The 72,089-nt window shown below is 35.7% G+C and overlaps 1 protein-coding gene across 3 annotated transcripts; it reads right to left on the bottom strand.

Moving 5' to 3' along the window:
• Window positions 1-39,523: 39,523 nt before the first annotated feature.
• Window positions 39,524-60,874, bottom strand: LOC145674523 (uncharacterized). 3 transcript variants are annotated; one of them, XM_081744679.1, is made up of 4 exons: window positions 60,789-60,874; window positions 51,052-51,266; window positions 47,349-47,508; window positions 39,524-40,198 (listed from the first exon to the last, which is right to left on the bottom strand). In XM_081744679.1, the coding sequence occupies exons 2-4, from the start codon at window positions 51,262-51,264 to the stop codon at window positions 40,035-40,037; spliced, it is 537 nt and encodes a 178-aa protein (XP_081600805.1). In that variant the 5' UTR covers window positions 51,265-51,266; window positions 60,789-60,874; the 3' UTR covers window positions 39,524-40,034. The 3 variants fall into 3 exon arrangements, 2 of the variants coding, with proteins under 2 accessions (XP_081600805.1, XP_081600804.1); XR_014128964.1 differs by lacking the exon at window positions 60,789-60,874 and adding an exon at window positions 44,531-44,632 and having other exon boundaries at window positions 40,065-40,198; window positions 51,052-51,501; XM_081744678.1 differs by lacking the exon at window positions 60,789-60,874 and having other exon boundaries at window positions 51,052-51,501.
• Window positions 60,875-72,089: the final 11,215 nt, after the last annotated feature.

Genomic DNA, 72,089 nt, shown 5'->3' with positions numbered 1-72,089 from the left:
CACCGTTTTTGCAGCGTGACAGTGTGACAGATCATCTTGGTAGATGTCATCACCATCAGGGAACAATGTTTGGGCCATGGGTAGAACCTGGTCCCCCAAAATGGCCTCATACGCCTTAGCATTCATCATTCCATGCAGGGCTATGATGGGACCTGCAGAAAACCCGATATCACTGCCCATACTGTAACAGAACCACCCCCATGCTTTACAGGTGGGAGTATACAGTCTGTATCATAGGCCTGCGACGGTGTTCTTCATACGTAAACACGAGCGGTTGTTGGAAACAAGGTGAAGGTTGATTCATCGGACTACATTACATGTTTCCATTGCTCATGAGTCCACGCCTTGTGGTCCTTGGACCACTTAATACGCCACTTCGCATTTACTGCTGTGACCAGGGGTTTGGCGATAGCGGCTCTGCCATTACTTTTCATTTTATGAAGTTCCCGTCGCACTGTTTTGGATGAAACCGGGTTCCGTAGGACGAAATTGAGTTGAGACGTAATTTTCATTGCAGTGGTCTTTTTTTTAGCTGCTACAATCCGTTTTAATGCCATCCGGTCCTTATCTGACAGGATTGTCTTTCGACCACTGTTGTGATTTGCAGACGTCGTTTGCCCATGAAATGTGTATGCCCTCGTGACATTGGACAGAGTGCCTTTCGATACCTCCACAATGTTCGCCACTGTTGCCACTGAAGCTCCAACCAGGCGGGCACCAACGATCATGCCTCTTTGGAAGTCTGTCAGGTAGCCCATTTTACCGCACCACTTTCACACCACGACATTCACAGGTGAACTGGTTACTGCTGACGGAAAAGGAAGGTCCGCATGACACATTGTACAGTGTGTGTTGTACAGTGGCGGGCCAAACTTACATATCCTGTATGAAGTGTTTTTAGATTTTTTACCTATCCCCTATATATATATATATATATACTTATGTATATATGTATATGAAGGATCTTGGCCCGCAGTAAAACCTGAAATGACGCCCCTGGGATGTGTCATCCAGAATTCCAACCTGTAGAGTTGCTTCGTGTGGGCTACGTCGCGATAAAAAGTGTATGAATCCATAATTTAGTAAAAATGTTAGGTTTGAATTTATGTTAGGTATGAATTCATACGTCCTTCTTCCTCCATCTTCAGTTTTCCATTCTTACCATTGTTGCCATTTTCTAATTGTAAGCTCCATGGTATTCCTTTGTTGACTTTGTTGTTGTTCGAATTTGTTTTTTATCTTCCTTAATCTAGTATTTCAGTGCTTTTCCGTAATGTCCAAACTGGAAAGAGTAATTTTATTTGTAAAGTTGACTGGTAAACCGCAGTTTGTACGCTTTAGAGCTTGTAACAACTGCAAATGATAAGGACGTAGTTGTATGTGTCTCCTTAAAATTTTCCATACAGACGGTTGCACTGTAACTACAGATTCAGTCTTAGCAATATATAAAACACAAAAAGATTTCTGCTCATTAGTCGACATCTTCGCTACTAGCTCGTTCTAACGGTAAGCAGAGGAGACAGTGAATGCGCATGCCTGTGTGCGAAACTTAGTTTTTCTTTCATTTGATATGTTTTTTATAATTCTGAGTTTCTTGTAATAAATACAACAAAACCTTAAAATACATATATACATTTTGAAGCACCTTGTACTTTCTGAAAACCTACTCTCCCCGTGCACAGAACGACCACTTTGGCTAGTTTTTAATAAATGTGAAAAACGGAAAACACGGAAGCAGCTATTACGATTTGGGCTATTGTCTTTTTTTTTTCTTATATAATGAAATATGATTTTTTCTATATTAACGGAAGTTCATTTGCGTATGTATCATATCAGGAGCTGCTCACACACATTCACTTTCAGCTTCATCTCAACGTACGGGAGATTCTGTATCATCGTTGTATTCGAGTGAAAGTGACCGTGAAAGGAAGAAATTTATAAGCACAACACCTGAGACCACGAGAAAGTAATTTACATGCAAAAATGCATTTTATCAGTGTTATTGTTATTATTACCAAACCATCTGTTGGAAAATCACTGGTTATTCTTTCATACACCGTCACGACGAAAATATATATAATTTAATGTCGCATTTTTCACCTAATGTAAGACATAGTTAAGTGATGACTCAACAAAAAAGTAGATCGTAGAAAACATCAAAATGATGATAAAAATGGATTTGGAAATATGAAAAGTACGTTGTCATAACAGTAATTTTATCTTAATTTTCTTTCTAATTCCTATTCGTCATGTTTGTAAGCATACAACGCAGGATGGTCTAAAACCTTAAATACGCAAGTGCGATTGGAATGATGTAAAACTCGTAAAATTCTCATCTATACGAGGTGTGATCAAAGAATATGGTGAATTATTTTATTAGAAACTAAGTAATAAGTTTACATGGAATTTGGTTTAGTCTCTTTCAAGGTACTGTCCTTGGCTAGCAATACGCTTAACCCAACATTGAATCCATGACTGGAAACATTTCTGGAAGGCTTCCTTTGGATGCGCGCGCTCAATATCAGGAATAGTGTCCAAATAACGGCGTTGACTTTCCAAACTTTATGTGGGTGCATATAAATGACGGGACATATTAGCTTATATGTTTTCAGGGAAGTCTTGATATTTGATTGATTTATTTTTAGTTAAAATCTTTTTATGAACACTGTCATAAGGGACTGTGCTGTGATAAAGTAGAATATAGCGGTACTATAAGGATAAATTGGGGCTGCCCTAGCTCATTCGGTAACACGGCTGACTTAAACGCAAGAGAAATGGTTTCAAACCCGGATCCAAACTAAACTTCTTGTGTGTGCGGCGCACCCACAAAATTAATTGTATTCATGCCAAAGCCCCGGAGCACTCACGTAATCGGCGCGCATGTGTCCAAACTTTTTCTTTTAAGTACGGTATTGATAAAGGGCCAGAAGTAGCGTAATGTTATATCTGGAGAGTACGGTTAACGTGGGCAGATAGAAATATTTTTTCGACCAAAGACTCCTGTACGTCAGACAAAAGTCGGGAACGAATTTCGCACTCTTTCATCTCATTTTCAAAACAGTGATTAAAATGCTTTGTACGGACCAGTACGAGATGTTTAGCTCTTTGGAAAGCTCTCGCATAGTTATTCGGTTGTTTGAGCGAACACTTTTCGCCACATTTTGCACGCGTTCTTCTGTTTTTGAGGCCAATGGACGTCCTGAACGTTGCTCGTCTTCTACAGACTCATTTCCACTCATACCCCTTATAAACAGTCTTTAGAAAAATGAAATGAAATCTTTAAGTTTTACGTCCCACGGTTATGCTAAAGGAGACGGTGATTATGAGAGATGAGTGAAAATGGTGGAATGAAGAAAGTGGGAGGAAACGGGAGAACCCCGAGAAAACCCACGAGCACGGTGTTTGTCCACCACAAAGTTCACTTGGCGGGGGCTGGGATCGAACCCGGGACCCCAAGCACCAGAGGTGAACGCTCTACCACTGAGCCACCGCGCCCCCCACAGTCTTTAGAGTTAAGCATTGTTGACATACAACAATTTGAACATTTCTTGAGTTTCTTTGGCACCTTTATGCAACTTGAAACATAACTTAATGTTCATGCGTTGTTGATGCGTGACAGACTCAGCAAACACAACCTCACTCTAGCGGCTCTGGACGCTGACTAACAAGCCAGAACGTGTTCCAACTTGATGTTGTCTGTCTCAATAGATCAGGGTATCGGGCATTACATCTAATGGTTGTAACGAGAGTAGTTGCTGCTAAAAATATAATTTACCGTGTTTTTTTCATCGCACCTTGTATAATATGATCAATGAAGCCAACATGGTAGGAAACATAAGGACTTCAGTGGCCATTTTGGAAAGCGTCATGTTTGATTCGAGTAAAAATTCTTAAATAGGAACCATTGACCACGTATTTATACTTGAAAGCATTTTCCATGTTACGTAGGTTCCTAGCACCATAGCATGGGAAGTCCCCAGGTTGTGGATTGAGGAGAAGATATCAAGATGTGAAGGGTAGTTGCGAATATATTAAATAATGACTCGCGGACAAAAGGAAAGGGTGGTTCTCCAGCTTGGAGAGTTGGCGCGTTGCTAGGAACTAAATGCTGCGAAAGGGCACTTGTTCAGCGACACTCATAGAAGCCTTGAACCTAGACTAATAACTTGCCAGGACCTAACAAAATTAAATGAAATATGGTTTTAGGCATGGAATGCAAGAATTCTTTACAACACAGTCACATTAAAATACATAACAATTGAACTACATAGTTAGATGTGCGAAATATAGGACGGACCTGGTGGAAGTTCACAAAGTTAGATGGGAAGAAAAGGCAGCAGTGACACGCAAACGCACACAGACACGCAAACACACGGGCATACACACACGCAGAGATACACACACTTAGAATGAAACTATAAGCACCCCTATGCTTAAGCCGGGAGTTAATAAAACGATAATTATGCTGTTGTGCTGCATAGTTGCGGAATATGCAGGCTTACAGAAGGAAGAACGCTGACTAAAAGTATCTGGAAACATAATCCTGAGGCTAATATTTGGATAAGAAGGACAAAACTATGGAGTGGCGGAAACTCATATTGAGCAACCTCATATGTTATACTGTTTAACTATATTTGTTAGTGTGATTAAGTCAAGAAGACTCAGTTGGACAGGTCGTGTGGCCAGAATGAAAGAAAGTGGAAATGCTTTCAAATTTTAACTGAAAATCGGAGAAATACCATTACGAAGACTTAGACGCAGATAGGAGGACAATACTAAGATGGATGTCGCAGAAATATGAATATACTAGATCCAGTTGGCTAAAGACGAAATATAATTGATAGCTTTTGTGAATTCTTGTGTGAACCTTCGGACTATAGAGCATAGAGTTAAATATGAACCATTGTAGAAACAATTTTAAAAAAGTTTGGAGAAAGCTAAATAACATAGATGTAATGTAGAAAATCCAAAATTATGACACAGATTGTGAGTTGAAATAACAAGAAAATGCTTCAGACATAAGCTTCAGACATAAGCCTTTATAATTAGATGGCCATCATATTTGGCAATCACGCAGAAAAAAACACCGAAGATTCTACACTTGTAGTAATTTAACGCACAGGTTGTGTGTCATTTCAACTACCGGCATTTGACACACAACTCCAAATGGAGAGTGAGTTGTTCTAGTCATCCTTTGGTGTTATATTTTAACATAATAGTGTTAATACATAGGCATGTCATTGAAATAACACAACGATTTTTTACAGTGTGCTGATCGTCAGCTTGGCTGTCTTGTTTTCTGGTCAACTTACGATTGGTCTCAAGAGGAGAGAAGTTAAAGTATTACACATAGCCAAAATATGTAATTCTGACAGGGTTGTCAGATAATAAAATGCAATATGTATCTTGTTTCCTTTATTGAGTTTTATTAGCAATAATTATTATGTGTGCGAAAAAGAAGACCTGCACGAAGAAACCTTCCAACATGCATCAAAAATGATAAAACCACAGGCAAGTTGATCGTGTATGGCCTCTTCCGTGCATGTTGAAAGTTTTCAAAATCTTCTGTGAACATGCATGATGGTTTTGCCGTTCTGTATGCATGTTTACCTTATATGTGCCCGTTCATGCAAGTTGGTTGTTTTATATTTAGGTTAGCCAACCACGAGATCGGAAGAAATCACGTGACTCTTTCCTTCGTAATGCCAGGGTTGTTAAGTTGGACAGCAAGTTGGTACGTGTGTGGCCAAAAAAAAATCTTCCAACATGCATGATGAAACAAATCTTTCATGCATGTTGTTCATGCAAGTTTGTGCGTCTATGGCCTCCATAAAGATAATGAATATAATTATGGCGAGATGACAATATTAATTTATTGCTTTGAATTAATTGATTGCTCTACCACAGTAGCTTAGTGGTAGAGCGTTTATCTCTGGTGGATGGGGTCCCTGGATCGATCCCCAGCTAAGTAAATTGGGTGGACAACATCGTGTCTGTGGGTTTTCTCGTGGTACTTCCGTTTCCCCACACATTCTCATTCCACCAAATCTTTCATCATTCACTTGCTTTATCATCGTCTAACGGGCATAATCGTAGGACGTTAAACTAAAAATGTCATTTTGTTTTCGCTCGGAACGCAAATGTAAAATATACAGACTAAAAGAAAACTTAAACAAGAATTTTAGGAATGATTTTAAAAAATGCATCAAAAGATTGCGGTCTAGATCAATAATTATTTTTTGGATCAGGGGCCACAAAATTTTTGAACTGCCCCTAAATCGAGTTATCTTTTTTTTTTTTTTTTTTTTGCTTAATAAGCGCATCATACTGAGTTAAGTGATATTTTTGTTTGGCTACACTGTATGTAGTTGTCTAAATATAAGGCCTACAAGAAACTATTTGCGTGAAATATATTGGATCCAAAAAACATAAAGAAGCAATTTAAGACGAAATGTTTGCTATATCTGCATTTTTGCTCATAGACGCTTTACTCTATCAATTTATGAAACACTGCCGACATTCTACCATAGATATATTTAGAAACCGGACGAACTGTTGTTCATAAATGTACAAAGAACACTTCCTATTACTGCGTATCTTGATTAACTTCAGTCATCGTTTGCTTATCTGACATGCTTCAAAGTACATCCGAGAATATACATTATTCTTCGTTTGAAGTTTAGAGTACAATATATATTAATGACATCTATACGTTCCAAGAGGAAATTTCACCCGATTCCCGCATAAAACATATAAGAACCAATTGAGCTGCTCGGGGGAACATAAAGGTATGTCACATTTTCTAACTTTCGAGAAAACTGGGGGGAAAAAATCAACGTTCCCATGCACTTGAACGCAATGGCACAGAGCGAACAAACTTCTTCTACCATCTGCAGGTACATATGAGAAATTAAACTACCTACATACTATTCTGTGGTTCAGTTCCAACCCATTCTGCCTAATAACTCAATTTCGTTAAAAAGTGGCGCTTACCATTATGTTCCCTCGAGCGGCTCAATTATTTACTATTGTATCTACTTCACATGTTGATATACCTCTAAAAACTTGGGAAAATGTATTCCTAAACTGAAAATGAAAAGAAGAAAAAAATCTTATAATGGGCGTGTTCAAGAAAAAGACCAAACGTTTGCTATTAAATCTGTATTACTCATTTCACAACATTTTAAGCACTTTCCTACTCAAATAAGTTCCATCTACTTCCAACACACTTTCAGCGTTTCTTCCATTTTTAGAAAACTTAGTTTTGTAATTCGTCCCGGAAAATCCGGAACCGTCACGAATCGAGATCTACGTCCCGGCATTACGAAAATATTTTTCAGGGCGCTTAAATGTCCCGGATCTCAGCAAAAAAGAAAGGAATGGAATATTATAGTTCGCTTTTTTTTCTTTTTTTTTTTTTGGACAAGATTAGGTGTATAATTATTCTCTTTAACTTCTGAGTATGGAAATTCAAAAGTTGAAAGAAAAAACTTGAATACATAAAACATGGATTTAATTAAGTTCACGATTTAACTACTTTGACATTGACCAAAACTTTTTTTTTTATTGGGCCAGGGAGAAAAGATTTTAGTACTCAATCTTATTGTTATCTTTAGCACTCTTTTTCAATCTGCATCTTGCTTCTGAAATATTTTAATCAATAAACCCTGACTGATAGTTTTGATAATTTTCCGCTGGCTATGCAAGAAGAAAGTATATTGTGAAAGGAAGCATCATACCATGAATGAGCTAAAACAGACTTTGAAAGCCACGAAACACAACAATTTCTGAGAAATTTGAAAAAAAAATGCTTACCAGGGAAGGGAATAAATCATCTACTTACGTTTGCTTAGTTAGGGAGGAGAGGATCTACTAAAATGATTAAAATGTGATTACGACATACTTGAACAACTGTATCTATTGGAAGAATGTAAATTAGTATAAAACATTTCTTTTCATTTTAAGCATTTCAATGATTCTCGTAATTTAGTAGCGTCCGGGATTTTCATTTTTGAAATATGACAACCCTAAAGAGCACTAAACTTAAAAAAAACTTATTAATTAGTTCAATATCATAGGAGATAATTACGATTAATTAAGACGCGGGCTTAAATTACTCGTATGTCTCTCCAAAAATAAAATGCTAATAATGGAAAAACAAAAAGTAACATTCAATTCAGTCTTAACTTATTTCTAAGTTAATTGCAGCATATTCCAAATTGAGAACTGTTGTATATCTTAATTTTGTCTAATACGGCTTAACCTTACCCCAGTCAAAGCTTATGCTAACGTAATAATAATTTTATTATTTGCCTCAGAGACTGTGAAATAAATATATGTTAAATTTTGTTGATAGCTTTTCAATTTAACAAGGCAATATTAATTACATCTAGCGACAATTTTGAAAATCTCTGGGAATTATCACAAACACTTTTCTCCTTCTATTGCCGAAAAAATGAAACTACTAACGAATTATTTTCAGTTTTAGCCCCACGAAGATAAATAAATCTATTATTTATCTATCTACTATTGTATCTTTACGATGATTGAGGACTGTTATAGGTCGCTTTTGAAATTAGTTAATATTGCTCTAATTGTAACTTATATTAACAAAATAATAATTATTTTACTTATTTTAGAACCAGTCTAAGAAAAAGATGCTAGTTTTATATTGTTTTTATTATCTCACGGAATGGAACCGTTTATCTCAACCAACAATTCTGAGCAGTTTAGTGTTTAGTTGATTTTGAGTTTAAGGTCTCTTTCAGCAGCGAGGCTATATGAGATGGCACCGGTACCGACTGATTAACGTGGAATCTGAACCACATGATCTCCTGCCGGGAATCGAACCCGATCTTCCACGCCAAAGTCGCGTACGCTTAACGCTTAGCAGGAAAGGACTCTGAGAAATTTAGAATTCTAAAAATATATTGACTCGTCTGCAGACAGTAAGTGAAGCAAACACATCTGTGGACTAGTACCGTGCCGTGGAAAATCAGCGCCCGGGGCGAGAGTATACTACGGCGCCCCCATGCATATATTTGAAGTAATTTTCCTCTAGTTTTTCTTTTTTTCCCGGATTTGGCGCCCCCTTACTTCGGCGCCCGGGGCCATCGCACCACTCATTCCCCTCACGGCACGGTACTGCTGTAGACAGTAAGTGAAGCAAATATAGAGGAAGGAAATTTGAATCTAAAGTAATATATATTGTTTTATTAATGGGAAGCGTATTGGCTGAATGGTGAAACGCTTATGTTTGGTGTTACGAGTTTGGTGGTTAGATCTCAGATCAATACATCATGTCAATGAGTTTTCTCGAGACTTTTTCCTTTCTTCCCACATTCTCATTCTACGACTTCTTTTATTATCGTTGATGTTGATTAATCATCCACTTTGTTCAATTTCCAAGTAAATAAAACGCATTCAGCCAGTGGCGTACGTAAGGGAAGAGTTGCCGAGTTTTAATCCTGACTTCAATGATATTCTGAATGCGTTACTGTATCTAGCTGTAAGCGCAAAGGAAGATACTTAATATTTCCGTAATCGGCATCGCATACATTATAGACTTTCGTATACCAGTGGGAGGTGTGTCGAATACAATCTAGAAATGTCACCTTTCTTCATATTTGTCATGGAGGCACGGTGGCTCAGTATTAGAGCAGTTACCTCTGATGCTTGAGGTCCCGGGTTCGATCCCGGACAAGTAATTGTGTTATGTACAACATGATAACCGTGGGTATTCTCCAAGTCCTCCTGTTTCCTCCCACAATTCCAGTCTACCAATTCTTCCATCATCACTCACTGTCCTTAATCATCCGTCTCCCTGTCTAAAGGGCACAACGTGGGACGTTAAGCTCATTTAATTTTTGATATATATCATATGGTAACTCTACATAAGTAATGGTTTCAGAAGATTTTTTTATGAAGGAATGTTGATTAAGGTAGTACAGGGAAAATACTGGGAACTCTGGTTGAAGACGATCGGAGAAATGCTCCACGCCGGGGGGGTCGGTACCATAGCTCTGGATAGGGGAGGGATTTTCCTTCGTGCCATCCGCTGAAATCATCATTGGGAAGCGTTCACTCAGAAATTTTTGTTGAGAGGGGTCCAAACTTTGGAAGGGAAGAGAATCCATTCTTCCAAGCTAGTAGTGCGTCTATGTAGTATTGAACGAGTATTATTCTTAACCGAAAAGACGATAAGTAATTGTAAAATATTTTCACCTATATTTTCAGGAAAAAGATGGAAGTAGATTGTTTCTATAAGAAAAAGAGTACAGAGGAAGTGTAGGATCAAATTTTCATGCTACATCAATTATTTCTGTGCTAAACAAGTATAATTTAATTAACAAAGTGTACATGTTGAGTTTTTGAGGGTCCGGACCCGTTAGATCCCCTAGCGAGTGCGCACCTGATAGTTGCCCTTTACCCTTCGACTGCATATCGTTGCCTTCAGTGTTATGTGAAAATATATCTGTACAGAAGTTCTCCTATTCGCATTCATCACAAACCTCCAACGATGATTGCTGTTTTTTTCAGGTTGTTTGTCCATATTGGAACTACAACGAGTAAATATTAACATCATTGGTCGCGGTTAAGCACTGTGCTCACTCTATAGGGTGTGTCCAAAAATAATGAGAATGGCCGCTGAGCTTAATAAGTTGTAGTAGTAGTAGTAACCGTAGTGGTACAAGTAGTAGTAGTAGCAGCAGCAGTAGTAAGAGTAGTAGCACTGGTAGTAGTAGTAGTAGTAGCAGTAGCAGTAGTGGTAGTAGTAGTAGCAGTAGCAGTAGTGGTAGTAGTAGTAGGAGGAGGAGGAGGAGGAGGAGGAGGAAGAGGAGGAGCGGGTAAATTTTACTATAATTCTTGCAGTGTACGTCCCGTGAATCATTTTACTCGATTATATGAAATTTAACAGGTTACTTTTATTTAATTTCGTGTTTCACCAAGAAAAATATAGAAGAAATGAAAGAAAAATGAAATAAAATCTTTCAGTTTTAAGTCCCACGGTTATGCCGGTTAGGCTAAAGGAAACGGTGATGATGAGTAATGAATGAAATGGTGGAATGAAGAAAGTGGGAGGAAACGGGAGAACCCAGAGAAAATTCACACGGTGTTTGTCCACCACAAAGTTCACTTGGCGGGGGCTGGGATCGAACTCGGGACCCCAAGCACCATAGGAGAAATGAGCTCCTAGGGAGATTAATAAGTTGTATGTATCCAGAAACATACTTAATGGGGTGTTCTTAGAGTCCGGTCCGCCGAGAGCCTGACTTTTCTGTAAATTTTATCTAATTTTGAGGTTGTTTTACAAATTTTTATATAATATATCCTTATATTGAATTTGGACCCCCGAAAAAGTTTGAGCCCCCAAATAAATTCCTGCTTAATTCCTTTTATGCATGTAATCGAAACGAGAATAGACAAGCGTGCATAAAAAAAAAGAACTGAATCGATTCCACATATCAGATAATACCAACAACTAAGACGCATCTTACATGGAAATTGTACTCTTGAAATCACAAATTATTGTTAATAAAACTCCAAATGACTAAAGAAGTTTGGTCAGTCGGAGTTTTATTAACAATATTGAATTTTCCAAAGCTACAATTAATAGTTTACATTTTCAAATCAGATTCATTATCTTACAAATAATATTTCTAGAATATACAAAGGTCCGTCAGCATGTAACGCACAGTCTATTTTAGTTCGGTAATTGAAGGTAGTAGAGAAACGAAATTTGTAGATAGAAGCACTGATTCTTTGGAAATGCCAATCACTATACAGGGTATCCATAACCTTTTGTGTCAAACTTTTACAGGTGATAATGGGCTCCAATATACGGATTTTGAGATAGGAAACCAAAGGTTGAAAACGGCTAGTCCAAACGTCACGCTATCTTGAAGTTACAGCAATTTGTAGGAACAAGTACAAAGTGTCAATAACAAATGTGTTTATCAAGTCGATGTAACCCGCTTTATTGTGCACAAGACTACAACTGAGTATATAATGTTTAGTATAAACATACTACTGCTGCACTGTACGCACCAAAAATTCACAGTAACGGCACAAAGTGACGACCACCAACCTCGATTAACATAGCACAACACCTAAGGAAATTTTGCCTCACTCGCTGAAATATCCCTGGCGTGTGTTGCACAATTAAGGATTCAGCTAGGACTCTTTCAAGCAAGTCCTGCTCGAATTCTACTGGTGATTCATACAGCAAGGACTCCATGTGTCCTCAAAGGAAAAAGTCGCGAGGGTTGAGGTACTGAGAGTGCGCTGGTCACCGGATAGGATCTCGTCTTTCAATCCAACTATTAGGGAAGGTTATATCTGAATAATGCCGAACATCATCATCAAATTGGGAAGGTGCGCCGTCATGTTGCATCCACATTCTTGACATCTAGAAGTACAGTCTTCAATAGTTCGGGTAGTACATCACGAAGGAACGAAGGTCCTTGGTGTATGAATCTCCAGTAGAATCCGAGGAGGACCTGCTTGCAAAAGTCCTATCTGTCTGTTTAATCGTGCAAGAGACGCCATGAATATTTGAGGCAAAATGTCCTTAGTCGTTATGTTACGTGAATTGAGGTTGTTGGTCGTCACTTTGTACAGTTACTGTGAGTTTTTGGTAATTACAGTGCAGCAGTAGTGTGTTTGTACTAAACCTTACATACTCAGATATAGTTTTATGCATAATAAAGAAGGTTACGTCGACTTAGTAAACACATTTGTCATTGAAACGTCGTGCTTGTTCCCACAAATTGCTACAACTTTAAGATGGCGTGACGCTTGAGCTAGCCATTTTTCGACCTTATGTTTCTTATTTCAAAATGCGTATATTGGATCCCTCTATCACCTGAATAAATTTGACCCAAAAGGTTATGGATACGCTGTATAACCCGTTTGCTTCATTGCAATGCAGATATATTCGTTTCCATTACACGAATGCATTCGCAAATCTTTTGAGGTTGTCGCGACACACTTTTAACAAATACAATGAGCTCATTATCATCTTGAAACTGTTTCCTACGCAGATGAGTTTTCAGTCCATCAGAAATGTAAATATGATGTCATTACGTCGGTATTTTATGGGTTTGTGGTGCCACTATCTATCCTAGTTGGCCAATGTTGTGAACTGTTATGTGTGCAGTCTTGCATTACTGTGATGCAATTTGATGTCCTTTAGGTGCAACCCTGGCCTCTTTGTGGGGGCCGCGGTGGCTCAGTGGTAGAGCGTTCACCTCTGGTGCTAGGGGTCTCGGGTTCAAACCCTGCTCCCGCCAAGTGAACTTTGTGGTGGACAAACACCGTGTGCGTGGGTTTTCTCGGGGTTCTCCCGTTTCCTCCCACTTTCTTCATTCCACCATTTCATTCATTACTCATTATCACCGTCTCCTTTAGCCTAATCGGCATAACCGCGGGACGTAAAACTCAAAATTTCATTTCATTTTTTTTTCCTGGCCTCTTTGTTTGCACAAAGTGCTGCAGCTCCTCTCAGGACGAACTAATATTCACATTCGAGATATTTTGTAATGGTCATTCGGCGTTCGAGAAAGTTGATGTAAATCATTCCCCCGTGATCCCTCCCCCAAAAGTGTCGACATCAACTTTTAAGTCTCACCTTCTTTCAACGCGGATATCCTGACTGCCTCCATTCACACATATACAGTATATTCAGCTAAAAGTTTTTTTCAGGTATGTATACTACTGCTTTCATTAAATTTGATTCGGTTCAGAATATCCTTTTGACTTTCCTGAAAAACTGCTTATGAAAGAAGTCTCAAGTAAAACCAGTACCTCTGGCAGAAATGAAATCTTTGAGTTTTACGTCCCACGGTTATGCCGGTTAGGCTAAAGGGGACTGTGATGATGAGTAATGAATGAAATGATGGAATGAAGAAAGTAGGAGGAAACGGGAGAACCCCGAAGTAACCCACGCACACGGTGTTTGTCCACCACAAAGTTCACTTCGCGGGGGCTGGGATCGAACCCGGGACCCCAAGCACCAGAGATGAACGCTCTACCACTGAGCCACCGTGGTCCCTGCAGGCATCAGGAGTCATGGAGTGAGGGGAGTGGGAAGGATATGGAAAATTTGTTCCACATGAAATCAAATGATATCCAAACTCTTGTGAGCAGAAGAGTAATGACTCACTTTCAGCATTTTTCAAAAGTCTTTCAGATCTGTACGTTAACACAGGGCCTAATCTTTTGAAAAAAGATTTTTCAAAAGATTAGGCCCTGTGTTAACGTACAGATCTGAAATACATTTGAAAAGTACTAAGTGGTGTACGCAATGCGTGTGAAAAATACCAGTATGATATCTTGAAAATAATAAAGGAAACCAAGAAAGTCCTGTTGGTTTTTGGGGAGATTTGTGTTCAATTGGCCCTCATACCGTGACTTGAATGTGAAATGAGATAAGGCGAAGGTCAGTTTTCGGAGTGGATATATCCAACGTATTACCTCTTATATCAGTTCAGTTACACCGTGAACTTGCGAAAGAAGAAAGTGAACATGAGATATCCACAGAGCGTCGTAAGGGCTTGTATGCTGTACGAGTTCAAACTGGGGTCAAATGCCACTGCAGCTTAGAGGAAGATATTCCAGGACTTTGATGAGCGTATCGTGACTACACGAACAATGCAGTGGTAGTTTAGCAAGTTTAGAGACGGTGACAAAACACTTGAAGACGCACCACGTGTCGGAAGATCAACACATGTACAAAATGAAGATCTTCAGGCAGCAATAGAGGCGAACAGTTGCCAGATATGCGGGGAACTTGGACTACAATTCAGTGTGAGTAGAGAAACCTTTCAGTAACACCTCCATCAACTTGGGAAGCATTTCAAGTTAGGTCGAGGGGTAACACCTAATTTGACTCCGGGCCAGAAGACAACGCGATCAGACACCTGTGTTTCTTTGCTGTTACGTCTGACGTAGAAGCAATTTTTTGACAGATGTGTTGACATATAATGAGAAGTGGGTCCTGTACTAAGATCCACGGCACCGTTATCATTGGTTAGCATCCCATAAACCGGTTCCAAAACAACCGAAACCAGCACTGCACCAGAGGAAGGTCCTCCTGTATGTTCGATAGACTGTTCGCTGCATCGTGCAACGGAAATTTCTATCAGCTGGTCAGAGGAGCAATACAAAATATACCGTCAGTAATTTAGTCGTCTTCAAGAAAAATTCAAATCTCTGCAGGCAGCACTTCTGAATCGCAAAGGGGTCCTCCTGTTACAGGACCACGCTAAGCCCCACTTGGCTAGGATGCGTGGGACACCATTCTACACTTTGGATGGGAAAGAACTATTGCATCTGCCATCCTCCCCGGACATTGCACCGTCCGATTATCACCTGATCCATTCCTTGGACAATCACCTTAGACGCCAGTACAAATCCCTAGTAGATGTGCAAAATACACTCGCTTCACGGCCTACCAAATTCTACCACGATGAAATCCATGGGCAGAACGTTGGCAGAAGGTCGTCGATGCTGATGGGGACTATTTTTCATTCTCCAGGCACATCTTAGGTGACATATCGATGTTCGAATGTGGTAGGTGAAAAACCGACAGAATTTTCTTGGTTACGTTTATAATTATAAATATTTATACAAACTATCCTTAAAAGTTTACTAGCAACTACACTGAGAGAAATCCGTTCTCCGGGCAGTAGTATATTGCACAAATATATGGAATCCTCTTGCTTACTACACAAATCAGTAGGGAGAATACGTTATCCATATGCTACATAGGCACTGCACTCAGATGTTACATCTTGTCGTTGCAGGATGTATGACATCTAACAGTCTTCTGTACATTACATATATATATATATATATATACGTGTATTATATTCGTCAGCTATATGTTATATACGTCCATTTGTATGCCTATATTGTTTCATACGGAAAGCACGTATAGATGGAACAATTATACGGAAATTATTATAAAACATGCGTTTTCAAGTTATTCGTTTTGCTGTATGTTAAGTTCGAAAACTATAGGATTTACAAATTTAACATACGTTTTTACGTATGCCACATACTATTTTTTCTCAGTGTAGTGCACATGCATTTAGTGCACATGGTTCTCGGTTCCATTCCCGATGGGAGAGCATTGAACTCATTACGGTGCTTTGGATTCTACCTTCAACTTTAGAGCTATGTCTCGTATAGCCTAGGTGCTGAAAAGTCACTGAGGCTAAACAAAGAGACTTATAAGTTAGCTTAATTGCATAGAAGATTAGTAATAATTATTAGAGACGCGGGCTTAAATTACCCATATGTCTCTCCAAAAATAAATGAACCTAAACAAAGTACGAAAATAAAGCTGCTTCTTCTTCTGTTACATCCATTTGAGGTTCAACTTCATATCTAAGTTTGTCGTAATATAGTTTTAATGAGAACTTTTGTTGTAGATCCTAAGAAGACCTACCAGAATTTAGTACTGGTTAACTCATAGGTTATGCCAACAGAATAATTAATATTGTATTTGCTACAGAAATCATATATTTAGTTTATGTTAATTTTCGATTATTTTGTTTGAATTCGTAAACACGTAGAAAAGCCACATCTAGCAACAGTTCTGAAAAAGTCTGGAACTATTCTAAAGCGTTGGTGCGCCTCTATCGGCAAACAAGTAAAACTAATGACAAACTATTTTCATTTCGAATAGAAGATATTTTAAAACGTTGTTTAAAGAAGGCGGTAACATTTTTATTTTACTCTTGTAATTCAGAAAATGAAATCTTTAAGTTTTACGTCCCACGGTTATGGCGGTTAGGCTAAAGGAGACGGTGATGATGAGAGATGAGTGAAATGGTGGAATGAAGAAAGTGGGAGGAAACGGGAGAATCCCGAGAAAACCCACGAGCACGGTGTTTGTCCACCACAAAGTCCACACGGCGCGAGCTGCGATCGAACCAGGGACCCCAAGCACCGGAGGTGAACGCTCTACCACTGACCCACCGCGCCCCCGTTTTGTAATTCAGGACTTTAAAATTTTAACACGTTAGTTAAGTTAGAAATCTCATTCTGTTTAATTAGTATTTGGTTTCCCACAAAGTTCCAATGTCAATTAAATGTCAAAAACACGTTTCTAAAAAAGTTATGACAGTACCAAAATGGACTATTTGTCAATTTTTAAAACTTCAATTTGTTTTATGCGTTAGAAATATTAAAATACTTCCTCATGTACTTACGTAGTGAACAGTGGCTAACTAAAGGAAGAAAACGAGGTTTTTGCCCCGGGCGCCGGATTTGGGGGCGCAAAAGTGGCAATTCGTGTTCACTATAAAGCAAGGAAAGGATTTTTTTTTTTTAAAGCAAACTAAAGATCATAAAAGTTACCTTAAAAACTTAAGAGGACAACAACTCTCGAACCTTAGAATCATATCCATAGAGCATAAGTTAGCTTCAAAGCTATTTTGAGGACATTGCAAAACACCTTTGCAGCCATAAGAGCCCGCTAAATTAAACTTTAGTTCCAGCTTTCTGTGGTTAGTTAACACATCGATTTAACAGAGTTACAAAATGTTCGATTATAATACTCGAGACAACAGCTTGACTGTCATAATTAAATATATTCTATTCTAAAGCAACAGTCTGTTGGTTCATTCTACACATATGCACATCCTGATATAATTCCAAAAACCTTCTAATTTACAGTTTTTATGATAAGATTATAAGAATGTGTCAATAATGCTATTCTCCGATTATTTGGCAATCAAATATCAATTACTTTGGTGTTTTATCTTGTACTAAAAATTAAATTATCTATTGGAATTTTGAAATCAAGCTTTACCATTTCAAGAGAAAATGGTATAAGAGAATCACTGTGTGATGTCAAGTGTAGTCAGGGAGCGTTTTGGTTTGGTTGGTCAGGGAACGGGGGCGCTGAGGCGAGTTCTTAGTTTTAGTTAAGAGTTCAAATGGCGAATTTCATGTTTTCACCTTATGCGAATCCTTGTATTCGAAACTTTTAGAACAACTAATGGGAAAATTTAAATATTATAGAAATCGTTTCTTTCCAATTCAGGTGCACTGAGAAAAAAATATATGTGGCGTATGTAAAATCGTATGTTACATTTGTAAATCCTGTAGTATTTGAATTTAACGTTCAGCAAATGCATAACTGAAAACGCATGTTTTATAATATTTTCTGTATAAGTGTTCCATCTGTACGTACTTTCCGTATGAAACAATATAGGCGATCAGGATCTCACATACAAATGGACGTGTATCGAGTGTTGCAAAATAAGTGTTACAACTCTTGGGAGGTGACTCCTGTCAATGAGACAAGAAAAAAAGTTCTCTTGAACTTTCGGCTATCGGACATATTTTTAGATCTACAAGGTGCCGAAAGCGTGGGAAAATGACTTTCGGACGTCCATAGTTTGGAAACTATCCAACGTAAAGAGGGCGGGTAAAAAGTTCACTGAAGAAGTCATACCTGCTCTATTGAATTTTGCATGTTTCACAATTCTACCATGCACGCGCAAGGGATTCCCCAAAGGAACGTAGGGACCCGGATAATCTGCCAAATGAAAATTGGTCTAAATGGATATGAATTGATAGGGTTTCTACCAGGTAACAATAACTCGTTTGTATTAAGTCGATATGTGAAACAAATACAAAATGGCGGACACTTCATGCCCGTTGTGTGTGGTTGCATAATCGCCAGGTACGGATGCTGGCCAACAGTGAAGTTCTGAGTATTAAGTGTAGCGAATTTGTAGTCAAAAGCTCTAGAAAGACATCTGGAGTGTCGGTAGAGCACAACAGATGAAACAGGGCTATTCATATGTATGGAAACACTTAACGAAAAATTCCCAGAAATGCACTCATATTAAGTAAACGTGAGTTCAAAGCGTCGGAAATGTAAGAAATAGCATCAGGAACTTGAAAGCCATTGCCAATACACCAATAATATTCCATCAATCCGATGCAATATGATCTGCACGGTTGCATACCAATAAGGATGCGACAACTGAGGTCAATTTGAAATTGTGCAAGGGGACTCACAAAGAAACTGGGTAAAGTAAATGAATGTCACTATGGGGATCGCATGATCGATATTGAAATTTGGCCAATGTGTGTGTTGCTATCAACATGTAGCTAATGGACAAACTTCAACATATCCCACTACTGCTGGGACACCGTCTCAAGGTGCGAAAACTAGGAAAATAACGTTGTACATTCTGCTATTACATTGGTGCACTTTTTGGTAGAACGTAACTAGAACACGATTGTATCAATGTCCTTCTTTGTTTGGGACATTGTCCCACAGTCGATACATATGAAAAGAAATATCTGCATCCATGGTTCAAAGTCTGATAGAGCGTGACAATAACAAACTTGTATCTTGTCCCACTTCTTCTGGGACATATGACGTACTCGAAATGTAGGAAAATACATTAAGAAATTCGTATCTTACACACAGTGCACATGCCAAGACAAAGACAAAAATGAACCAATTTGGCACATGTAACACTACTGCTGGAACACCATATGGTAAATAAATCGACATGAGAAATAAGAAGAAACGTCTTAAAGCTCTGATTGTTTACAACTGTGCAGTAGGAGTAACAAAATGTAACACACAAGCATGTTGGGAGGCTGAACAAGAGCGCTTGCCAAACAAAGTGGGTACTTCTCAAAGAAATGAATACAGAGAAAGTGAGGCTTCCTCGAAGCAAAAGGGTTAGAGCGCTCGCTTTCGCTCGCATGGTCGCAGTTTACAATCTTACTGAGAGCCCACGGCCTCAGATTCAAAACCCGAGTAGTTATTTTCCTATTTTTCGCACGTGGGACGGTGTCTCAGCAGTAGTGGGATATGTTGACATTTGTTCATTAGCTACATGTCAATATCAACACACAGATTGGCCAAATTTCAATATCGATCATGCGATCCCCATAGTGACATTCATTTAGTTTATCCAGTTTCTTTGTGAGTCCCCTTGCACAATTTCAAATTGACCTCAGTTGTTGCATTCTTATTGCTATGCAACCGTGCAGATCATATTGCATCGTTTTGAGGGAATATTATTGTTGTATTGGCAATGGCTGTCATGTTCTTGACGCTAATCCTTACATTCCGACGCTTTGAACTCACGTTTACTTAATTTCTGGTAATTTTTTGTTAAGTGTTTCCATACATGTGAATCACCCTGCTTCATCTGTTGTGCTCTACCGACACTCCACTGTGGGGAATGTCACTATGGGGATCATTTTTTTTTTATTCATTCGCTCAGCCGCGTTACTGTCAGCCGGTGCCTTGAGCATTCAAAACCGGCGAAGTATCATCATTGCGAATGATTTCTCTTTTGGGTTTATTTATTTCATAATCTTGAAGAAGGAAAAGGAAGGGGAAAAGGACGTGAAACCAAAACAAGGGATTGGACAAAAAATAAAGATAAAATGAACAAACAAAAAAAAAAAAAAAACAACTTAATATTTGCTTAACTCTACTCTCATTTCTAGTCTTGTGAGATTTTGTGTGTTTTTTGTTTTATTGAGCTTGAGTTTGTTACGTGTGTGTTGTTTTGTATGTCGTATGTTTTGTGTTTTCGTGTTTACCTATTGGTCATCTTCTTCTTTCTTCTTTTCTTCAGGTTTTCACTCTGTATGTTTGGTTTCTCTGGTTTCTGCCTGCATTTCTTTCCTGTGTGTTCTATTTCACATTTGCACTATTTACACTGGCTTTTCACCTTTATATTTTACCTCTTTTCTCTATCCTGCATCAACACTACACTACACTCACTACAGATATTGACACTGACTGCTTTTGATGAAATCACTAACCTTCACCAACTAGTACTTACACTATAAAACACACACGCTACACTTACTTTTATCTAAATTTTCGCATTTTCAAAGCTTTTAATTTTCCGATGCTTCTATATAAGCGTTTCCTGTTACTTTTGCTTTGATGCTTTAGTATTCTCAGTTGCGTATCAATGCCTGTTTCCACCCATTTGTGCTGGTTTGAGGTCCAGGGCCCACTCAGAGCACTTAGTGCAGGCCCTGGTCTGTTTTATCCTTCGGCCGGCACGCCCGGGATGGGCCGTCCTATTGGCGAGAGTTGCTCTATGTTTTATCTCTGAGACACTATCCTCGCTTCACCTCCAATGATGCACTCACGCAACATTCACTCTTTCACCGGAGTTCCTTTCCAAACCGAGAGGCTGGAGGTGCAGCACGCATTCTGGTCCTCGCGAAAGCACGGTAATCCATTGCTTGGATTCCAGGAGTCTTTTCTCCGGTCCGAGGACTTCTTCACACATTCTTCCACTTGCACTCATCCTTCTATTCTTCTTCTGTAAGTTTTTCGTCTTAGTTCGGAGTATTCAATTGTCAAATTTTCCAATTTTTTGCAGTCTTCCTCTACTTCTATTATTTCTTTCAGCGGTTTTTCTCTTATTTGAGTTCTTAGTTCTAAAATTTCTTTTAATAATGGACACCACATGACATGGTGCTCAGGAGTTCCTTCTCCGCATTCACACGTTGGGCTGGGTCTTAACTTGATTCTGTGGAGGTGTTGTTCGTATGGTCCATGGCCTGATAGATAATGAACCAATCCATATGTTGGATTTAAGTGGTTTATTTTTAGTCTATCGACGATGCTAGGAAAAATTCTATGTAATCGTTGCGCTCCACTGTATTCCTGCCATTCTTTATCCCATAGTTGTATTATGTTGTCGTTAATTTCTTTCTCATCTTTTAGATCCCTGTTAAAAATTTCTCTAATTTTCCTTTTCTGTTCTTTCCTTAACCAGTAATTAGTTGCCCTTTGCAATAACACATAGTTCATTGGTTGGATACCAAGGATTATACAGAGTGCGCTATGCGAAGTAGTGTTAAAAGCTCCAGACATTCTGATTAATAGGTTTCTTTGTGGTCTATTGATTTGATTTCTGTAGGTCTTATTTCTTAATAGTCTATCAATCCAAACGCTGGATGCGTACGCCATGGTAGCTGACAAAATAGTTTCTTGGTATAGTCTTAGTATTTTTAATGGTAGCCTGTATCTGTTTCTTGCAATAGTGGTCAATTTATTCGCTACACTGTTCCCCTTTTTACTATATATTTCAAATGTTCATCAAATTTTAGTCTATCGTCTAGCATTATGCCAAGGTATTTTATGCTTTGCACTCGTTCTACTCCTACTGCATATAATTTTATAGTCGGATTTCTTTGTAGTTTTGTGCCGAAAATTAGATATTTGGTTTTCTTTGAAGATATCCTTAATTTACTCTCCATACTCCATTCTTCAAGTGTTTCTGTTACCTTTTTAACTTTTTCTTCTAATTCCCTTCGGCTGTTTCCTGATGTTGTTATTACGACGTCATCGGCGAATGCCACTATTTTATCGACTTCTTGCTTTTTGTTTATTTTTTCCAAGCAAGGTTGTAATTCTATGTCCCATAGTAGGGGTCCTAATATTGATCCTTGTGGGCATCCTTTCTATGTTTTAATTACTATGTCGCCCTCTTCATTGGGTATTATTATTTTTCTGTTTTCTAGATAGTTTCTTATCAAATTCAGTAAGTATGCTGGCATTCCCAGTTTTTTTTACATTTTCAATCAAGGATGGAAACCATAAATTATCAAATGCTCCTTCGATGTCAATGAAGAGCGCTAATACATATTTCTTTTCGTATATCTTTTCTTTGATATCATCTAGAAGAGTGTTTATGGTGTCTTCTGTTGATTTTCCTACTCTGAATCCAAATTGTAGTTTGTCTTCAGTTACGTTTCTGTATTTTTGAATTCTGTTTAATATTACTCTCTCAAAAATTTTTGATATATTTTTTAATAAGCATATAGGTCTATATGAGTTTACTTCTGATGGATCTCTTTCTGGTCCTTTTGAGAGAATAATTAATTTTGATGTTTTCCACGGCTCTGGAATTTCTTGTTTCTTTATTAGTAAATTGAAAAGCTTCATTAGGTAGGGGACCCATAAATCTTTAGTCTTCTTGTATATTTCGTTTTTGATGCCATCTATACCCGGAGATTTCTTGTTTTTAAGTTTTCTAAAGATCTTTTCTATTTCTTCGTTAGTGACTTTGTCTGATTCTGGTACAGTTCCTGTATGTTGTTCACCCATTTTGTTTCTTAGTACTGTGTTTCTTTCTGTGTCGTTATTGTTTTCATCTCTGGGAAAAAAATTGTTCGCTAAAACTTTTAGAGTTTGTTCTCTGTTCGAGGTGTATGATCCATCTAATTTCTTGACTGTATTTAATACTAATGGGTTTATTTTTTGTGTTATGAGTTTGTATGGAACACCCCATGGATCTATTTCAATATTTTTCTTGAGGTAAAGATCCCAACTTCTTTTCTTAGCCTCTAATATCGCTTCCTTATATTTATTCTTTGCGTTTCTATATTTTTCTAATCTTCTTTCCTTTAGTATTGGGTTATAAGTTGCTTGATAACTTTTCCGGGCTGACGTTGCAAGTCTTTTTAATCTTTGTAGTTTAGGTGTCCAAAAGTCTTCATATACTCTTCTTTCTTGACTTTACGGAGTAGCCTCTTTTAAAGCATTTTTTGTTGCTTGTTCAATTTCGTTGATTATTTCGGTCAAGTTTACATCTTCATTTATTTGGGGTAGATTTAATTTGTTCTTGAAAGTTATCCAATTTGTCCAAAGTTATCCAAAAGTTATCCAAGTTATCCAATTTTTTTTGTTCTTTTCCATTTTTCTCAATTTTCATATCAAATAGTATTATTTCGTGGTCGCTGAGAGTGAGTTTATCTCCAATTTGCCAATTTTCAATCCTACTTGTTATTTCAAATGTTCCGCATGTCACATCAATATGATAGCTGCCTCTATTCCCTACAAAAGTTGGTCTGTTTCCTATGTTTGAGATTACAAGTCCGTTTTGCAATACAAAATCTTCAACTATTTCTCCTCTATCATCTGTTTCCGGGGTACTCCATAAGATTGATTTTGCATTTGTATCGGCAAGGATTAATATTTCCGTATTATTCCTCTGCCATATTATCTCTTGAATTTTGTCTATGAAGTCACGTGTTTCTAAGCTGTATTGGAAATATGCATTTATTAGCCAGAATTTCATATTTCCACACTTAACTTCAGCTGTTGTTATCCAATTGTTACTATATTGGGTTAGTTTAAGTACTTCAATTTCTCTATTCATGAAAACTTTGGCTGTTTTAGATTCCTGTCCTCCGTACATTATTTTTGAGCTTGCTGGAAAGGATGTTAATTTCCCTTTTAGTAAATATGGTTCTTGTATTGCTACGATATCAATCTTTTGGATTTCTATTAGTCTTCTAAGTTCCATTGTGGCTATTTTACTTCCTTGTGCGTTATTCTGCATTATTTTCAAATACTTCTGATTTTTATCCATATCTCGTATATATGTAGGCATCCGTTCCTGATTTCGTTGGATCGAAGTATACTCTACCATGCGCACGCACCAGTTGTTTGTAAACATTTTCTAGCGTCCAGTATATCCCCCGTCTCTCAAAAACCTCATCCACTAGATCAAGTAATTCCCATCCGTTTGCTGGAAGATCATAAATTCGCAGTTCAATTCTATCGGCTTCCTCCAATGTTGGAAATGTTATAGTTCTTCCATTTATATGAATATCTCTTACTATCTGTCTTAGTGCAGTCATTAGGATTTGTTTTTCTTCCAATTTTGCTAGCCTATACATATGGTTTATATTTTCGTATAATTGTACATTATTTATTAAAATTTCTTCATTTGATGGTTTTACTGGAGTATTTTCTGTACTTGAAACTTCCGGATCTTGGATTTGTTGTATATGTTCTTATTGAATTGGGAAAAGATATTTTTCTTCACCGTGGACAAATGATTCATTAATGTTAGGAGTCTGTTGCATACATTTATAATTCTCTTCGTTAAATTTCTTTTTCCTATTCTTTTTTCTATTTTCTAGAAGTGTTTCTAGTTCTCCTTTTTCCTTGTCGTTTTTTGTTAACTTCCCCATTTCGTTTTCTTCAGTTTTTATTTTCGATTTTTCATTTTCTTTTGTATCATATGTTTGTGTTTCTTTATCTCTCTTTTCTTTAAGTAGTTGTCTTTTTCTTTCTAGAAAATTTTCCATTCTTTGTTTGTCCCTACGTTTCTTACTTGGGCTTTTTCTCTTTGTATTTACTAATTCTTTCTTTTTGCTCTCCATAGTTTATTTTAGAAATTATCCTTTCTCTGGCTACTTTGTATGAGACACACTCTTCCGTTTGTGGGTTTTGACATACTTTGTGTCTTAGTTTACATGGTATACATATCTTTTGTCTTCACATTCGTCGCTTTTATGTTGCAATGAGCCACAATATCTGCATCTCACTTTTTCCTTATTGTCGCAATATTTCGTAACGTGACCGAATTCTTGGCAAATAAAACATTGAGGAACGACAAGGAAATCTTTTATTCTATGTGCCTCATAATCGATGTAGACTTTTTCTTTTTCCACTAACAGTTTCCTTATCTTCGGTTCAACTTCTATCACCAAGTGGCATCGTTTTTCTTGTTTCTTTCCTGCTCGAAATCTTGCTTTACTCTTTTTGGCTTCTTCCATCTCGTTTTCATCGAAATTCTGTTCGATAAAAGCTTGGAGTAGTTCCTCATCCTTTAATTCAGACGGTACCCCATATATTATCATCAGCGGGTTTTTCTTCTTAGTTTCTTCGCACTTGAAGTTTTTCCTTATTTCTTCTTTAGCCATTATTTTCCTAATGTCTTCTTTCGTTGCGGTTTCAAGTACTACCATATCTCTGGTAGTTCTTAAACCAGTTATCTTTAATTTCTCTTTTCGTGGATCAATAGCTCCTGTTATTCTTTCCGCTGTTTGCTTTGATGTCTCTCCTTGATTCGGTTTTATTATCAATGCCGGTTTTGTTTTTGCTTGCATTTCCTGTATCTTGAGTTCTTTTTCAGTAGGTTTTCTTTTTTTAATTACGTCTGTCCATAGTTGTTGTTTGTCATCGGTTTCCGTTTTTTCTGTTCTTTCATGCCTTTCTTCAATCTTTTTGGTTAGCGTTTGTATTTCATGTATAACTATGTCTGTGTCGGTCTTTGCTTTTCTGTTAATTCTTCGATTTTATCCCTATATATGTTTCTTTGTTGTTCCCATGATATCTCTGCTCGTCCCAAAGCTTGTTGTGTATTTATTAGTTCTTCTTTTTTTTCTTCAAGCTTTTTTGTTAGGTATTTATGTTCATCTTCTAATTTATTTAACTTCCTTGTTTTTTCTTGTAGTTGCTTTCTTAGTTCATTTCTGTTTTCTGTGAGTTCTTGAATTTCTGTTTCCAGTCTTTTATACTGCCTGTCTCTGTTATTCTTAATTTCTGCTTTTTCCTGTTTTAGCTCCTCTATTTCCTTTTCTAATTTCACGTTTATTTGCCGTAACTCTTCCATTTGTTTTTTCTCTTCAATGCGGCTGCCTTTCTGGCTTGACATCATTTCCATTTCTATTATTAGTTTTTCTTTCTGGAGGTTGTCATATTTCTCAGGAAGTGTACTATTAATTTTCTCCATTTGGCCTAGTTGTCCTAAAAGCTGTGCCCTGTCCTTAGCCCATACTATAGCCCTCTTTTTTAGTTTCTCAAGGTGGGATCTTCCTATCTTTTCAAATCTAAGAGATTTTCTATGTAATTCATTTCTTGCTCTAATTGCCCCATTGTGTCGAATCCTGTATCTTCCAAGGTGTTTTTCTTAGTTGATTGTTGGGATGTTGTGGATTCTTCTCTCGCTATTTTTCTTTGTTCTGTTTCTTCCACCCTAGATTGACGTACTGTAGGATTTATTGGTGATTGGTCTCTAGCTGGCGTCCCTGGAGGGAAACGATACATCGCCATTTTTTTTCCGTATTACGCGTTTATGTTTAAGTTTAAATCACTAAAATTATAAATGCTATTACACTTAAGAGTTTATTCCGATGGGCAAAAGTTTTTAGTTTATGGGCCGATTTGCACAAAACCCTGTAGGGACACTTTTGGACACCCTTCCCGATCGGTGGGATCCGAGAGGAGTAAGGTTCCTGGGGAGGGGTTTCCCCGATATTCTTCCGAAAATGGGGTCAAAAGTCAAGACCTATCCCATTTTCGGTCGAATATAGTTCAGATCGCATGATTGATATTGATATTTGGCCAATTTGTACTCCGATTGAGTACAAATTCGCTACACTTAATACTCAGAACGTCACTGTTGGCCAGCATCCGTACCTGGCGATTATGCAACCACACACAACGGGCATGAAGGTGTCCGCCATTTTGTATTTGTTCCACATATCGACTTAATACAAACGAATTATTGTTACCTGGTAGAAACCCTATCAATTCATATCCATTTAGACCAATTCTCATTTGGCAGATTATCCGGGTCCCTACGTTCCTTTGGGGAATCCCTCGCACGTGTATGGTAGAATTGTGAAACATGCAAAATTCAATAGAGCCGGTATGACTTCTTCAGTGAACTTTTTACCCGTCCTCTTTACGTTGGATAGTTTCCAAACTATGGACGTCCGAAAGTCATTTTCCCACGCTTTCGGCACCTTGTAGATCTGAAACTATGTCCGATAGCCGAAAGTTCAAGAGAACTTTTTTCCTTGTCTCATTGACAGGAGTCACCTCCCAAGAGTTGTAACACTTATTTTGCAACACCCGATATAACACATAGCTGACGAATATAGCATACGTATACATTTGTAATATACGGAAGAATATTAGATCTCATACTTCCTGCAACTTCATGTTGTAACATCTAAGGGCAGTGCCTATGTAGCATACGGATAGCGTATATGTTCCGTACTGATTTCTGTAGTAAGCAAGAGGATTCCTTATATTTGTACAATATATCGCTGTGTCCGGGAAACGGATTATTCTCAGTGTGGAGTTTACAAGAATGCTTCTAAGGGAAAAAGGACAACTTTCATGTTATTTTAAATGGTGAGTTTTTTATGCAATATTTCACTTTTCTATCTTTAAGGATTCATGAGATGCACTATTCCTGGGGAAAACCACAAACCGCCATTTACCCCTTATGATATGCAGGGTGGCCCAAATGTAGGTTTAAAGTATCATACTGATCAGCTCATTACATTTTATATCACTTCTTATGGTTATCCATCAGGTAGACTTAGTTCCCATACTATTTGCTCTTAAAGCTTTTTTACTTATACCTTAACCTCTCGACTGCCGAAGCAAATAAACCCATAAACTGGAATGTTGTACTTGATCAATGCAGGCGTGTATACCTACTTTTAGGCCACCTTGTATGCACCAAACTACTACTTTATTTATTTCTTACTCTCTTGACAAAAGTAATGTTTTGTTCAAATTTCACGTTTGTATGTAGTAGTTTGCGTTTGCTGATAATAAGCCAGTAACTTCTACATTTATATGTATACTAGTCTTTGACTGGCTGGGGGTATTGCTCCCACACCCCGCGTTTGTTTAGCCTACAGACTCCCACTTCCTAGATCCACAATTCTATCGAATTTAAAGTTTGTTTTCCTATTTCAGCTACCTAAAAGATAAGATTTTATATTCCAAGAAAGCGTCTATCTAAATAACAAGGAGATTTTTCATTTCAATTATGGAAAAAATATTCAGTTTTCGCAATTTTTGTGTGGGTTAGTCTCGGAAGGCTACAACCGTTTCAAATTTAATCACTAATCATTGAAGCCGTACAAGAAGTGTCTGAACATTTTGGGGTATAGAAGATGTCCCGTATAAATTACATGGGAAAGATTTTCAATTGCCCATAAAGTTCCACTAAATTTGGGAATTTTCATTTTTGGTGAATTTCGCAGGTAGCACTATCAAAAATGTACAGGAATACCGGATTTCAAGCTTTTATTCCATTTCCAAATACCTAAAGCATGAGATTATATGTATAAAAATACGTCTATGTAAATACCATGGGGAATTTCTTCATCCTCCATTTAGACCCCTTAAAAATTAAAATTGTCAGTTTTGGTAATTTTCCTGTGGGTTAGTCCCGAAAAGCAAATATCACGGCAAATTTCAACTTCCCATGTCAACCGGAAATATCCGTTATTATATGTCAGTGACTGAGTGTCTTCATGAAGTTTTATGTATAGTTACGATACATACAACCCATTCTTAACAGTTACTGCTCTACCTGCTGGTGTAGTAGCTAAAGGACGCGCGTAGTCCTTGGTTCGATTCCTGGCGACAGAGGAATGAAAGCATTTCGGTACTACCTTTATGTATAGTAGGGTGGAACGAAAATGGACTTTTTTTATTTCTTATTTTTTAAAGTTTTGTAATAGTGCGGAAAAGTTGCCTTTTAGGTTCAGAAAGAAGAAGAAAAAATTTGGTTGTTATACTGCAGCATCTTGAGGTGCCGCAAAGAGCTTGAAGTTTGTAAAAAGAAATTAAAAATTGAAAAATTATAAACTTTGGAAAATTATTTTTTATGGTTTTCTCGTACAATAATGCTACAAAAGATAGTTGTAAATTCATATATAAGTATTAGAATTGGAAAAAATATTAATTACAAAATATAATTTTAAAACATTATTGTGAAGAGGTTTGTATTTTTGCTGATTTTGAAATTTTTGGGAACTATTTTTGCTGTAACAAATAGTAGTAAATGAGGTTGAAATAAAAGCTCGTGGAATCAATTACATATATTTTTATTAGAATACACGTAAAAAAATATCATAATACACTTTTAAAGACAATGAAAGTTCATTTTTATTGTTTAAAATACCCACAATGACAAAATGTTACAGCTGCAAAATGTTTGTTTCTACTTCTTTGACACATTAAACTTTTTTAAAAAATCAAATTTTGGCATGTTCTCACGTGAGTCAATTTTCGGTTTTATATATCCTTCGCTTGCGAATGAACCACAGACATTTTGAGCCGATTCGGTCTAGTTTCACAACTATTTTCACTGCTTGCGTGTAATAAGGAAGCCGGGGAAAGTCGATAAGCAGGTCCACTTGACTATTTGATTGAGCTACAGATGTCTTCCGTATAAAGTCTTTGAGAGAAGTACTGGGAACATGTTTTACCAAGGGGGGTTCAGTTACGTCATTTTCAGTCCATGATATCATGTCGATAAAACCTTTGCGTCAAAGATTATCTGTGGAACTTTAGACTTCCTGAATCCGCCTCTATTTTCTGATCTTGCTTTTAAAACACGTTGTAAACCGAGTTCTCTTACATTTTTGCACTCATCACATTGCATGGACAAAAGGAGATTTTCTGCAGCAGTAAAGTACCCATTTCTTTGGATCTAGAACGTTCTTGAAATCATCAGAGAGATAGCGTGAATATGAGATAAGCTTAAATAGATGTTTGGAACTATAAGTACATGAAGGTTTCAACTTAATGTTAAACCACATAGGTGCATACACTTTTACAATGTACTCAGCTAGAGTCTTAAGGTTCTCAGTTGCCACATACAATCTAAGTATACGGTTTGCTAATGTAAGCCACCTAGCGAACAGTTTCCACTTGGTACAGCGATACACATATCCAACAAATACTTTCGATCCGTACTTGAAATCATTTAAGTTCTTCAAAAGAGGAATGTTATTTTCAATTGGCAAGAAAGTAACCACAGCAAGATTAGTACAGTTTTGCAGCTGCTGACCTATTTCGCCTTTAAATTCATTGGGTCCCTTCGTTTTACCATCTAAATGATAGAAAAGATGTCGCAAATGCAGCTCATTTCCGTGGACAAACTAACCATTATAAAGGTGTTCCTATTTTATTTTCTATCGAAGAAATCACACCATTATTATGCCCTGTATTTACAACGGTTCCATCACACCCAATAGCAGTAAAGTTCAAAAGTTGTTCGTTGTGTTCTCTAACTTCAAGAAACTCCAGTATACTGTCGGCTATGTCCTTTCTAGTGCCAGATTTAGGTGTTACGTGGCTTAAAACTTTGAGTTTGGTTTCTCTATTAGTGAAACGTGCTCTTCTAAAATAACTTTTTTGTATAACTTAGTTCCTCTCTTTTCTTGAACAATTGTTTTGTCTTTTCTCCCATCAAAAAACAATCCTCTATTTTCGATTATATGATAAACAAAGACTATCATTAAAGACATCTCTTCGATTTTTTGATCTTGCACGTCTAATTTTCATCCTGTCTATTACTTTGGTTTTGTCTTCCCCTGTGATTAAACCCAAGTCCTGTAAAGCAGCACTAGTTATAGATGCAGCAGCTCTATCTGATATTCCGGTACGGTCACAAATGGAAGCTACAGGTGGCAATTTCATACGCATTTGAGTGCTTATCTTTCCATATTTTTTCAGTTTAAAAGGGCCTGGTAGCTGCTCTTCAAAAGTCAGGTCTATTTGGTCTTCAGTGCTGTCAATGTCGTCAGTAACCCCCACACAGCAATGAAATATTTTCAAAACGTTTTTAAAACGTGCCATCATTTTCCTTCAGAAAATGTATCCTACTTCCCTTAAGGAAATATATTCCATATGATGTTGGAAACATTTTCCAAATAATACTGAAAATATTCTCGCAATAAACTCAAAAACGTTGTAGAAATATTTTATACGCCGTTAGAAAAGTTTTCCAAAAAAATGTTTTCTGTACGATTTCCAAACATTATTGAAAATGTATTTAAAACGTTTTATACAATGTTAACGGAATGTTTTTAAAAATATTTCGCATGGAATATTTGAAAATTATTTACCAATAACACAGAAAATAATTTGTCAAGAATGAAGAATTTTTTTAAAAATATTTTTACAATGTATTGGGTACATTAGTCGAAATATTTTATAAAGATTTTTAAATCATTTTTAACAAAGATTAGTATTCTGTAAAATAATTTTAAAATATTTTCATACATGACGAAAAATGTTTTCTGTACATAAAAAAGTATTTAGACAATATTTTCCTGTTTATGACAAAATATTTTCTTTATATGACAGAAAATATGTAGAGAATATTTTCTCTACATGACAGAAAACATGTAGAGAATATTTTCTCTACATGACAGAAAATATGTAGAGAATATTTTCTCTACATGACAGAAAACATGTAGAGAATATTTTCTCTACATGACAGAAAACATGTAGAGAATATTTTCTCTACATGACAGAAAACATGTAGAGAATATTTTCTCTACATGACAGAAAACATGTAGAGAATATTTTCTCTACATGACAGAAAACATGTAGAGAATATTTTCTCTACATGACAGAAAACATGTAGAGAATATTTTCTCTACATGACAGAAAACATGTAGAGAATATTTTCTCTACATGACAGAAAACATGTAGAGAATATTTTCTCTACATGACAGAAAACATGTAGAGAATATTTTCTGTACATGACAGAAAACATGTAGAGAATATTTTCTCTACATGACAGAAAACATGTAGAGAATATTTTCTCTACATGACAGAAAACATGTAGAGAATATTTTCTCTACATGACAAAATATTCAAAGAAAATTTTCTCTACATGACAGAAAATATTCAAAGAATATTTTCTCTACATGACAAGATATTCAAAGAATATAAGGTAGACATATCAAAAACGTTTTCAAATTAGTTTTCTTGCTGTTTTGTAACGGTAGAAAATGTTTAGAAAATATGAAACTAGTTTCAGGTATGAATTTATGGTAAGAAAGAAAATATTTACGATTCATTTTTCAATTAGCAATTGATATGCTTTTGATTTGATATATGTAGTTTCAGAACGTACTTAAAATATTTTCTAACATTTTCTGGTTTTCGCAGAGAAATATATAAAATTCTTTCAGAAAATTTTTTTGTCATTATCACGATAACACCTACAGTTTGAAATACATTTCTTCAAAACTGAAGGAAATGCATACTGAGCAGTTTTCCAACTCTTGTGAGTTAAAATATCTGGATTTCATTTTTATAAATTGATGGCGTGGCAGAAGTTTATGTATTTTGGAACCGGTTTAAAACACACGGAAACTTCTAGCATCACAAATTTGTAAAAATAAATGCTAGTATTTTAACTTATAGGTAGGAAAATTTCTTCAGTAGGCATCTACTTCCGTTTTGAGGAAAAACATATTTCAAACATGTAGGTTTGTTATTATGATGACGATCAAATATTACTAAGGGAATTAAAATATACAGTATTTAAAATATTTCTCAGTTAAAAAAATCTTAGCGGATATTTAATGTGTTCTGAGGCTACTTACAATAACCAATCAAAAACATATCAAATACTGTTTGAAAAATGAATAAAAAGATTTTCGTTGCATAAATTCACATCTGAAATTAATTTAACATAATCCTATCTTTTTACATTATAAAACACTTCAAAATTAAGTAAACTGGTACCTAACGCTAACTAATTTACATCTGATAAAAACTTGTAAGGCATGCTCAAATGAAAAGGACATTTTTACTGTACCAGCATTGTACTGAATCACAGAGGGTAAATATGATCGCAGGTAGATGGTGCGGTGTGCCAGTTTGCAGTTGTACCGAGCAGCTTAGACCTTGTTTATTCAGTAGAAGAAAGTTGTTTTGCCGCATGGAGGAGTGCAGCAAATTCCTCCTGATCAGAGCAAGGAGCTGTAATCCAATTTCTTCGTGCAGAAAAAGTGCATCTTCCCATGTGATTTCCACCTCTTCGGCTCCTTAAAACAGTCACCTGTGAGAAACTGGCTTCGTAACCCCAGTGTTTGTACACTGAAACAATTCATTCACTTATGCACTGGGATCAATATTAATGGAAATTATGTATAGGTATCATGTTCAACGTTAACTATACTTCGCATATTGCACACACACACATAGACACTGTAAATAAGGCTTTAGTTGGAGCCTTTTCTTTTGGGCAATTCTTATACATTAGTGAAAAAAAGTACCTTCTAGAAACTCAAAATTAAAAAATAAATATCAACTTTTTATACTTTAGTTTTTTAAATATATAGTTTTTTTTTTATTTTAGTGAATTTTGGTTCCTATTTCCGTTGCAAATATACAAAACAGGACTATTTTCATATTACCAAATAAGTAAAATTATAATTTACAGTATTGTTTTTCGATATTGACATTAAAAATACTTTTTTATTGTTAGTAATGTTGAAGATTTTATTAAAGTAGTAAAATGCTTGATATTACAAACTGACGCGAACAAATGAACGAAATAAAGAACTGACAAGTAAACCTTACGTTTGGGTGAATCGAGTTGCTGACTGAGACACATATGAGAAAGTAGTACTAAATGTGGTCAGTATTTCAGTGAAGTTGTAGGTGCGAAGCTCCAGGGGTTTAGGAGATACAGCTATCAGAACATCACATGGAAGTACAGAATAGTCTTCATACAGTTGGAGGTAAAAGCTCTGTAAGACCTCTTGTAACGACAAAAGGTGAATAACAAATATATGGGTATATATTAGGACTAGGGGGAAGTCATATAGTAAGGGTATACCTGACGGCGGCCATCTTGAAATCCGCCATTTGGAATTAAGGTTAAGTTTTTAAAATAGGAATAGGGTCATGTGATACATGATTTAAGGCGCAAATTTAATCAGAAGAACAATGGTCACGTTAATTTTGAGTTACGCACAATTGGTAAAAAGTTACAGGGAAATTAAATATTGTTGCAGCATATGTATTAGTCCTTTACCCCACCTTGTAAATTTTGTTTTAATGATAATAATTAAATAGAAAGCAGGTGGATAAATATTAGGTCTATGGTAAGAGTTGCCTTGATGGTGGCCATGTTCAAATCCGCCATTTTGAAGCAGACAAAAGTTTTAAACAAAACGCATAACAGTGATACCTTATTAATAGCAATTTTTACCATAACTCCAACGGTATAACCATTTTTGCTTTATCATTAACCAGCACAAAATTAAATGGATCGCTCCTTACGACTACTGCTTTGACGGAATTGTTAACGACAGATGTGTCATGTGTAACTCGATTGCCTTTGTCAGGTGTGCTCACTGTGAGCAGAGCATTTGTGCAAGTCATGCACTCTTTTCTGAACTACATATTGATTGTACTAATTGAGGACTTTTCTGGAAGAAAGACCCAAGTTCAATTATGACTCAATTATTCTTTGGTCATTTTTCCTTAAATTAGCAACTTGTTTATGAGATAACAAATGATACTTAATGATAAAGCAAAAATGTTATACCGTTGGAGTTATGGTAAAATTTGCTATTAATAAGGTATCACTGTTATGCGTTTTGTTTAAAACTTTTGTCTGCTTCAAAATGGCGGATTTGAACATGGCCACCATCAAGGCAACTCTTACCATAGACCTAATATTTATCCACCTGCTTTTTATTTAATTATTATCATTAAAACAAAATTTACAAGGTGGGGTAAAGGACTAATACATATGCTGCAACAATATTTAATTTCCCTGTAACTTTTTACCAATTGTGCGTAACTCAAAATTAACGTGACCATTGTTCTTCTGATTAAATTTGCGCCTTAAATCATGTATCACATGACCCTATTCCTATTTTAAAAACTTAACCTTAATTCCAAATGGCGGATTTCAAGATGGCCGCCGTCAGGTATACCCTTACTATATGACTTCCCCCTAGTCCTAATATATACCCATATATTTGTTATTCACCTTTTGTCGTTACAAGAGGTCTTACAGAGCTTTTACCTCCAACTGTATGAAGACTATTCTGTACTTCCATGTGATGTTCTGATAGCTGTATCTCCTAAACCCCTGGAGCTTCGCACCTACAACTTCACTGAAATACTGACCACATTTAGTACTACTTTCTCATATGTGTCTCAGTCAGCAACTCGATTCACCCAAACGTAAGGTTTACTTGTGAGGAAATAATTCAGAAATGAATTCAAAATATATGGACTGTCCACTTTTTTTTTATCGAGTACTAATAAAATAATTATTGACGAAGTAGAATGTATTGTTTTGCTTTCTTGTGAACTGGATAAATGGGTGTTCATTAGAAAAAAATATATTATGTTGCCTTTTTAGGGAATTTATAATAATTAGAAAGACACCGGTAATTATAGTAACAAGATCTTGGATGGAAGCCACCATTTTATAATACACTCCTGTGATAATTTTGATCAGTTTGTAATCACGTTACCTATTCCACCCAATCAGAAAATCCGGACGGGTTAAAAATATTACGAACTCAGGCCATAATAACAAAAACAAAAAGTTTAATTAAGTTCCGAAACAACAATTACAATTAAGCTAAAAAAAACTTGAATTTAATGCGAAAATTTACCTTGTTTCCCTACAACCAATTCATCATATGAACTGCAATGATTATCCTCGTTTCCTACGAATTCCTAATTTTAGGATATTCGAAAATAATAAAAAAAAAGTAAATTATAATAAATAGCAGTACCATTTCGGTTAGTATTCGCAACGAAATTTAAATCTAAATTTCTATATTTCTACTGACAATTGCAATTTTTGATCAGAAGCCCTCAGTTCCTGCAAGGACAATCCTGTTATAAAGCCATCTCGCTAAATTATGAGAGAAAATATTTAATTAATCTTACATTAGTGTGTTATGGTCTAATATTCATTCAATAAGCAGACAACGAATATTTCAATTTGAAAATAACCTTTATTCAGATGACTAGAACAATAAAAAACGAAAAAAAGGTATAACCATCACCTCATATTTATTTTGTGAACAACAAAACTATCAGTTTGACAAACAAAAATATATTTTGATACGTAGTTAAGATTATGATATAGTTATTGATATGACTATGAAATATTCTTTCATATTCGTACGTAATAGTTGTAACAGTGAGAAAAAAAACTATCAAAAACACTTGTGTACCTTTACAATTATTTTCCTTATAAACCTTTCGACAATAATGTTGTATGATTAGAACATGACAGCATTAGCCAGGATAATTCTTAATAGCCCTGGTATTTAAAATTTTGTTTCAAACAATATACATTCAACAGCGCTACATTTTGCAGTACGCTTAACGTGTTTCTAAGGCTTGTTTCCTTGTAATAATTTCAAGTAGAGAAAACACATTTACTTCCACTATTTTTTTCAGCATCATAACTCTTCACAAATATATATTTTTGGTAATGAACTGTACCGACAAACTGTAAGAGCTGATTCCTCACATCAAAATAGGAAAAGTTCATATGGACCTATGGAGAAAAGAGTGTAGTTTCAGAGCTAGGGTTGTCCAAAATCGCGAAAAAGGTAAATTTCAAGAGACCCTATTTCGAATTCCAGAAACTGTGGATGGTGGTCCTTATTGGCGTAAAGGAAACCACACATACACAATCCAAAAGTGCATATTTTGTCAATTTTCAATAGATATACAGGGTATTTCCTACAGGGTGTAATTCTCAGATATGCTCTCTATAGTTTCCAGATATACCCTGATTTCAAGGAGGGTACAAAGTAGGCAAGAGGTAAGCCTTAACAACAATGGACATCCAATGCTCCGGAGGGAAGTCGGAAGTGTTAGGAACCGGCAGCCCAATGTTTTCTTGTGTTCGGATTAACGTGTGATGCGATGTATTTCGCCACGGTATATTTCACGTTTTCTTCATTTTTAAGCGTGAAAGAAAACCTTGCAGCATTCGTTTGACCGAGTACGAGAGACCGTGTTGCTGAAGATCATTAACAGTTCCGATATCGCGCCAAAGGATTTCATGTTTGCTGCTATCAAGACTTATCGTTTGCCTACTTTGGACGAATCAAAGAGCATATCTCAAATTTAGACTGATGACATGTCTGGGAATTTCACCCTGTATGGAATACTCTGTACACCCATTGAACATTAATGAAAGATGCATTTTTGGATTCCGTATGCGTGACTTCCTTTACGCTAATAAGGATCACCGTCAACAGTTTCTCGAATTCGAAATAACGCCTTTTGAAATTTGGCTTTTTCGCAATTCTGGACAGCCCTAGCTTTGAAAATAAGCACTTTTACCCACAGATCCATATGAACTTTTTCTCTTATTTTGATGTAAGGAATCACCTCCTACAGTTTGTCGGTATAGTTAACATCCCGTATATTATTAAAAATCTCAATTTCCGTACCACTCACCTTAAATATTATTTCTCTGATACTTATTTCCCAATTTCTATTTTTTATTGTATCTACACTTCCCTGCTTTTGCATCAATCTGCAGTCTATTAGATTTCGAAGAGCATGCTTGTATCCCTGGTTCTGCATATGAGGCTCCCTGAGCAATCTATGTGTGATCCTTTTACTTCCACGCACGACTTGATGGTAACTGTTTTCATCGCATTTCGAACGTCTTACAAAACAAATTCTGACGAAAGATTCTTCGTGAGAATTGAAATGCACCGGAATTGAGATAAGAAATATCATGCTATCAATTAAGATATTATATTAACAGATTTGACTTCATTTTTAGCAGGTTTAGAATTTTATTCACAAGTGGAAGTTTATCTCGGTAATATTTCAGGTGTCAAAAAATTCAAGGGACAAACTTGGGGAAGTCATACCTCACATTAAAAAAAAAAAAAAAAAAAAGTCAAAAGTCCATAGTTTCAGAGCTATAGGCTGCCGAAAACGTGAAAAAACGAACTTTTAAGGGCAAATAGCTCCACTATTATGAGACCGAACGTAGTCGGATCATCACTTATAAAACCGTATGCGCCCTATTCAAATATCCAAATATTTGCGGTACTTGCGCAACGAATTGTATAGAGGAAGTTGGAGTACGAGGAGATACTTTTAAGTACTAATTAAGCATTAATGGCAATAGTCATATGGATGACATTTAAAAATCATTTCATTTTACTATTAGTAATCGAAAATCACTAATTTCACTTTTCCCTTTCATGCAGCAACAAATATTTTTCGGAAGTTATGCAACCACACACAACATACGCTAAAAATATTTTTCAGAAGTTATGCAACCACACAACATATTTTAACTTAAAAGAGAAGTCATGAAATACCTCAAGTTCCTCTGTACAATTCGTTGCGCCTTTACCGCATGATTCTGAAACATGGATATTTGAATAGAGTGCATACTAGTTTCTAAGTGATGTCTTGACCCGACTAAGATTGGTCCTATAGTAGTGCGGCTATGAACCCTTAAACTTTTCATATTTCCGCATCCTATAGCACCGAAACTATGGACTTTTGACCACGAATTCATATAAATATTTTCCCTTATTTTGATGTGAGGAATCACTTCTCGAAGTTCGTCGGTTGAATTTTTGATACCCGATATACAGGGTAGCCCTAAAGTAGGTATACAACCCCGCATTGATCAAGTTTAACATTCTAGCTTGTGGGTTTATTTGCTTCGACTGTTCCGAGATTAAGGTATAAGCAAAAGGCTTTAAGAACAAATAATAAACTAAGCAATAACATTAAGAAATGATATAAAATTCAATGAGCTGATCAGTACGGTACTGTATACCTACTTTTGAGCCACCCTGTATGTACGTTTACTTTCACAATTTACTTTCCATCTCTTGTAACTAATACAATAGTTACATTATTAACAGTTTGGTAACATTTAAGACATCACGACATATCAACCTAACACAACATACAACCAACACCGAAATAATCTACAACTACAATAATGAAAATAGAAAACAAAGCTGAGACTTTGGAATAAAGACGCATTCAGTCTTGAGTACAAGGTACACTCATGTCCAAAATTATTGTCGCATGTCTATAAATATGTTGTAGGAATATAATTTGATAACGAATTCTCCCGGTACTTCTTATAATGTTAGTATGTATTTAATCGGTAAAGACCTGTATGCAGCAAATTTCATGTCAAAAGAGCAGTAAATAACAATAAAACGAAAATAAAACTTCCTTGTCCATTTAGTAACATTTTGTTTTATTCTCTCTAATTTTCGTATTTATAATTCTTTTCCTATGAAATTTACCACAAATATACATTTCCCGATTATACGCATAGTATCAGTATTAAAACTACACTGCAAAATCATTATCAAATTATATTCTTACAAGAAGATAGTTACAGATATGCGACAACCATTTTGGACATGAGTGTACAAGAAATGTTACAATGTTACAAGGTACAAGCAATGTTGGGGAAAACGGCCCGCAACAAACTAGAACATGATTTACTATTTCGCCGACCCCAATGTTGCGCTTTCTTCAGACACGCCTGTTTGAGAGACATCATGTTGCGGGACAATGCCCTCATCGCCGGATGGACTACTTGTTTTTGTCCTAAGAAAAAAAGAGATTACGAAATTAGGCTTAATACTGACAAAAACATTTCTTCAAACACAGAAGGGTAATAAGGAATTAGGCTAGCGTACATTTACATCTCAAATACTTATTTGAAGTTATTTTTAATACTCCCGATTATCCACAGAATTGGCCGGCATAGTAACCACAGATAATCAACAAAACACACCAAAAAGGACGGACATAAATAATCTTTACAGTGATATTCACTTACAGCAGTGGTCCTTCACATGCAATTATGACTTAATGAATTTTCTTTCCATATGCGTGCTTCCACTTCCCTACATTTCCTTTATTTATGGTGTTACATGTTTCGGTGTAACGTTCTGTTATAGGCGTTATTGCATATCTTATTCTACCGTTGTAATTTTCATTTAATACCGTAGATAATCGGCCCGCGAATAATAGGGAGTTCACTGTATTTTCTACCAGGTGTGTAAAAAAAGTTGTGAGGTGATTCTAAAGTCACAAATTGGTAACACTGCGCGTATGACTTACCACAGTACGTACGCGTCATGTGTCAGTGTTAACATTTTGGTGTAGAGGTGAAATGAAGGTTCAACGTTGTGACCTAAGTTGTACACCGTCATGAAAATGTGAGAAAGAAGTTACGAGCAACAGTATTTTATCAAGTTTTGTGTCGAACTTTGATACAACGTAACCGAAACTGTACAAAAGGCAAAACAAACCTACGGCGATGCCGCTTGGTCGCGATCGCAGATGTTGAGAGGTTCCAGGCACTTTTTTGATGGTGGGGAACAGTGGGAACTAAGGTCCTGTCTAAAATGCATCCAACGTACACGCATGATGTAAATGTGAAACACTCTAAAATCTTTTTGCGTAATAGCAGACGAGCTTAACTTCAACCACAAAATGACGGTATCATACTTTTACCAACGAACTGGAGATGAGAAAAATCTGAGCTGTTGTACCGAAAAAAATCTCACGCCATTAAAAAAAGCGTAATGAAAATCCAGATTTTTAAAAGAATATCATTACAAGTGACGGAACTTACCAAGTTTCCTGTACCGGCACGATCACAAAACCAAATGAGTAGAGTGGCAGTCTCCTAGATCAATATGGCAGAAAAAAGCTAGAATGAGCAAGTCATGAATGAAACTCTTGCTCATTTTCTTTTTATTCCAGTAGAGGCTTTCCTGCCCTTAAAGATTTCGTGTCTCCAAGGCAAACGTTCACAAGCTGGCGACAAGAATTACGGGAAGAGTTCCTTGACTTTTCCCAGTTTTCCAGAATATGCAATCTAATTACCTACTCAGTCTTTCCCATATTGGTGGAAAAACGACAAAAAAGAAAGAAAACGATGATACATATATTTTTCCGTGATCAACTAGAATAATGAATAATAAAAAAACGTATTTTATTATGAAGTTACAAGACTTGCGCAATAAAAATTCCTACACAACGCAATAAATCATTTACTCTGAAATTTATTCAGTAACCTGATTTACATTATGAAGTCTCGTCACCTATGAAATATGAAATGAAAAACCTTGAATCTTCTTTCGACTCAAGATGTGTAAGTAAATCTAAAAATACATCCGTATATAAAAATGGATGCTTAACTTTGCTTTAAATATCATCGGAAATATAGCTAATCAGCTTAGCGACCCAGAACTAATGGATTCGACACTAATCTCGATTAATTTAGACATTTTTCACCCCGTCTCAACTGTTATACCAATAAAGACTGAAAATGAACTTAAAATTTATCCAGAAAGTCCCTATATTTTAACGACCCAGAAACCTATTTATTCGACACTTATATTGACCTTGAATTTGGACTTAAGCGTCACTATTAATTTCAGCAACACCGAAAACTAAGGATACGACACTGATACGGTTTAATTTCGATTATTTTTATTTTACCACCTTCCACCCGCCTTTGCACTAAGGACTTCTGTACTAAACTTTTTTAGGAGCTAAAATATATTAAAAAGAAACTACAAGTACACAAATAAAAACAGAAAGCTAAAATAAGACGATCTTTTAAAAACTCAAAGATACTGGAAACTTCCTGTGATTCAATTATCAGTTTACTAAGAAACGATTTTACAGTGTTCTGAGTATTAATATATATTAAACAGCGAAATTAGCCTAAAAATGTCACAAACAAACGAACAAAAAAAGATAGAACAAGGGAGCTTTGCTAAAAAAAATATGTGTATTTTAATTTCTTTCTGGCAGAATATGCAAGGAGAGAAAGTGTTCTTCAAAAAGATTGAGATATATCTGTTGCCCAATAAGTAATTAATCATTATATCGCTTGTTGTACAATATGGCTTTGTTTTTGTTTCTCTTTAATATGTTATATAGTACAATATTTCTAATTTCATTCTTGGGAAAACAAACAAACAAAAACAAAAAAATGAATGCACCTCTTAAACTGTTATGGTTATACCCGAAAACGAAACAAATCATTTTCATAGGCGAGTACCGTGTAAGCTTCTTCATATAACCCGCTTAAAGCTGGTTTGTTTGTAACCAGCTAGCTGAACAGGAAGCGGAAATTACGTTTACTTCACCAGCGTATAGTGCTTGGCGTTCATCTCGGAATGGTAATCCTGAGTTCTCTTTTTTCCAACAAAACACACTTCGGCTCCATCAAGAAATCCCTCCTCGTTGCCAATATGCAGCATAATTTTTCTCTTCCCAGCACCGGAAGGAGTACGAATGCCCCTCTCCAACTCGAAACCTGTTGAACAGCACTCCGGTAGTAGTCATACACTAGTGTGTCTTCTTCTGGCAGAATTTGCTCTTGCCATCCAAACTTGTCAGAATGGTTCGCACCGCACCAAGGCTCATCGGTGTAAAAGACTAAAATTATTACGTCTGTAAAATTTCAACAGCCGTAGAAACTGATGCCTTTGCCCAGCAATCTTATCACTTTCCATTAGAACTGGTTTCTTGTTAAACTTTTTATGCCGAAATCCCAGTTTTCGCAACACACGCCATAACGAAGTTTCACTCATTTCTGGAGCATCAGTAAAGTCCTGTTATCTGTTCCAAGAGTTTTTTTTACCGTTGGATACTCTTTTCGCACATAAAATTCGTGGAGCTTCCGGCGAATACACCCTTGAAGGAATTCATTTATAACCAACTTGTTTGACGGGGAACCTGTTTTTTTTCCAGAGATTCTAGGACACTATTATTGCGAAACTCACTTGAAACACGCTTCACAGTTTTTTCAGACACCTTTAAGCATTCGGCAGTTCTTTTGACGGATTGGGAGAACGAAAATTGTGGAGCATTGTTTTGTTTCTCCAAATCAAAAAATGATCTTGCATTTATTATAAACTGTTTCTCGAAACTTCGAAAATAATGCTTTTTCATTGTTTATATTACAACCTAACCAAAAAACACACAAAGATAAAAAAGAAACCACACAAGAACAAACACAGCCACAATTTCTGCTTCCCGCGCTTCGCGCAACGCTGACTCATGAAGTTCCATGCGGCAACGTCGCAACAGCTGAGTGGTAACTGATCGTAAAAAATATGACTATTGTCATATTGTAATTTCGGACCTTTTGTCTGTATCTGAACTAAAACTGTATACGTTGTTAATATTGCCATTCAATGGAGCGTACTTCAGTGCTTTCCGTTCTTCACTAATACGAGTTACGGGCAGAGATCGGTACATGTAACAAAATAACTTATTGTACATTAACTATAAAATTAATTTTAAAAATACTACTGCACTTTTGTTTAGTATACTTTCGTTCATATTCAGTAAAAATTTCATTCCTGTATTGCAAAAAATAACTGAGATATTTTTCTTTAAACTTCAAGGAAACCAATTTATTGCAAAAAAAAAATTACGTTTTTAAATACATTTTTTATTTTATAACCTAAAGTATTAAGCAGAGAATTGCAAGCAAATAACCTGTTAAAGTAAACACTTCAGTGAGTAAAATGGTGCATATTTCATGTCTCTACTTTAACTGGGCTCGAAGATATAGTTGTTTGAACCCAGGGGTCTATAACGCTGAAATGGAGAGTAGACTACCTCCGTATCCGATAATGAACAGCTCACTACTAAAGAAATGGTTCAATGTCTAAATTGAGATAACTGATTTTTCCATAAACAAAACTTATACATATATTTTTTTAGAATGAAAATTCCACATCAGTGTACAGACAATCGGAAGTTGCTCAATTTCAACATTGAACTAAAATGTATGTTTAGCTACGTTTTTAAATAAGAAAAACTAATATGAATAACAATGTTCCTTCAAAAACTTAACTGTACAATAAATGTTTCTCAGTTACTTCTGAAAATTTCTGTATTTACCTTTTCTCTATCCTAAATTTTGCTCTGGCTAACCAATGCCCGATCATCTCTGCAATTTTATTATCCGTTAGATCTTCCTGGTATGAACGCGTCTCATAGTATCTGAAATACAGAGACTAAGTTCGTTTATAGGAATGACTTAAGCATTACGTACAAATTACGTTTAACTTACTAGTACAATTATAATGTTTCCAGACAAAAATTAAGATTCCTTCACTGCCGTAAACAGCGATTCAAAAAATTCGAACGAAGATAAGTCAATGGCCCGTTCTAAGCCGTACCTGGAACATGATTCAGAGTTAAGATCTTTGCCACTGGTCCGAACCCAGCAGTACAGAAAACCAATGTTGTTCAATTTGGTAATTTTAGTGAGCGGGTCAACACCATTATAAAAGATAACTGAACATAAAGAAATTGGCGTAGAAGTAAGGTTGTTCTCACAGCTCAACATATTACCAACAGTGGCAAGCTATATAAATGCTGCCAGTAAGATAATTTTGAAGGCTCTATAGATTAGACCTAACCTTATCTGCATGAATGCACACCAGTCCGGGAAAAAGAAGTAGACACAAAAGTTTCCCCCCACTCGTTTTAGAGTTATTCCAAGATTCAACTAGAAGGGTAAGTCAACCCTAGGAATACCAAGTTATCTTACGTACTATGTCATATTAGTGATGGGCAAAACCATTCACCTCTCAGATTCGTCGCTCAGTAGTTCGCTCACTAAAATGAATCGGTTCATTTCAACGGTTCAGTGACTCACTTATATTTTTACAACTGGGAATGGGTGAGGTTAAAACATAAAATCGTATTATCACACTAAATACAATTAACAGATGTCATGTACGAAAAAGTGTAATTCTAATGCAAAATCATGAACAATATGGATTAAATAAAAGTTTCCCGTAATCAGCTAACTCTGAATTTTACAGAGTAATAATAATAATAATAATAATAATAATAATAATAATAATAGAGTTTAGCGTCTATTTCAGCAGCGAACCTATGTAAGACGTGGATTTACAACTTAACGTGGAATCCAAGCCATACGAGTCGCACTGGGAATTGAATCCCGTAACATTTATTAATAAATCTTAAGTGCCTACTGTCTTAAAATTTGAATAAATCAAGTTCAGTATGATTGCAGGCTTATCCAAACGTAGGAGGAAAAAAAAAAAAAAAACGGTGAGGGCAAAAATGGGAAAATGTTGTTACGGCTATCGCATGCTTTTCTCTTCTGGAATTGAAATTAGGCATGAATCCAGGTTTACGAGATGCGAGGCCGCAGGCCGAACAAACATGTGAGTCTAGGGGATTAGGAATTGAAATTTGGTATGAGGTTTCTGAAGTGGTTATTGTCTTGAAATTGGAAAATATAGTTGAAACCCAGTATTATTAGAGCTATGAAATACGAGATCATATTGCCAAAAAAAGTATGGATGATTAGGTAAACCTCCAAACGATGGGACAAATGTTATTGTTACGGCTTTCGCGTGCTTTTCTCTTCCGAATTTTACCGGTTTGTTTTTCAGAAATTGAAGACAGTTAAAATTTGGCATGATTGCAGGGTTATGAAGTGCAAAAACTTACGCTGAGCAAACGAGGGAGACTAGAGGTGAAGTTCCAAGGAATTTGAACCGAAATTCGGTTTACTCGCGTGTTTTTGAGCTGCGAGGCCGTAGGGCGAACAATTTTCTATAAACTTATTCCTCCTCTGCAATGCCAGGCACTTCAGCTAGCATCTTTATACAAAAGTAAAGGAGTTATTTTAATGTTCTTAACCCATTAGCTTGTATGTTCTTTCGGACATAAAATATGTAAGATTTATTTCAATTGCTTTAGAGGAAGGTGGTGTATTTTGTTAACTACGGTACCATGATATGAACGAGTGTAACAATACACATAACTGACGCATTTTGTATAAAATATATCCTAAGTTGCCAGATCCAACTGATCTCAAAAATGATCATCTAAGCTATTTATGAAGTAATTTTTCACACTACTGTAGTAAACTGTCTGGATAACCATAACAAATAACTCAAAATGTACAACAACTGACTGATAATATTTTGTTAGAATTTTTAACAAAAGTTACGCCGAGGGTTCGATTTACTTTTGATTTTAGTTTGTCGTCTCGTTCAGCATCGAGGCCATGAGACGCGAACCTACAGTCGGGAATTGAACCCGGGGCTCCAGCGCGAAAGGCGTGTATGTTATCTACATATCTACGAGGGAGCTCCTTGTGTATTCGAGAATCTCCCTCGGTATTCCTAGTGATAACCCTCCGCCGCGTACATAAAAATGCGAAAATCAATTCAGCCTATTATCAGACTACTGTTTCGCACAGAAGTTCAGCCTCTCTAGGATAGATTCCCAGAAGGAATGATTGCTTCAGGAAAAGCTGATAGAAGACGCTGAACAGGAATATGGCTACAAGTTATTCGTCCTTCCAATGGAACTTGTCGAAAATGAACGCATAGTTTCAACAAGGTGCCACCTGCCTAATCTCCACACGAGGCCTACCTAATCTCCACATGAGGCAACTACATTACGACAGGACTCTTATCTTCAACTGAACCCAACTCAAAGAACTGCTACGTTAATCAAAATCTGCATTCTTCAGTCATTTATCCAATAAAGTGATGCTAAATTTTGCTTTAATAATCCAGAATTTATATTGCTACATCCTATATAAAGAAACTGATAAGGGGAAATGTAGTAAAAAGTCTCCGGTCAAACATATATGACATTCAACTAAAGCACAGTAGTAAATTGACATAATCTACAGTACGAAGTTTGGCTATAGTGCAGTATTTACCTATAACAGTTTTGCACGTTAGTAACTCTCGAAACACCCTCTTTCCTTTTTGACCTTTGTAACTATAGTAGGCAGCAACCTCATCACAGATAATCTTTGACATCATGTTGCAGGCAGTTCTGGAAGAAGTTCCTCCTTTTGCTAAAGCAAGGTAAGCCATCTGAAAAAATAAAAACAAACATGTATACATTAACGAAGTTTAGTTTAAGTAATAATCTAGAAATTATCAGTAAGGCCCTAAAGCAGCGGACACGTCATCTTTCCTTTACATATCTTAAGAAGGCATATATGCAAATCACATGCAGGAGAGTCAGAACCCGTCACTCTGTCTCCCCCCCCCCTTTCATTCTTAGGTTCACTTTTTCTAATATTTTCATATAAATTAACAATTGCTTAACTGCCACCAAAAACACGTAGGACGCAAACGTCTTTATGTGACAACAATTAACCACAACTTATTGATAATGCTAGGCGCTGAACAGACAGGTTTATAATGAATCACAACATTTTATTTATTTATTGCATGCAACAGTTACTAGGTGGCATATTGTAAATGAATATTTTATAGGCCCTCCTCAATTTTTCGGACATCTCTTTTTATTTTAACGTTTTCTTAAGAGCTCTTTCCACTTTTAGGTCATTTACTTTTCGGATCCTAACTACGAATTTATACTTCTAAATGTACATATCTAAAATGGAAGAACAGGGAACTATATGCGTACTAAACACGATTGGCAAAAGCTACACCTTTTTAAAATTCGTTTTGGTTTAAATAAATTCTTTATTTATTCAGATTACATATGGTTAGAAGAAATGAGTTTGTTTGGCCCTAACGTCCATATGCAACACTGGGGCTATGAAAGTATGCCTTGTTCCGGGATTAGACAAGATTAAACGGAAAATGTTCAACTGATGCATAGGAATAAGTAATGCACTTGAAAAACAACTTTTTGTGAACAGTCCTTAGTTCAGTTTGGTGTGTTCATTACACTAGATTGTGTGTTCATTAATCACAATCCGATTTCCTACCGCGAAGTACCAGAATGTAAGCTTCACCCACATTACTCGCTACCCCAATACGGATAGTATATTCAAGAATCAGGATAAGTATAAAGTTGGATGGTATATAATTTTTGTATCGAGAAACTCCTGCCTTAGTGTGATTATTTATCAGCAAATGCTTTACAAGAAAGTAATTTGATTATCACCAGAGATGCAAGGACTCGAAAAGAACGGCTTTTTTTTTAATGAAAAAAAAATGCACGGCTTGGGAAATTTAGGGCTTTTATGAATATTTCAACTTTTACGAAGAAATAACAGTGTGCCCCACCTTTTGTTTCCTATCATAAAGAAAGAAAAAAAAAACTGCATTCTGAAGACTGTTATATGTTCAATAATCAAAGATAACCGGTCAATGGATAGAAAAGAAAAAGGGCAAATTAGTAGACGCAGTAAGTTTCCTAGTTCGAACGAAATGTTTGTAAAGCTATTAGAATAATATTTAACGACCGTCATGTATTAGTAAAAAATTAATATTAGCAATAATTGTTCTGAAAATAGTAGTTACACTCAGTGGAACAAACTTATTTATTATTTATGCATAAACTGAAACTACATTTAGTGTTTTTTTTTCTTTTTTCTTTTTTTTGTAAACATTTTACGTAGGAAGTCATGCGGAATACTTGTGTGTAAATACATATTATTTATTGAGGTCGTTACAATTCCAGCGGAAGGTTTAAAACGCTAATACACGATATAGAGAAAGACGGAATAAATTCTTTAAATGATGACCTGTTACTAGTATTAAACTAACATCAAACAGCATGATTGTTCATGACTAATTTTCTCAATTGAACTTATATTGCGTTCTAATAAAGTATCTGAAGCTCACAATAAAGGGTTTCTGGAACTAAGATGATGATTTTTTCTTGTCTGTCGGTGTAAATTTAGGCAACCTGCACAACACACGTCAAGATGTGTAACTTTCAGAAACATGATATTGTTATTACGTAACCAACTTGTCCCTAGTAAGATGTTGGGTTGCGTAACTTACACTTGCAGCTTAGCAGTGAAATCAGTACAATAACCAATAAAGACAGACAGCCACACACTGAACGTAACTTACAACAGTAATAACTGTTGTAAGGAAACTTCTTTCATTGTAGAATTCAGTACAAAAGGGGGTACATAAGTAGGAAAACATAAAAGTCAAAAAGATTTCCATCTAAAAATTAAGAAAAGCTTTATATATATATATGAAAAAACAATCCCAAAAAAGACTGCTTTTTGCACTTCTAATTCACAGTATTATAACCAGTGCACTAAATAAGACATTCATACAAATAATTTATTTTGGAATTTTAAAATAGAAAAAATAGTATGTTAATGCTGTTCAAGAAAACTTAAAGATTCTAGTTAAGCTACAGATTAAGATACAAATTTTTCCGAACTTTTATCAATACATTTAAAAGCAAACTAGCTTCTCTGTGACAGAACAGGACAGGTCTTACTGCTTAGAGTGACATCCGAGGCGCAATTCGGTTTACACACACAGGAGAAATGTTGCAACCCCCACAATCAAGCCCTGGACCCTAGATTACAATTAACGCAGCCAATTGATTTTTAAACACCGGTTTAAACCACCTTGATTTAAACCAACCAACATTGGTATTAAATTAAGGACACCAATATCTTAAAATATCCTGACTTTTCATGATTTTTGCTGAACAGTTTCTTAAATGTCACTGTCTATCGTGGAAATTTTTGTACCAATTAGATTGCGTAGTACCAAAATTTTTCGCCCAATCTCGAACATTTACATAGCTGCCAATCTGTTTTTATTTCATTCAAATAATACCTTATACTATTTCATAAGAAATATGAAAAGTAGGTTTAATAATAAAACATACACAAAAAGAAAGTAATGCCATTCTAGAGACAGGCCGACAACCTAAAATCATGAAGTTCTCAACTTACTATATACGGAAGAAATTATGCAACAACAGACCCGAAGGTTCTGGACAACATTCAGAAATTCTATGAGTATATATCGAGTTACTAAGTCCGACTTTTTAAAAACATTTTTGAGAGGGGGTAAAACTTTCGAGAGGAGGTGAGGGAGGAGACGTGCCGCAGATTGTGCAGCACCTTCATGCGTTCGCCAGTGACAACAGCACATTATATGCATTTCATACGTGATAAATTCTCAATGCAAAACTAGAAATAAATAACATCTGAAACTTAGAACTAATCGATAGAACCGTCAGGTGGACCAGCTGAAAGAAAAAATAATACACTATGAAATCTCTATTATATTGCACACTGAAGGAGAATGTCTTAATTCTTGAAAAACAATAAACTAATCTTAATAGACGAAAATATGAGAGATGAAATAAGTACATGAAAAGAAATAATAAACTAACTTCAAAGAAAAGTTCATACAGCAAGGAATAGATAGACTGTGGAGGGGAAATAAAAGTCATGTACGCAGTTTTCACTAACTAAACTTTGAACAGACATTCCCCAAAATTCCTCGACTTTATCTAGTAAAGAAACGAAAGCTTCTTTAATTCTTTCCGATCAATTTCATTTTACCCGACTTTTCAGTGCTGTTGAAATCTTGCAAATACAAGTGTGTGATTCTCGACTGCACGTAAGCTGTACTCGAAACACACACAACATAAAAAGCCGAAGAGAAACTTACCAGCTGCTTCTTCACTTCTTCGTCAGATAAACTCTCCTCTAGCTTCTGCAATTGTTCTTCATTTTGAGCTGGTAGGCTTAAAGAACACAATATATCGTTTCCTTTATCATCCATCTTAGACGTCACCTGTAAATTCATGACTTCGGAAATAGCCTCGACTTGGGTTTTAAGATATCGCTGGTAACTTATCATCTTAGACATCGACTGTCTCATATCTGTAAGTGAAATAATTACACAATTAATACCGACTACGGATGTCTGCACGTTGCGGACGGCAACATATGATTCGTTTGCAAATTTGTAATGAGTCACTGCGGCCAGTCGTGCTGGTATCTTTGAAAATTTAGCTTTTTAAATACAAAGAAAAGATTGAGATGGGGTTAAAAGTCGTAGTTCGACTACAACACCTCTATGTATGAAACAGTTATAGGTGACTGTGGCCCTGTTGTAACCATATGGTCCAGCACATCGAATATTAATGAAGAAAATTTTAATTTTTAAATGAACCTCGTATAAAAGCACTCGTAAGAGTTTTTCTTTCAGCAAACAGACGAGTATGCATATATGTGTGTGCGTCGCGTCTGCGACGGAAATCTTGCGCATCCTTTACCAAAATAATTATCAGGGTATAAATTTACATTTGCTAGTTGTAAGAAATAACCTAATATACTTTTCTTTCAGCATAAACAACTAATGCCTATGCAACGTAATAATTTTCACATTATTAAATTGCATCGGCATTGAGAATACAATTAGAATCAGCTTTTGTGTCGATTTCCCAGAACGTTCTGATCCGAACTCTGAACCGTGTTGTCCAGTGGCTATATGGTCGGCTTTGGTGAACGATCCAAACTGTTGTTAAAGTCTAAACGAGACGACCAAAAGATAAAGGATCGAAACCCGGACCGTTGTAAATGCCCAAGCCCACCTAGGGATCTGTAGGACACCAACCACATACACTTATACTGTTTTGCTTTATGATGCCTTTAAGATTGTACAAAAGTTTTGAGTCAAACAATTTGACAATAAAATGATCGTTGTGTTTAACGAGGATGAAACTAGAAATTACTTCCATCAAGATTCCAGCCCTGGTTCTGAAACTGATTTTGATGACTGGAACGGACTTTTTCTTTTCTAAGAATGGAAGTAGTGAAAACCTTTTCACACAATTAAAACATTACGATTTGAATATGGAAAGTCTTTTAGGTTGTAGTTCACACTACATATTAGTCTATAATAAATTCACTACATCTAATATTATCGTTACATATTCTTTTAAGAATTGATGAAAAACTTTAAAAACACGCCGTATTCTGAGGAAAGCCACAGCAAAATCTAGCCGTATTCAAAATGTGAATAGCAATAATAATTAACTGAAAACATTAAACCGGGTACATTTATTTTTTAAAGGAATCCTTCTCATTAGTGTAAATCGGTGATGACCAACTTCTAAGGACTATAGTTGCATCGCAAGAATTACGAAGCACTTTCTCCGCAGGAACTAAATCGGAACACTATATAATGAGTAAAACAGAGTGAAAATTAAATTCTTTCAAAATTATTGACGAAACAAAATGCAGGTTACAAAAAAGCCTCCGGGAAGCATAGACACGCCAGTTTAGCAGTTGGCTAGCACTGGTGTAAATATCTGATATTAGTCATGTATAAGGAATATTAGGCTAACATATATGAATACCGTGAAAGATTTTTTCGCTGCATTATCATATAAAGTAATGGAAGCAAGAACAACACTTATGAATGTTATATTTACTGTCATCTAATCTCGAATTTTTGCAACTTGTCAACAGCAACATCATATACAAAATTTCCACTTGTTTCGGTTTAAATGAACATTTCATGAATTTAAACAAATTTAAATGAACATTTCACTCTAAATTAGACTAAAAGTAACAGCGTAGTTACATTCCACTAAAATTCTAGAACTGATTTTTTTCTGTATGATCAGCTTTAATTTTTTTTATTATCAAAAGACTTTCAAATCTTAAAAAAAACGACGCTTCTGAAACTCGAGAGCTTACAATACCAATTCTAAGAAAAAGTTTTACAGAACAGTATCATGGAATTTGTTAGTCCACCTAATTTCTTTAACCATTTACTTTTTCCACGAAATAAAGTGAACTACCTGATTCACCTACACACATTACATAAGTGGTCCAGTGGTTACCGCCCACATATCTGGTGTAGGTTCTTGGATCGAGTTCCAATACAGAACAATGCGATGTTACAAGACGAAAGAACGAACCCATAGGTTCGAATTCTAATGAATGTTAATCATCGTAAATTGTAGACCTCCAGCTCAACTATTACGTATATACAAAATCAAATTAAGAAGACCCTCCAAGGTGAAATAACTCCAAATACAAACTGCGAAATGTTCTGCCTTGCTTGCTTGCTTGCTTCCTTCCTTTCTTCGCGTCTTTAAACAATTAAAGAAATACTATATATACTCATCACCCAGAACATTATGACCACCTACTTAATAGTCGGTATATCCACCTTTGCCACGGAAAACAGCGGCGGTGCGTTTTGGCATGGAAGCAATGAGGCCTTGGTAGGTCGCTGGAGGGAGTTGGCACTACAACCGCGCACACAGGTCACCTAATTCCGGGGAAGGGGGCGACGCGCTCTGACGTCAGCCACTGCACTAAGGTCCATGGCGATGATCGCGTGCCCATTGCAATCGTAGTTACAGATGTCGTGGTGTTAACACTGGCACACAGCGTCGGCTGCGGAGACCCATCGTTAGAAGTGTTCAGACACATTTGTACTCTGACCAGCATCAAAGTCTGATGTGACTTCCGCCACAGTTCGCCGCCTGTCCTGATTTACCAGTCTGCCCTAGCTACGAAGTCAAACATCTGTAATGAGGGGGAGGGCAACCCCTCAACGTTTAGACGTCGTTTCACCTTGGTTTGCCACTTAAAGACACTCACCACAGCAAGGGTTTGAAAAAACCTGGGCTTTTTTGAAAAAGCCCAACCCACCTGAGCCCATATGGGTTTTTTCGGGTTTAATAGTTTTTTTTCGAAATATTTCAACGTCTCTGGGGGTAAAAGTGTTAAAATGTGATTTATATTTCAAGATTGTCATTGTCACAACTTGCAACAATTTTCTACTCACTGCCGTTTTGAAAAAATGGCCGCCATTTTGAAATTTTACATTCAATCGCCAAGAAAATCTATACAGCAAATTTAGCATATCTTGTGCTTCCACCGTCAAAATTTCAATTTAAAAGACTGAACATTGCGCTTCGTAGCGTAGATAGATATTCGCTGTTTTGAAACAATGGCCGCCATTTTGATATTTTAAGTTGGTATGCCGCCAAAATCTATACAGGAAATTTAGAGTGTCTCGTGCTTGTACTCTGAAAAATTTAACTTAGAAGGCCGAAAGTTGTACTCTGTAGTGTGTGTGGTAGAGGCAGACAAACGAGTTGATTTTGTGTTTAACGTCCCTTTCAGCAGCGAGGCTATGAGATGGGACCTACTGATTAAAGTGAAATCCGAACCACATGAGCTCCCCCCAGAAGCAAACCCGGGTCACCCACGCCGAAGACGAGTACACTAACCGCTTAGCCATGAAGGAGCTCGGCAGACAAACGAACAAATGTAGATCAAGTCATCCAGAAGCCTGACTGACATTCGCCAAATATGAATACCAAAAGGGGTCTATTAATTTAAAACAAAGATACAATTCATGTTGTATGAAATAAATGTTTCAAAATGTCTTATATGAAATTAACATCTTCCAGCATAAATAAACCTGCCATATTTTCTTCATGAGAATACGGGACACATCAGATCACCCCCCCTCCTTAACTTTCCAACACAATGAATTGAACTATAGTCTGGTTATGAACAAAAGTATAATAGGCCGCGGTGGCTCAGTGGTAGAGCGTTCACCTCTGGTGCATGGGGTCCCTAGTTCGATCCCAGCTCGCGCCAAGTGAGCTTTGTGGTGGACAAACACCTTGTGTGTGGGTTTTCTCGGGATGCTCACGTTTCCTCCCACTTTCTTCATTCCGTCATTTCATTCATTTCTCATCATCACCGTCACCTTGAACATAGCAGGCATAACCGTGAGACTAAAAGTAAAAGATTTCGTTCGATTTAATTTTAATGTTTTTTTCAAGAATATAATAGGCGAAAGTTCACTAAGCAGCAGCTGCTATGATTTAAGTCCATTTCAATAGCGAGGCTACATGAAACTTGGGCATACGGCATGACTTGGGTCCAAACCACATGATCTACCACCGGAAATTAACCAGGGTCCCCCGCGCAAAAGGCGCACACGCTACCCACATAGCAATGAGGGAGCTCAGTACTTTATTGGAAAACTTAATAGAAACAAGTCTAGTTTTAGCTCCCAACTTCACTAATGTATGTGACGGTAGCTACTGTTCTCGTAGTAGTAGTAATAATAATAATAATAATAATATAAATAATAGCAATAGAATAAAATCTAAAGACTTTAACTGACCAACCTGATTTTTCACTGCATGTGTGAATGTGTGTGTGGTCAGCACATTGCTGGTTTCCTAGACTCGAGCTTGCTATTTCTTAGTTCAAGTAACTTCCTGAACTGCAACTGCTGCATGATGGTGGGTCAACACTGAAGATGTGAGCTTTTCATAGGATCGGACCGGAGGTTTCACACAACGAAGGCCCATATGTTCACCACTGAACCACGGGTGAGCAAATTAATGTAATTATGAAGCTTATAATAAGCCACAGAGCGCTTAATCTTTCATCCAGCGGAATTTGTTCACGATCTTTCGACATTTTCAGGTATCGCAGTTTCTGTACCACTATTTATTGCACCTCTGCTCAGTGGTAGCCTTTTCTTGGGACGCTGAATTTTGGCATGTGCTTCGCTAGCAACAAATTGAAAGTAGATTTTAAAAATACAATCTATATATTAGAATGCTAGATTTATATATGTCACCAACAATGGGTGTATGTTGGTAGCCAGTTCATTTCAACAGTAGGATTTCGGAAACCACAAGCTCTAAAGAAGTGCCGAATTCACTGGTTGATTGCAAATTTTATATAGACTTGCAGAAACGAAGTTTTATTTTCCATGTGCTCCCGTTTCCGAGATATGCGCCTAGCAACAACTTCACAATGTTCAATGGATTAAAATTTAACGACAATGGGTTAATTTTCTTTGCATTGCATAGTAACCATTGTTATTTCTCTGTATAAACTAATTTTCGTTGACTCAATTTTCCATTGTTAACCCTCGTGTACAACTATATATTAAACAAACAAATGAACGAAGCTTTTCTGACAGAAAGTAAAAACACCTTATAAGAAAAAAGTTAGTACTGCCTTAATGGCCGAAGGCCGTTCCAAGGACTGTATGCAAAAATTAAGTGAAATGAAAAAAAAAAAAAAAAAAAATTACATTGTCCGAGGAGTTCGCAACCTTGACATGAAAAAATAATGTGCTATGTAGACTGCATAGGGTTAACTAGTAAGTATCGGAACTAAAAAGGAACCTAACCCAAAAACAGAATATTTCTGGGTAGTAATTCAAAACGAAAGAGGGAAAATAAAGAACACACTTTTCACCATATGTAACCAGCTTTTACCTTCGTTAATGCATACTACTCCTGTCAACAGATTCTACATGATAATTATTCATGGTATTCAATGTGCAAGGTTATAGTATTAAGTTTTTTCAACTCAAAATCAACGGTAATTAATTTGAAGCAGCGGGAAGAAGTTTCCAACGATGACCAGAGATAGAGTCGAATGTATCTAAATAAATCTACACGTTGTGGGATACAAGGGTCATTATTCCTTATCTAGAATCTATCTTACAGCGCCCGCCTAACATACAATGCTGCCCACTATGTTGAATATTTCGAATCATAGGTTGGTAAGCATACACAAGCACCTTTCTTTGTCATTATTTACTTACATTTCTGCAATTTATTTTTATATTTATTAAGACTGATTATTACCTTATTGTTTCACAAGCTGAAATAGTGTTACTTCACATCCACGGCTGCGTGTTTGTATACCTGCAACCATGTTTACAATACAAATGCTCATTATATTCACACAATCCTATCATGAGGTAAACCTTGCGCCAAGTAGTTCCCTCGCTCTGCTTGCCAAATAGTTCCATGTTGAGAACCGCGTATATAAAAAAAAATAAAAACTTTTGCTCTCCTTATATATTATCAAGCACACAAACAAGAAAATTATTCATTTCATCCCTGTAAATTTTCAAAATTTAGAAATAGACTATCTTTGGAACTTAATACAATATTTTGATAGTTCAGTGTGTAAGCAGGGATGTAATGGAGGGTATACGGCGTATATCCACCTCTAATTTTTGGAAATTATCGTATAGCCACCTAAAATTTAGGAAGTACGTAAGTATACGTTGCATTCGATCCATAGTATACCCACTTCATTGGAACAAACAGCAACTGCTTTTCTTATGTACTGTATTTAAAAACAAAATCTCATTCAACGCTGGTCGTCAGGCTATTGCCGCGAATGATATTCTTTTAAAATGTTTGCATTTTCCTATAATTGAAAACACTCTGAACCTGCAATGACTTTTCCTCAAGACGTCAAATGCACTGTCCCTACCTTCTGAAAGCTGACCGCGGTATTAAAATAAAGCCAAGGTTTTTTTTTTAACTCTTAGAAGCTCCTTTTGTTTCTAAAGAAAGAAGATAGACTTCAGTCCATAGGTGGCAAGGGAGGAGGGTGAGGTGTAGGGCCTATATCCATGTGGTGGCATTGAAGTTGTTCTGTTTTTACATACCAATGACCAGTTTTCACGTCCTTTGATAAAAATTTAAACTACTGATTGGCGAAGCAATTCGGAACCTACCGTCGCGGAACCAGTTCCATTCTAATTTTGGAAGAAGGTTCAGAAAAAAAATAGGGTCTTTACTTTAGTTCAAGGGTTAAGAGCAGGTTTTTTTTTTTTTTTTTTTTTTTTGATTGGAACCACCCTGAAAAAAACACCTGGGTTTTTGAGCTTTCTCTTAGTATTTTATTGGTGCAATTAAGGTGATCACATTGAAAGTATAGTTTTTATTTTTTCCTTCGAAAATACAAGCTTTCTTCACTGTACACCGAAACTTCCACTAGTACTTAAGTTTGAATTCAGCACTTGAAATAATAAGCGTAACTTGGTTTTCGGAACTCTGAACATTAAGCTTCTTAAATTTGACAAGAATTGTTACGCTGTTGCTGCTGTTAAACAGGAATAAACTGTTGTTGTTGGAAAACAAAATTTTACAGAAGAATACTTGTGTTAGCATCAAAGGTAATAAAAAATACTAGTAGTTTTACTAATACACTAGATATTTACTGGTAGTACTGGCACCCATGGTCTTAAAGCCATCAAATGTATGAGGGATAACGTCCCTTAGCGTCGCCGAGCACACTATTCACGGAAAGTATTTTCTAAAATATAAAATTGCAAATTTTATTTTAAATAGGTTACAAGCATAATTCATACATTACTTTGTTCTATCTCAAGCTAAGGTAAGGATTTTCTTTATCCATTCAATGTATTCAGAACTTTATGAAGGTCTTATGTTGAATCTGTTGTATACCTTAACGTGAAAGCATCTAATTCGGCGAAGGAAAGCGCAAAACCTAATAATCGCTTTCAATGTGATCACCTTAAAAGTGCTCCAATAAAATACTAACAAAAAGCTCAAAAACCCGGGAAGGGTTTTAAAATGGGTTTTCTCAGGTGGATCCAATGCGAAAAAATTGACGGGTTTTTTCGGGCACCCTGCCACATTTTAAGACACAAAGCATCAGAACTGAATACTTCAACAGTAAAACTATTTATTTTACGCTGGAAAATATTTAATTTCATATAAGACATTTTGAAACATTTACTTTATAAAATATGAATTATAGTATGTATTTGTTAATTAGTTTTAAATTAATTTTCTGGAAAGAACCGTCTTGCAACAAGTGCTAGGGAAATTCCCGTAATTGAATGCACAAAGTATCGGAAGTGAACTTCAACAATAAAACTATTTATTTTACACTGGAAAATATTTAATTTCATTTAAGACATTTTGAAACATTTATTTTATGAAACATGATTAATATATTTGTTTTAAATTAATATATTTTGTGTTCATATTTGGCAAATGTCAGAGTTTCTTGGGATTATTCGATCTGCATTTGTTCGTTCGTCTGTACTACAGGGTACCACTTTCAGTCTTTTAAATTTAAGCTTAAATTTTGAGGGTACAAGCACGAAACACACAATTTTCTGTACGTATTTTGGGCGGCATACCAACGTAAAATTTCAAAATAGCGACTTTTTTTTTTCAAAATAGCGGGTATCCACATTACGAGGGTTGGCAAAAACCATGGTTTTTATTGAAAAAACCAAAAAACAGTTTTTTTGGTTTAAATTTTTTTTAAAACCAGGTTTCTTTGGTTTAAATAATATGCTCTATGTATTTATATCACATATGCACAGAAATAAGTTTGTTTTGCCCTGATGTTATTACACAATAACCAGGTTATGAGGGAAGGGGACATATGAGCTTAAAGCGGAACCCAAACCGCTTCTCTGCTTACATTCGAGAGGGATTGTCCTAGATTTAACTCGAAACCGGGACTGATTGGCCACAAATGCGATACGCCTGCCGACTCACAAAGGACTCCTGATAAAAAATACGTTGTACTGATCTTTACATACTTGTTAATATAATTGCCAAGAGTCATTTCAGAAGGACAAAAAGATAAACAGTTGCACAAGTGAAACCATTATACAAAATTACATATGGACAATTTTGAAATATTGCAGAGTACAGAAGAACTAATTTAGTCCAAGTTAGTTCACTACGACTTATTAGTCCAAGTTAAACAAATACAACGACTTAATTTGCATATCAATAAGAAAAGTGAATAAAAATACGAATTATTTGAGTCCACTTTGGCTCTGACCTATTTGACATAGATACTTCTGATTTCAATAAATGCCTCTCGTGGGGTTTTATGACCAGCCCAAATAAGGCATTTCGATGTATTTTGTCAATAGTAAACATTATTTAGAATTTATCTTTGATTGCAATTGCATAAACTATATAATAAAAAATTACAAACGAAACATTCATAAACTTATATATATATAAAAAAAGTTGCTTTTGTAGTATAATCTCCGAGTTACGAATGGGTAAATTAGGTCTGAATATAATACTAAATATACGGGAGTGGAACGTGATAACCCACAAATGTGTGTTTATCAAAATTTTACGAACATTAATACTTTAACGAACATTTTTCGTTTTTTGGTTTAAACCAGCCAACCCTGCACGTTACAAAAAGCAATTTTAGGACTTTTAAATTGAAATTTTCAGAGTAGAAGCACGAAACACACTAAATTAGCTGTATATATTTTGGCGGCAATCGAACGTCAAGTTTCAAAACTGCGGCCATTTTTTCAAAACAGTAGTGATTAGAATATTGTTGGAATTTGTAACAATGGCAATCTTGAAATATAAATCACATTTCAACACTCTTACCCCAAAAGGCATTGAATGTCACGCAAAAAAAAAAAAAAAAAAAAAAAACGAAAAACCCATATCGGCCCTGGTGGGTTGGGCTTTTTTTAAAAACGGTTTTTTCCAAACTCTGGTTAAGAGGAAATTAAAATAATATATTTGCGTCAAGGAATCGTTAACTTCCATAAAAATAAAACACGTGACCTACCATTGGTCTACTTTAAAGCATTCACCATCGTTCCGAATATCATCTGCTAACAGAAAACCTCAGATTAATAGTGTTCATTTGTAGCCGCAATTGACATCAAAGAAAGCTGCGATTGATTTCGATAAATATTCAGCAGCTAGTACTAGTAGTAGTTTTTCTGCAACGTACTGGCCAAAAAAAAAAAAAGTGTATAAATAAATATTTTTCTTTGTTGTTTCGTTTTCGTTGAGATAAAAAGAAATATTTGAAGGAAATTTGTTAACTAGAGGGGTAGTAAAAGAAAGTGAGGAGCGCGTCTTGCAGCGCATGAGCGCGTCACAGCAATCTTTGATCATTTCAGTGCGTCTCTCCGAAAATATTTGATTGACGAACTAAGAGTCGCTCTCCAATTTCCCCGATGTCCAAGAAATTGTCAGAATTGGTTAAAGGAAAAGAAACAATAGCTATGTAAATTCCGTTGATGGAAATGTAAAAGCAAAGATATCGAGAAATAGCGAAGAAATTCCAAAGAACATGGTAAATTGCCAGTATTACTTCAGAGAAAGACGTAAGCGTATTTATTTCCCATCATGATAGTTTGTTATGGCATCTGCGGCTTGATGACGTCAGAGGGATAACGTTCTTCGTTCAAGGCATTGGAAAGGAGACAACTTGTGGGCTATAAATTCCAGTCTGACATTTGCCTGGTGCGAGGGGAGAAAAGCCTTTCTTAGGGTAGTTGATCTGCAAGGTTTTTTCACAATATCTTGACCGAGTTTTTATTAATACTGGAATTTACATCTATATGTACGACCCTAGGTTCAAATTTTGCTGGAAACAACTATTGAAGTAATTCTATTTTTAAAAATTCGATAGCCAGCCATCCTCACTAGTCTCCCCAAGCTTTTCTTTTACAGATTAAGTGAATGCTGGAATAGTATCAGCAATAAATTCAGGCAAGGACCTTTTCAAATCCTTTTTTTCTGACAGTGTGCTCAAGGCTTAATAATTTAATAAGCAGGGTTGGCAAAAACCATCGTTTTTATTAAAAAAACAAAAAAAACCGTTTTTTTTGTTTAAACCAGGTTTTTTTTGGTTTAAACCAGGTTTTTTGGTTTAAACCAGGTTTATTTGGTTTAAATAATTTGCTCTATATATTCATATCATATATGGACAGAAATAAGTTTGTTTCGCCTTGATGTTATTATGCAGCAGCCGGGTTATGCTGGAAGGGGTCACATAAGCTTAAAGCGGAATAAAAACTGCTTCTCGAGTTACATCCGAGAGAAATTGTCCTCCATTTGAACTCGGAACCAGGACTAACTGGCCACAAATGCGATACATCTGCCGACTCACTCACGAAGGAATCCTGATAAAAATACGTTGTACTGCTCTTTACATGCTTCTTAATATAGCTCTCAAGAGTCATTTCAGAAGGACAAAAAGATAAACAGTTGCACAAGTGAAACCATTATACTGAATTACATGTGGACAATTTCAAAGTACTACGGAGTACAGAAGAACTAATTTAATTCAAGTTAGTTAACAACGACTTTTATCGGTCCAAATTACAAGAAATACAACGACTTAATTTGCATATCACAAAGATACGAATTATTTGAGTCCACTTTGGCTCAGACTCATTTATACATAAATAGATATCAAAGATACTTCTCATTTCACTAAATGCCTCTCGTGGGGTCTCTATGACCCTCCCCCACCCACCCACACACACAAAAGTACGGCATTTCGATGTATTTTATCAATAGTAAACATTGAAACAAAACAATATTTAGAATGTTTCTTTGATTGCAATTACATAACAATAACTACAAAAAAAAAATCACAAAACATTTATAAACTTACATAAAAAAAAGTTGCTTTTGTAGTATAATCTTTTTGAGTAATGAATGGGGAATTTAGGTCTGAATATAATACGAATAATATACGGGAGTGAAACGTGATAACCCACAAATGTGTGTTCATCAAGATTTTACAAACACACTTTTACGAACATTTTCGTTTTTTGGTTTAAACCAGTTGGTTTTTTTGAAAAAACCAGCTGGTTTAAACCAGCCAACCCTGTTAATAAGTAGTGATGGAAACACCTTTCAATATCTGAGAAAATAGCTGATCACGGTAATTGTAATCTAACTACTGTAGAAGAGCTAGACTCGCAGGTTTTCTTACTTGCCTCCTCGCGTTTAAATTAAAAAAAAAAAAAATAAAAATTACATTTGAATTTCAAAAGTAGGAAGCTCCCATTTTTTAGTTTACAACTTTATTTCTTTTAAGAAAAGAATCTTTTATCTAATTTTCCTTTTTTCCATGATGTGTTTGTTGTATTTTATTTAGTGTATTTTACTTTGTTCATTTAGCAATCACGCCAGATACAGCTCAGAAAACATTTTATACTTGATATTTTTTACAACAATAACAATGTAAAGGATTTGAGAAGGTATCGGCGGGGGCCTGTTTAGTAGGTACAACACTTGTGTTGTTAGAAAATACCAAGTTCTAGGGTTTGGGTAAAGTAAATACAAAATTTCACAAATTAAGTCAAGGTCTCAGATAATTGTGGATTAAATGGGTCAAGGTTTAATCAAATCTTGCGTAATTTCCCGAACATCTTGAATGCGGTATGTTTCGAAAACACAAATATGGTTTCCACTGAAACTCACCATGTAATAAGGGCAGTCAACTTAAGGAAAGTCGAACCTGATATGCACGTATTCGCCCATAAGGTAAGTAGTGGTAGATTAATAAAGGACAATCCTATGTGCGACAAATATAACGAGCAAATGACTAACAAAAAGATGTCTTTATATTGTGAAAGCAGGTTCTCGACAATCCTCGCTTACGCGACCCACCATCGTTGACGCATGTGCTCTCTACGTACTACCTTCCTGCCCTTACTTAGCATTCGTTCTTTCCAGTAGCTTCCAAGCAGAGGTTGGTTGGTAATTTTGTGCAAGACCTCTTAAAGTGAATCTGCAACGGGAATGCAAGTGGACACCTCAATGATTACTGAAGGTACAGAAAGTGAATGCAGAAAGAAGTAGGCTATATGGATGGTCATATGCCAAAGTAGTCTATCTACTGTTTTCACCAATTTTGAGTTCATGAATGCTTGTTACATAAAAAAAATGCTCTTTTTCTTATGCCAGAATGAGCCAGTGGCCCTTTTCTTTTGAAATTAATGCTGATATTGCCTAGCTCATTCTGGCATAAGAAAAAGCGTATTTTTTTTTTTTTTTATCTAACAAGCATTCGTTAACTCAAAATTGTTGAAAAAGGTAGATAGACTGCTCTGGTATATGACCATCCACATGCATTTCTGTATAAAACCGTATAATTAATCTGCACGTAGGTTAGAACTTTTCTTACCATTCAAACGCAACTAATTTTTCCGGTAAATTAAAAAAGTTGGTATGACGCTTCGTCAGTTATACCCAAACTTTTAAAATTACACTATATGGTTCAAAAGGCGACTGGCACACAGACAGGTTGAAATTTGATATTAGCTACACGCTAATTGAAGAGCTTAGAGAATAAAGGTGTTACGTAACAAACTGAATATCACGGAAAAATAGACTTTCACAACTTTGTCCGTTAACATAGCACCATCATTTCCAAATATCTCCATTCAGACTAGGATTCACTAAATAATGTATTACGCATCAATCGCGAGAATGCAACGTTTCAAAAAATGTAACAGAACACGTTTATCATCTAAGCGCTTCAATTATGTTATAATTCATATGAATTATATATAATTTAATACTTTTTTTTAGCAAACAAGTAATATGCCAAAGTTTTAACGTATATATAACTTACGTTGAAGAAAAAAATATTTATATATTAAAATAAACTTCTCTATCAGGTAAGCTACTTCCAGCTTAGACTTCGGTTAAGCAAAGCAACCGATCCTTTGTCTGTGCTGTGCTGAGTATTTGCGCGGCTAAAAACAAATGAACGTCGCAATTAGTATTGCCAACACTCAACGAAGAAAAGTGGCTAAAACCAATAGTTAAAAAATCCAGAAATGGCTAGAAAAAAATCAAGCCTTCAACCTGAGACAATGATAATAAATCCGTATTAAATATCGTCTTTCTCATTTTTGCGGCCGCAACACAAAGCAAATTTGGTGACGTGTATGTGGATGATTATCGCAAATAGGAGCTGCGATCACGCAAGTAAATTTTCATTCTGGTCCCGATTCTGGCAACTTTGTGATTGCAACGCATTTCAAGAAATGGAAAATCCAATTTAAATATAATTTCCATGCCGTTTATCGCAAACGTAAACATTTTCATTTCATTGACACAAACCAGATGGGCTGAACGGGGGGGGGGGAGGTTACTCTATTAGATTTAGTGTCTTTTGCCCCGTAATTAGCAGCCCTGGTCCACCGCTAGGCTAATGAGATTCCATACTTGATCCAATAACGTGACTTGAAAGAGCGTAATACAGTTCTATTTATCAAAATTAACGTGCCCGAATCAATAAACGAATGAAAATGTCACATGTGACCCTCGCTGGAGAGGAAGACTAACAGAGATACCAGAGAACAGAAAAGACTCACTATTAAGAAAAAAAGTATTAAAAAAGGAAATTAAAATTTTCTTTTCGCGACACCGCTCCAATAAACGTTCCGCTTTTACACTCTTCAGCAGTGACTAACGTTTGGCTCGTTCCCAAATATGTATTGTGTAACTTAATACACAATATCTCTTTGTTTAATCAGAAAGTGCCGAATATTTGTATTTGCTTAAGTTGGAGATCTTGGGGGTACATTTCCATGTGGTTTGTGTCGTCTCAACGCAAAAGTTGCGTACAGCGAATCAACGCGAGAAAAAAAATCGAAAAGCCATGATAATTGCTATGGCCAATACCACAAACCAATACACAAATAGTGCGGTGCGTCGATGCAAACCGTTATGGAAGAAGATGTGAATAAAGCGGCTGGTCCTTTATTCTTTGTCTATTTGCGTGAACGCAATGTTAAATTTTCGCCCCTTTTTCTTAAACAGAATGTTTCAAATATCAGTGTTCGCTTAAGTTTGAGATATGAAATTCGCTTGCACTTTAAAATAATGAAATACTATTTTATGGATTTCAGAATATTCCGATTCTAAGGGGTAAAAGAACATTGATTGTTAAAATTCACAAATTTTCATTAGAATTTAGTGAATGTGAGTTTTCGCTTAAGCTGGAAATCTGAAATTCGCTATGTAGACTTTTGATTATAAATGGAAATCGGGTCTTAGTGCTTCCGAATATTTCGCTCCCAAGAGGAAAAAGATAAACATTTCTTTAATATTGAAGTTTCTCTTTATTTATTAAGAAAGTGCCGAATGTGGGAATTCGTTTATGCTGGACGAATTAGAATATCTAGTTCGCCACACGAGGGAGAAATCCACCGGTTTTTAGAAGGGAAGAACAATGGACACTACATAGCCAAGCTACGAACTGAGATCATTCGTAACATCAAAAGCCTGTGTACGATTGTTTAAGTGTGCGTAGCCCTAACCGCTGGTCTAGTGGCTAGCATGCAAGCCTTTGGCACATGGAGTCCCGACCGGGTTCGATTCGCGGTGGGAGAGCATTTCAACTACCAAAGTGGTTCGGATTCCAGTATAATCAGTAAGTCCACGTCTCCTTTAGCCTACCCGGCCTAACGTGGGACGTTAAACTAAATTACACCATACCAAACTTAAGTGAGCGTAGTGCGATGTACGTTAGTTAAGAAACCACGGCGCTGTCTGAACAACAAGGGTATAGACAAGAGGACTCTCAATGTAGGCAGTCAATATTTGTTCATTTTATTGAACCTTGCTTGCACACTGCAAAGGAACACTGCCACTCTAAGCGCTGTATTCTTGCATATAACAGTGATAACCTAGTAAGTGTGAGAGGAGCTTAATATCATACTAGGAACTTAATGTCACTCTTTCTCCTTATTGTAGCACTTTCTAGTAGCTTTAGCTCGATTCCCATCCTCCTCCTCCTCTATTAACGAACTATGATCTCCTTGCGATAGACTTACTAATTCTTTCACCAATTGGGAAATATATCATTCAAAACTCAATCGCCTCTTCAATGATTTCAGAATTATACTATTACTACCTTTCCTGTAAATTAAGAGTGTATTCAGGAGGATTGCGAAGTTGAGTTCTTTTCTCCTGCACACGAGCAATTCTTACGTGCAGTTTACGAAACTAGATTAAGTTCTGCTTTCTCACTTGGTGGTTATAAGGTAATTTGAAGTATATCTTTAGCAACTGCTAACTCTAACTTAACTTATATCCAGTGGCGGATCTAGGCCATAGCCGGGGGCCAAGCCCCTCAGTTTTTCCAGTGACAAAATAATTTAAGCTATTATTTATTATATTTTTGAAAGTTTATATATGCCTATCATAGTCTGGGTACTGACTGCCCCCCCCCCCCCGTTTTTATCTTCTAGATCCGCCACTGCTTATATAGCTTAATTTATATAATTTCAGTGACTCTTCCTTCCCAGATAGCACGAATACTTGCGGCAAATTTTTGCTTCGTTTAGTGGAGCAAACAATCTGAAAGTTTGCGAAGGCAAAATTTCTTAATATTTATTAAAAGCTTTCAATATGATCTGCAAATTTTCGCTGATTTGTAAAAATAAATTCATCACTGCAATTAACTTGCATCTTTTTTGAAAATATAGCGTTGAAAGTTTGCCGTCGCAAACAGTTTGCTACTCTGTAAAAAAACTTGTTTCGAAAAACTTGCTGAAAGCAAATATGTGATGATATTACCGAGTGCGCGCGAATCGTACCCAGAATTCACTGCGCTACATCAACTGTGACAAAGCAAGCGGGAAGTGAGAATCGAGAAAAACCAATGCACCAGAGGACTCCAGAATAAACTCACTGGTCTCTTATCAGATGGTTTTATTGACCCAGGCAGCCTGACGTTATTTTGTGAATGTGTGTGAGAGTAAGTACAGGGATATGATCGTTGAGTAAGTAGATAAATTGCGATATCCTTTGTCTGTGCGTTTATCGTTCGTAAGTTTATTATCTACGGATCCACATTATAAAAATTTTGATGTTTCATAAAGTTAGGTTTCACTTTATAATTTTGCAGCAAACATTACCTGATACATTTACAGCAAACATGATCTTGCGATCGTGAAAACACTTTCTGCAATGTTGATGCAAACCTTTTAATATTTTCACCAAATTTATCAGCTCATTTTCGGAAATTTTGTCAAAGAAAATTTGCACAAAATATTTGCAGCAAAGTCCTTGAAAACTTTCTTGCTGTGCAGTCGCAAACATTTCGTTTGTATTGGCAGATGTTTTCATTTTCTGAGGCAACTTTGCTGCAAACTCAGCCAGCGTCAACTTCGTTATTTGCATTGAACTTTCGGCAAATTTTCTCATTTGAAAAGGCAAGTATTTTTTGCAAACTTTTTAGTTTGCCTTTGCAAATTTTTAAACATTTTTAAAAATTTTTCTGTGCTATCTGGGTTATAATTTAAATCCACCTGCCTTTAGGTGGTTGGATTCCGTAGGATTGAATCCTAGTCTATACAAGAATATCACCATAACATTAAAAGAATGTTACCCTTTACCAAAGAGACTATAGTCTAGACAAGACCGTAGGTTCATTAGAATTTTATGGTGCATGTTCTAATGGAGGAGGAAGGGATTCAAAGAGAGAAAAGAGGTTTAAAAATTATACAAAAATAGAATATCTCATGAGGTGAGGTGATGTAGAGTTCACTGGCGTCAATAGGTCTTATTTAGGAGGGTTCAAGCCCCCGTAAATTTCACACCGATAATAATAAAAAGATAGTAAGAAAGAGTACCGAGATTACATTGTTGAAGAATACATATCCAAATGCAACTGAAGAGTGACTCACAAACCTTAAAATTTAGTATATTTCCTGAGTGATTGATCTTTGATTATTCTTCTGTTACTATACAGTATAAATATCTTCTTTAAAATGTAAAAGAATTATTAAGTAGCTCTCAAGGAAAATTTTAGATAAATGACTATTAAGCCTTGAATAACTTTATATGCTATTTAATAATTCTTTTTCTTATCGTATTCTATTGTCATTCCGGCAGAAGGCCAGAAGTAGAAAATAGAAAAAAAATGAAAAAGAAGTAGATTCTCTTAAAAAAAGCAAAATGGCGTCAGGATATACATTTCCGTAACAATAAAAATAAAATAAACTTGACTATGATGCCAAAAATGTACCCGAGTAAAACTAACCATATTCTTTTGCCCAACAGCAGGCAAATTTTACTGTGTTCTTGAGTGAACAAAAAATGGAATTTTGTAGTTATTGGGTAATCTGCAAAGGGACGCACCCAGAGCTTTGATTTCTGGGAGGCACATTTGCAAATGCCCTTCATTATATATATATATATATATACAGTATATTTAACTATCTATATGTATATGTATATATATATATATATACATATAGATAGTTAGATAGATAGATAGATGTGTGTGTGTGATTTTAAATATTTGGTGGGCGAAGCGAAGTTTTGTAGGCGTGCTCCCCCATGCACTCCCTAGTAACGTCTCTGAATCTGAACCCCCAAAAAAGGTCTTCAGCCCCCAAACAAAAATCCTTGTGTTTGCTACTGGTAGAGTTAGCGTCCGTTTCAGCAGCCAAACTCTATGAGACGTGGATCTACAACTTATGGAGTCCGAACCACACGAGTTCAACTGTGCATCGAACCCAGAATCACTCTTTGGGTGGCACAGGGACATATATAGAATCAAAAATACTGAAATTTGTGTCAAATCCATGGTTTTCGGAGTCGCTGAAATAAACGGTTTGAAACGTTTAAATTCAGCCCTATTAGTATGAGGCAAGAAGGAGCTAAAATAAAATGTCAAAGATGTCCATAGCCAAGGAAGGGGGCCTGGTCCTCCGAAAAGTTTGCATGGAACCCGCTATGATCTATTACCTTTTCTCGGATCTTTATTTGGTTGTCTGAGAACGATCCTCCCAAAGTTATACACATATCTGAATTCTGGTTACATGAACACTCATGTCCAAAATATTCCCATGTCTATAGATATGTTGTTGTAGGAATATAATTTGATAACAAATTTGCCCGGTATTTCTTATAATGTTAGTATGTGTATAATCGGCAAAGACATGTATGTGGCAAATTTTATGTCAAAAGAGCAGTAAATAAGAACAATAAAACGAAAATAAAACTGTCTTGTCCATTTAGCAACATTTTGTTTTACTCATTCTAATTTTCGTATTTATAATTCTTGGAATACATTTATAATATATATGGAATACTTTTTCGTATTGTGTTTCCTATATCATGTATGTAAAACATTTTTAGTATTACTTCGAAAATGTTTTCCCTCTCAACATTCAACACAATGTTTCTAGTACAATTTGTGAAAATTTTCCTTACATTATTTTCCTGCTAACGTTCTAAAATGTATTTCCTGTACTTCATAAAAAGTTTTCCAAACATTTTTAAAAAATATTTCTGGTAAATATTTAGGATACTTCTTAAATATGTTTTCTGCAGTAGCAACAGAATATGTTCTGAAAACAATGTAAAAATGTTTCTTTAATATATCAGAAAATGTTGTCCACTAAACACAACTACTTTCCAGAACACGACGGAAAACATTTTCTATTCATTTCTAATGTTTCTTTTCCCTGTTTTGACTAAAATGTTTTCCAAACATTTTTGGGAAATATTCGGAACACGTTGGGAGAACCAGCATGGAAATCTTCAGAGAAGAAAAAACTTTTGGAATCCAAGGAAAATATTTTCTTTTGGTTGAGTAAATATTCCTTCCTATGTGGGAAAATATTTCTGTAGTGTATCAGAAAATTATTAACTAAAAGCACAAACTATATTTCATATACAGGATGGTAAACAGCTTCTATTCATTTTTAATATCTGTTTTAAAATTTTGTATTCAACATTCGATAAAATATTCTGGAAATATTCCTAAAATATTGTATGAAAGTATTTTATTTTAGTTACAATAGAAGGTAACGAAAACATTTCCATAGAAAATTAATATGTTTTAAAAATATTTCTGGAAAATATTTTTATACATTACAAACGAATTTATTTTGTAAATATTCAAAATATTTTAAAAAATATATTCCATATGTTTTTTCGTAACAATAGAAAAGATTGCAAATAACATGCTGGAACACATTTGTGAAATATATGGAATACATTTCCTATTTTGTTTTCTATATCATATATGTAAAACATTTTTAGTATTACTTCCAAAATATTTTCTCTCTCAACATTAAAAGCACATTACATACAACACAATATTTCTAGTACAATTTGTGAAAATTTTTCTTACATTATTTTCCTGCTAATGTTCTAAAAATATACTTTCTGTACTTCATAAAATGTTTTCCAAACATTTTTTAAAAAAATATTTCCGGTAAATATTTGGGATACTTCTCAGATATAACAAGGAATATATTTTCTCCAGTAACGAAAGAGTATATTCTCAAGACAATGTAAAAATGTTTCTATAATATATCAGAAAATGTGGTCACAAAAAAACAATATATTTTCCAAAACATAACGGAAAACATTTTATATTCATTTTTAATATGTTTTCCTTTCCCTGTTTTAAAGTTTTATATTCAAAATTCGATAAAATATTCTGGAAATAATACTAAAACATTGGTCGGAAATGCTTCATTTAAGTTATATGAGAAGATTACCAAAATACTTTTGTAAAAAATTAAGTAAACCTTTTTAAAACATTTCCGAAAAATATTTCTTATATTACGAAACAATTTATTTTTAAAATATTCTAAACGTTTCTAAAAATATATATTCAATATGTTTTCTCGTAAAAATAGAAAATATTGCTAATAACGTATTAGAAAATATTTTTTAAATATATGGAAGATATTTCATTTCATTTTTTTCCGTATCATATATGGAAAACATTTTTAGTATCATTTCGAAAATATTTCCCCTCTCAACAGTGAAAACATATTACAATACATCCAAAACAATATTTCTAATATATTTTGTGAATATTTTCCTGGAATAACTTTCTGGCAATTATTCTCAAAATGTACTCTCGATAATTTCTAAAATGTTTTACAAACATTTTTAGAAAAATATTTCCGGTAAATATTCGGGATATTTCTCAGATATAACAAGGAATATATTTTCTCCAGTAACGGAAGAGTATATTCTGAAAACAATGTAAAAATATTTCTATAATATATCAGAAAATGTTGTTCACTAAAAACACAAAATATTTTCTAAAACACAACGGAAAACATTTTCTATT

The sequence above is a fragment of the Thermobia domestica genome, chromosome 17 (assembly GCF_964235325.1).
Source record: "Thermobia domestica chromosome 17, izTheDome1.hap1.1, whole genome shotgun sequence".
Classification (NCBI taxonomy): domain Eukaryota; kingdom Metazoa; phylum Arthropoda; class Insecta; order Zygentoma; family Lepismatidae; genus Thermobia; species Thermobia domestica.
The sequence above is the reverse complement of the archived record's forward strand: the minus strand, read 5'-3'. Positions and strand labels throughout refer to the sequence as shown.

Bases quoted from the DNA above. Each gene is read 5' to 3' on its own strand.
- LOC145674523 (XM_081744679.1), bottom strand. From the start codon at position 51,264: ATGAGACAGTCGATGTCTAAGATGATAAGTTACCAGCGATATCTTAAA. The intron at 47,509-51,051 runs GTAAGTTTCTCT...TTATTTTTTCAG, and splicing joins AAGAAGTGAAGAAGCAGCTG to ATGGCTTACCTTGCTTTAGC. The intron at 40,199-47,348 runs GTAAATACTGCA...TTTTTTTCTTAG, and splicing joins AACGTGCAAAACTGTTATAG to GACAAAAACAAGTAGTCCAT.